The sequence below is a fragment of the Xiphophorus hellerii genome, chromosome 13 (genome assembly GCF_003331165.1).
Source record: "Xiphophorus hellerii strain 12219 chromosome 13, Xiphophorus_hellerii-4.1, whole genome shotgun sequence".
Classification (NCBI taxonomy): domain Eukaryota; kingdom Metazoa; phylum Chordata; class Actinopteri; order Cyprinodontiformes; family Poeciliidae; genus Xiphophorus; species Xiphophorus hellerii.
Genome location: NC_045684.1, coordinates 28,142,092 through 28,203,472, shown reverse-complemented (window position 1 = coordinate 28,203,472; position 61,381 = coordinate 28,142,092). Strand labels below are relative to the sequence as shown.

The window sequence follows — 61,381 nt, the reverse complement described above, 5'->3', positions numbered from 1 at the left end:
CCCTTCTGCCTCTTTGCAGTCAAAGACACAAGGCTCAGATGTTTTAGACGCTGATGCTCTGCTGCTCATTAAATATGTAACAAATGTTCCTCCTGTACATGGCAGCATGATCTTAATAACTCTGGCATCCAGTTTTTGTTCTTGCTTAAATATCTTCCTTTGTCTGCAGTCTCAGACATCCTCCTCCCTGTAGCTTTGAGGTGGCTCCCTACACCCTCCTGCTACGACGTAACTTGTTGCCAGGGCAACCTGGCCCTGTGAGAAGCTCGGACCTTGTTTCATTACATGTAAGCACACTGTCACAAGGAATCGGTTTAAGGACTTTTGCCTGCAAAAACAAAAAAAAGGGTGCTTTAAATATTTGCATTTCATTCTAGCTTGTAGTTAGCAGAGCTTCCACCCTGCAGCTTTTCACCATGAGAGACGATAAGGAGATGACAACATGTCAGGCTTGATCTTCCAACCAGGAACTAAAAATAGCTGTAAACAGTTAGGCTTTTGCTATTCATGCATGACGTTGCAGAAAGTTCTCAATAATGCAGCAGACCAGACAGATGTCTCTTGCTACATAATTGAAGAACACAACATCAGCGTCAGCTGTCGGCTTTCCTCAAGGAAATCTCTGTAATTGCTTGTGGTTCCTCTCACAAGCAGATTGGAGCCAAACCCTGCCTCATCAATGGAAGCTAAATGAATGAAGAGCAGGAACGGCCTTAGAGCCTCTCACGTATTGCTCTCTCCGTTCAACTGAGCTGAAGAGCGATGATGGTTCTGTGGAGGAGACAAAGAGTTGCAAAGACAGACAGAAAGACAAAGATGAGACAGGCACTGAGGCCATGCAGACGCAGGACGCAGGCAGGCGGCCCAGCCAACGGAGGATTTCACGTGGATGCCAACGTGCCGAATCTAACATGAGAAGACCAAGCAGCAGAAAAAACTAGATGCCAGACATGAGAGGGAGAAAATAGGAGAGAGGGTGGAGCGTGGTGTGACGACACTTCTTATCGAGGCAACATTCTGTGTTTCTTTGTCATTCATCAAAATGGGAAAAATGGAGCGACAGATCAATAGTCAGGTTGGTGCTGCGTCTGCAGTGATGTGTCTGAAAGTGAAAAGAGAGCTGAGTTAAAAGACGAAGTTCTTGATTTACTGGTCGATTTACTCTCCTATCCTCATCTATGGTCATGAGCTTTGGGTCATGACCAAAAGAATGAGACCTTAGATACTAGCGGCCAAAACGAGTTCCATCACCAGGGTGTCTGAGCTCTCCCTTAGAGATAAGGTGAGAAGCTCAGACTCAGAGTAGAGCCACTGCTTTTCCATATTGAAAGGAGCCAATTGAGGTGGCTTGGGAATCTGGTGAGGTGTTCCAGACACATCCCTTTGGGAGGAGATACTATGGAGGGACTATGTCTTTCTGTTGGCCTGGAAAAGCCTTGGGATTCCCTAGAGGAGCTGGACCAAGTGGCTGGGGAGAAGGAGGACAAAGATATTTTTATTGAAAAGTGTTTGATGTCACGTTCAACCAATCACTATAAGCTCCACTCTAAATAAAGGAAAAATAAAAATATTCATGGCTGAGAATAAATGTTCGGAATATTACTGGATTAAAAATCCATTGCCAACTTTTCCAATTTGCCAAAAACCCAAATATTGAAATAGAAGGCTTTGACCTAGCCTGGTAAAAACCAGCCCCTTGTTATATGCTTTGCTTTGTACAGAGTGTCTGGACTCGCAGCTATTGAGAAACGATTGCCTCCAGGAAGCATGGAGTCTGGTGAAGTTTTAAACTTTACCCGGTCACAAACGATTAGATATGACATATGTACAGTTATGTGCCAGTTCCACTGTGAAGAAGGAAGTGCTGAGCTGAACGTGTCTGATAATGTTAATTCAATATTTGGAAGCATGGCCAACACAGACTGAACGGCTTCGTTCACTCCTCTGCTGCCATTGTTAAAACTATAGGCAGAGTGTAATTTTAAAACAGCGAAGAAAATCAACGTCATCGTTCACAACTTCTTCTTCTGTTCGCTCATTGGCCTGGTAGAAATTCTATCTACCAGAGAAGATCCAGCTCAAATGGAGAAATCTCTGACGGAGCACCTAAGGGAGATGAGCATTGAGCGGAATTATGAAGTCAATGGCCAGGCAAGTTTTAGAGAAGGAATGCTATAAGTTAGCCAGCTGTCCTCATTGTCATCTCTGCTGAGAGGAGAATCTCTGCACAACAGCTGTTGGAACCCACCTAATGGGAGTTCTATGGAAGGGAGGAAGCATCTGGCTAATCTGGCTCAGCTTGTTGGATGATTCTCCACTTTGAATCACTGTGAATCTAAACTGGACCCAAACAACAAGAGTAATGCTTAGCAGATCCTAGGAAGGAAAAACTGGAGATCCCAACAAAAACTGTATTTGAAAACGAAGCAGAGAGAACACAAACAGCTTCACACCAGACTCATCAGGCCTGCTTCCACTTGGCAGAACTTCTTGGTTCAGTGTGAAGCAGATTGAGAGCTTCGCTCTACATCCTGTAAATTGGGTTAGGATTGGTGAAATGCACCAAGACAGGACACAATGGTGGCCTCCTGCATAATCCTGCATTCATGTTCTTGAACAGAGAGGGTTTGAACTCAAACAGGGTGTGTCAGGAGCGGTGTGAGTAGTTTGATACAACATGGACATGGAGTTCTCCATGCTGCTTTTACGTTGGGTTCAGCCGCTGGTGGCTTTACAGAAACATCTTCATCCTCCAGTCACAGATGGAGTCTGGGAAGCGTTTGGCCATGTGGCAGCAAGCAGCCAGTTAGACAAGTGGAATTGTTTTTTTTTTGTATTTTCTCTACATCATCCCTTAAAGTCACAGGAAGAGAACAGAGCGTAAACAAGGTGTAGATAATAACATTCCCCTGGCTAGGGGCTGCATCTCCAATCAAGGGTACCAATACATCATCATCTCAGTTAATAAAAATGTGAAGAAGATAATATCCAAAATATAATTGCTCTCCCTGTTAGATTGCGAATTAACTATTATGAACCACAAGTGGCCACATTCAGGTCTGATCACTTACATAGTCTACTTCCTGACTGGAGGAAGTAGCCTGAAAGATCTCAAAAAGTTTCAATCTTACCACGCTAGTATCGATCTGATACTGATACAGACTTGGTGCTGATTTTATCGATGTCTTAGATCGATGCGCCCACCTCTAAAATGCGTCAAAGAGAATAGATGAAAGAGAATGTCTAACTTGTGAAATAACAAAACAAGAAGTGTTTACATTTTAAAAAAATGTGAACACATGCTAAGTGTAAGCATTTCTTAACAATCGAATATTTAAACCACAGAACAGAAAAAAACAGTAAAATCAATGAATTAAAAGAAAAAAAGCTCTGGGGTTTATAATAAATTGAATTCTGACATAAGTGAGAAGTTTGATTGATTTACTTAGATTTTACTTTGATTTAGAAACTGACAAAAGTGATTATTTATTTTGTGAAATAATATATATGAATGTAAAATTTGTGAAAAATTTAAATGAACAGCATACCTTGGTATATATAATGACACCATGCTATCAAAATCAATTAATTTTAAATCAAAGTTAAATCAATTAATTTTGATTTAATGGGTTGCTGCAACCAATTAAATCCTGCCCCACCACTTAATTGACCAATCCATGCCATCTATTTACCAATGATTGTCATAAGATGCTCAGCTATCCTCGTTCTGACCGTGTTTCATCATGATCAGGGCTGCTGGATCACAAAGGATTGGGTGGGTCCAGTTTCAGCTCAGAAAACTTGTTTAACTCCATTCTCTCATGCAGACAATAACCTGATTATTATAGCTGATAGCTTAATGGTTTATATGGGAGTGATGAAAGTCAGGTAAGCTGATGCTGGAGGACCCATAACCTCCTAGGTATAGAAAATATGCAGACTGTGGCAAGGCTATGGAAACAACCCAGTGCAGATTACTACTGGCTGTGTGGTAATCTATGAACAGACTGGTGATCAGTGACCCCTCTTTAGCAAAGTTAAGTAAGTGAAACCAAAGCATCATTCTAATCTCCTGTCTTCAGAGAAGGAAGTAGACTGAGACTATAGGCAGTAATTGGACTGGAACTAATGCTGTCAGGTTTTTCCTCCTTGTTTCTCTCTTTAACGCGTTCCCTTCCTTTCTCCTGATTTCATTCTTTGTCCGGGCCTGGATCACAAGGCTGCCAACACACACATGCTCCCACAGCCAAACGTATGACATCATCCGAGCAGCAATGGGGTGGAGACTGGCAGAGTAAGCCTTGCATCCCAAACGCGCGCGCATACACACAGTGTGTCTTTCTATCTTCAAAAGAATTGCATTGCATTTCTACAGCCTAACCCTGACTTTTACCTTAGACCTTAACCCATTACCACTCCACCCTAACCCTAAATCTAACCTAAACTCTATTCACACCTTAGTCCAAAACCGAACCCCTAAGTCAAAAACAACACTTCCTCTTATAGGGCCCGGGCTTTGGAACTGGTTAGGAAAGTGGACCTTGCACTTTATCAAAAATGAAGACCACACATACACACACATATTCTTGCACCATCATCCAACTGAGGACTTTGAATTCCATTAATTTTAGTAACTGCGTTTATGCCTAACTCAGACATTTTCCCTAACCCTAGTCATTATTAGTCTATTACTAACCTTAACTAAAACTTTATTCACACCATATCTCTAAGTCTAACTGGTAGACAGCAAAAAAGGTGAGAACCGGGAGAAGGTCCCCACTTTCCACAAATGGCCTCCGTTTGTTAGTAGATTTTTGAAACACACTCTATGGCTTCACTAATCTCTGCCCTCTATGCTGTATGCCATGTTTACTCTTTGGTAAAGCCCCAGTCCCTCCTCCTCTCTAGTCATTTCACCAGAATAGACTGAGACCTTCTTAATTGGTTTTCTTCAACAGCAAATTGCACTGTAGCATTGTAGCTTTGCCCCAGGCCCTGCTACATCTCATAAATATTTTACTGCTTAAAGGTCAGTGAGTTCATTGTCAGCCATGGTTCTCTATGTGTAACATATACAAGTCAGCCATGGTAAACACAGAGTCTGTCTTTTACAGCAGAGGAGAGAATATGATTAACCATATTATTGTTAAACCCAAGGGGGGAAGAGTACCCAGAAATTGTATTCACACAATTTCTGCATTACTTCAAGCAAAAAGTAACTGTAAGAAATTACTCAAGCAAGAGTAAGAAAAAAATACAGCTGAGGGACTATGATGTAAAAACATGTTTGAAGGCAAGTTTTGATGAAGGAACAGTCCCAACTCCTATTGAGCGGCAGTCCCCCTTGATAATTTTACTTTCATTTGGCACTTAAATATTTCAGACCATTAAAAAATGGCATCAGACAAAGATAATCCAAGATAAAAATATAATTATATAATTTAAAGGGGCAATATTATGTAAAATTGACTTTTTAAAGTTTTACATCATGTTATTATGTTATTCCCTCATCAAAATCATACCTGTAGTATTGCTTTGATTCTTTCATGCATGTTTGAGAAATCCTTTAATCTCCATGGCAACCATTCAGCTGTCCAAAACTCCTGGGTGGACCTAGCTCCGCCTTCCAGGCACAGCTCCTCCTCTCAGCTGCTGTTCCTAAGAGATGCCACAGAGCACCCCTCCCCCCCTCCAGACTAGCCAGCAGCAATTAGCAAACACCTGATGGAACTGCTCATCCGCTGAGCTCATTATAGGAGCGGAGCTACTTCTCAGAGCAATGCTGGTAAAAGCAGTTTCAGAAATAAAATGAGTTTCAATCTAAAGGCAAGTAATGCAAGTTCACCTCATACTGGTAAATAAGGGAAAACTTGATATACATCCTCTGTAAATTTACCGTGTTAATGTGAGGCCTTGTTCAATTAAATTATGAAACCTTCATCTTATTTCTTGAGTCTCACAGAAATCTCAAGTTTCACTTCCCAGTCAGGTAAAAAAAAGAAGGGAACAGTATTTCAGAAATAAATATCACAGACTAAATAAACATCATCAGAGCTGGCCAGCATGAGATTACACCGATAAATAAACTGCGCTGAGCTTTGCAGGCAGACATCTGGCTTGTTTGACTGGATGTTGATATGATAAAAATGATTCCAACACTAATCTCCTAGATTAGGATTATGAATATTACACACCAACAAACGTCCATACCAGTGGTTTTTACACACATCTACTTCTCAGCCTAATGAGATGCGTTCATTTTTCAGAGACCATCTGGAGGTAATCTGCAAATCTTTGTTCTATTCCCTTTAGATTTCCATTATCACCAGCTACTCCCTCTCATCCCTTTGTTTGTTGCACTTCTTCTGTCTGTCTTGGGACTGACATCAGACTCCCTCAGGACTCCAGTGATGGTAACAAGCCCTGATTCAACAACAACCAGCTCCATTGCTGGTTTATTTCTCTATCACTTTGTAGGCAGTGGCATCTCGATATTCTATCCATCTTTGCCTTCCTTCTGACATGGTTGAGACCACACATGCCCAAACAATGGAGGAAGCATTTCTTAAAGGTAGGAATGTCGGCTTATGTTTCTGATCCACCATTTGTTGACCTAAAGAGATTGGATTACTTTTTGCACCTTTGCCACCCCCAAGTTTGCAAAGTCTGTGTTATTTATTTCTGTTATTTTTTAAAGGTGACTTATTCTGCCTCCTTGAACAGGTTAGGATAGGTCTATGGGCTACACAATATGTTCATTACATTGTTTTTGTGCAAAATAATTCATAGATACTGAGATTCTAGTCTGCTCGGTTCAGCCTATTTTGAGCTCCTTTCAGAATGAGCTGTCACTTTAAATCTAAACAAGCTGCTGCTGGTCACGCCCCCCATTCAGCATTTACACTCGCATGTGAAATGGCTGTAAACAGATGCACAGTTATACAGCCGTACATCTTAGAAAAGCAGAAGTGGAGCCCACTGCACAGCCAACCAGAATGCGATTAGTGGTTTCTGGATGGTAAGTCAACAACAAAACACTTCTCTTTTCCAGCAACTGTTGTAGAGCTCATATAGCGTTAAAACCAGCTGAAAAACTGTGCAGGAGTTCGGGATGAGCTTGGGTTGCCAGGTGACGGGTTGGACTTTGCTAGGGTTGCTAGGTAACAGGGCAGTGCCTGCTGATTTGTGACGTTACACAATCGGCAGAAACTGGAATGGTTCATTTTTCAGACACCGAAAAACGTGAACTTTATGCTAGAAAATAAACTGAGTGGTTTTTTATCCCAAATGGAAGTACAAAAACATGCCAAATAGAAATTTTGTATTATATGTCCCCTTTAAACAAGCAAACAAAAATTGATGCTTGAAATAACTGCTATGGATTTGGCCCCTAAACTCTCTGATCATCAACAAGTGACACAGCCAAAGCAAACAGAAAGATGGTTGAGAGCCACTCTAAACACAAACCTTGAGGTCTAAAGTGCTGCTCTGTGGCTGAAAACATCATCCTTAACCCCTTAGGAGCTATTCCTAAAAAACTGTAGACTTTGTGTGAGGAGGTCCACGGTGCATTAGTGGAAACATCAACGCAACACTAAAATGAAATGTTTATCATAAGTGTGAATGCCTTCAAACACACAAATACAGCGGACCCTGGTAGTTGCAGGGGTTAGGAACAACTGGCTAAAATTCACAAATATTTGAGACCTCCCTCTACTTATTGTCTATTTAAGTACTTCAAGCATCAAATATACCTCAAAATGCCATGACACACACAGCGGTAACCATTATTGCACCACCGCAGAAGCTGACATCTACAGCAGGGGTGTGCAAAGTGCGAAGAGTTGCGGAATAACTTCATGCGGCTCCCGACTGCAGTTTAGGAATGGTACAAATTTGACCCTCCAGTGAATAGTAGAGCAAGATCAATCCAAAATATCGATAATAACAATATCAAGTCAGTATCAATATTGGATACAAGTGTGCTAAGACTGATACTTTAGTTGTAGATTCTCTTGAAATTTTATTTTGTTTATGTGTTGCAGTTTTCCAAGCCTAGCCCAAAAAAATGTTTTGTTTTGATTTGCTCTCAATTTATATTTGTTTGCACTTTATTTAGGAATAAACTTCACACATTTTTATTGCCTTGTTTTTCTGTTTCTGTTTGTCATGTTAATATGTTATTGAAGTATTTTGTAGACACCAATAAACTTTGTATTTGCCCTAAGTTTTAACAAATTAATTCAAAGGAAAAAACACTAAAACACCTCTAGGTCAGAAGTGTGAAGACGTATCAAATCTATATAATGAACAGTGTCAGGAGCGGCGATACTGCATTTCACACCGAGGCCTTCAGTAGTGCTCTGTCTGAGTCAATCCAACCCTCAATAACTATTTTATGGCTATAAAACTTCTACAGCTGCGACACACATAAAAAAAGCATCAAAAATAACCTGATAAAATTGCAATATTATTTAGGAATATAGCAACATTTTACTCACCAAAAATCCTGATTATTTGTACACAAAATCCATCCTCCTTTCTTTCCTCAAGAAGATTTCAATTACTCTGTTGTGCAGATTATCCGTGCGTTTCAGTTCCATGAAGAAGTCCTTTTCTATCGCCGTCGAAGCTGATGCTGAAAGTCCAGCCTGCCCTGTCGTATTTCTGGCATAAGTTTTAGTTAGTAGACTGAAAGTGGCGGACAAATCCTTTTCCCGGTTGTGACAGGCTTGCTAGCTCCGGAGTTGCCCGACCTTGCTTAACAATGTCCAGCTTTTCTTGAAAAGTCCGTCTTGAAAATGGCTTTGACAGTAAATCTCCAACCAAATCCATTTCTTCTCCTCCTTCACCCATTGTGGGTTGAAAACCAGCTATTAAATCAACACAACAACATCTTTGCTTGTGCTACAGATGCAGTTTGCTAGCTCTGGCTAGTACACTCTTTGACTATCCAATCAGAGCGTGTGAATACGCTGACGTTTCCGTACGCCTGCTAGAGGGCCTTGGGGTCGCTAACTCCAAATCTGATTGGTTGAAGCAACAGTTTGATCGACATTTATTTTATGCTGCAGAACTGATTATGAAGGCCTCCAGGCAGATTTCTTTGACCCTGGCAACAAATAGCGGCTGAAATGTGATTGGTTAAATGCTTAAATATGAAAATACACGTCTGGAAGCAGCGCAACCAGGGGGCTAGCAATGACAGGAAGTGGACAGACCATTTGGAATTATTTAATACGTATTCATGGACAAAATATAATTAACATCAGTCTGTGATTCAGATATTTTTAGGCCAGCAGAGAAGGCCTTGCAGGCCCTGACGGCCCACCACTGCGATACTGGCATTCTATTTACTTGGTATCAGATCGATACCAAAATGCAGAGTTTTGCTCACCTTTACTCACTCACTCTTTTTGAAGACAGTGGAAATGGACTGATCAGTCCAAAAATATTGACAAGATCAGTACCAGGTCGATATCAGCATCAGAACTATACTAGCGTGGTAAAGTCGATTTCAAGGTTTCAGATTCCGTCTTGAAATACTATTTTTATTGTACTTTTTTGTATTGTAGTTTCTCAACTCTACCTAAAAAAAACAAATAGTTTAGATTTTTTCTTGAATTGTATATTTTTTGCACTTGTTTTTTGTTGTTCTTGTTCTTCTATTGTTGCTGTTTTTCATGTTGATATGTTATTAACCCTTTAACACTAACTCTGAAAATTCTTACATGTTAGGCAATGGGTCCATGAGAACACTGGTGACCTCATGACAGTGAAGAGGTGAAAGTGTTTTGTAGACATCTTTACATTTTGTCTAAATTCTGTCTTAGGTCTGAACAAAAAATTCAAAGGAAAAACAAAAAAAACAAAACAAACAAAAATGACCCAGAAATTCAATTAAGTTTTTCCTTATGCTGGTTTATTTTCTTATTTTTTTGTTTATATATTTTTTTCTTACTAATATTAGCAACTGATAATTATCTATATCAGTACCAAAAAAATAAATAAATAAATAAAAAGAATTGGAAACATTAACTGCAGCCTTATCTTTCAGTGAGCGCTGCGGTACATTTTGCACATGTGCAGCCATTTCTCAGACACGTATGCAGACTGTACACACATCCAGGGGAGGTGGGGGCGGGGATGCTGGAACCTCTTCCAGACGGCCTGCAGCCTCCCGCAGAGAGAGAGAAGCAGCTGAGCTGGTGATGATGTAACCCACCGTTACATAAAGTTATCACAACTAAAACACAAGAGCAGCATCTGGTTAACATGAGACAGACAGCGTCCTTTTCCAGTGCATTACTGGGCGGGTTAGCTGGAGGGTTCAGCACCCTGCTACAGCTAGCATCCTAATAATGTGCTGCAAATGGGACCTGTGTATCTGCTGCAGCTGGGCTAGCTGGAGATTAGCCTAGCGCTCTACCTCCCGAGGATCCCCATCATACTCCTTATCGTCATGACAATCAGATCAAGCTCCCTCTCTATCAGCTCTCTGCTCCATCCTACCAGCTTTGCTGATGGGAGAGGCAGAAGGGGCGGGGGGAGCGGTGGTCCGCTCTCTGTTTGTGTGTGCTGAAAAATGGGTCAGCGACCAACATGCTAGAGCGCCTCAGAGAGCAGAATGCTGCTCCTGTGCTGTGTGCTGCACTAGATCAGCTCCTGCTGCATTAGCAACATCATACTGTAGGTGAAGCACAGCACTGGTTGATCACATTCCCGCCATGTGTCCCCATCCTCTAAAGACTCTTACACAACTTTCACTAGACTTGAAATCTCAGCGTCGCTAAAGACAAAAAAATGATTCTCACTAAATAAAATTTGTTTAATTTGAAAGAAGAGATTCTTGATCAAATCCCAAACTTTGACACTCACTGGTACATAAACACAAAGTCTAAAAGTATTTCTCTGCAGACCAAAGATCCACACAGTTCTACCGGACCCTGCTGTCTCCATTTGCCTCCTGCTCACTCCCTGCTTTGCTCATTTGATCCAATAAGGCATCATAGATCCAGCCAAAGGAGAAAGGCTGATGCTGTAAGGCTTGAATCTGCTGTCTGACTGGAGCAGTGGAGCACACCGCCGTACACAGCTCCTCAGACATACGGATCAAACACAGGTTGAGGACCAGGCAGTGCTTCAGTCATGCACTACGGTCTCATTAACAGAATAAAATAAATAACTAAAAGTCAGTTCCACTGCCAAAAAAATTGTTTTGTCTTTGGTAAAAGACTACAAGCAATTTGTCTCACTAATGCCATACTAGCGCATTTGTTTGGTTGTATTTACCCAGAATGCCTTGCAATATAGTCGGCTTCCTGCTTTTGGAGTGGTCGCCAGTCCACTGATGTTCACTTTTGCATTTGAGCCGCACCAGAGTTCACTTCAACCAAACGCAGACCGAGTTTGGTCCACCCACTCTGTAGGTGGACCAGAGTTCACTTTTTTAATCCGCATCAGAGTTCGATTATGCATTCACACCGCCCCAAATGAACCAGACTGTCTAGGCAGACTGCAGTTGGATTAAAGCACACTAAGCAGAACTGCCTTGAATGCACCCTAAGGGTTAGAGGAATTTGACAGAAGCCTTGGAAGAGCAACTTCAAAAAGTGCGGCTCTCAGCAGCTGCTGCTGGTCCGGTGTAGTCAGTGTTTTTTAAAAGAAGGTCCAAAGAAAGCAAAGGCTGATATGTTGTCTTGTACAATTGAAATTGCTGAAGAAGTCAATGGAAAGGTAGTAGGATGATGCCCAACGTTTCTCACTGCTTTAGTATTTCATGTCATCTTCTTCTCAATCATATATTCTGTTAACTAGTTTACACAACATTACTTATATTTTTATTTGCAAGTACAACATTTAACCTCACACACCCATGTGGAATATTTGTGTTTCAAACAGTCTGCATTTAAGTACATGCACAACATCATGGAAACATTTCTTTAAAGAAAAAAGTTATACATATGAGAATACTCTCTCATCAAAACATGATAGATTTTAATCAGTAAACAGCGTTTATGTCTTGAAATACAGATTAAAGTCATCACCACTGCCCAGGATCACTCAGTCCTGCCATCAGACACATTGCAAAGGTTTAATAATTAACATTTTTCAGATTATTACAAAAGTCATCTGAATTAGAAGATTCAGTTTCATGATTAAATTAACATCGATGTTCGATTAACATCCACTGCGGATTACACAGACGTGCGTCTCCAGATAACAGCACCATTCTGAGCAGAGGATGAGCTGCTCTGCATCAGAGATGTCGTCTACATGAACGGCCCAGCTTCCACACACACACTTCCACACACCACAATGCAAATCCTCACAAAAAGTAGACCAGGTATTCAAAGATTCCAGGAAAAAAACCGTCAGGAAACAGATCATGACTCACCTGGTCAGGATGTCTCATTCCATCTGCGTAGTGATTTATAATTGTGCAATTTGACATTTCAAAAATAAATTTGCAATTTTTACAAAAACTCACATTTTTTAATAAAAAGTTTTGCCGCAAGGATGAGGTGGGTTTTTTTGGGTTTTTTTTTTACCATATCAAAATTGTTTTTGCAAAACTGCAATGCAAACGCTATTTTCGCATCACACGAGTCACATGATCAGCAACCGGATGTCGCCACTGGAGCAAACCATGAAGAAGACGACAGGAAGTGGTGTAATTTACAATGGATATGCAGCTTTATTGATGAGCCTGTGTATGATAAAGTTTTCTCTCAAAGTGTCTTCTCTTTCTCTCTCTTCTTGTCTTTTTCCAGAAGTGTGGAAGTCGGGTCATGTGGCTTGGAATCTAGTCCGACACGAGTCACAGATTTAATGACTCAACTGGATGAAATCATAGGATTTTGGACTTGATTTGGATTTACACACCAATGACTTATGACTTCACTTTGACTCAAACCCTTTGACTTCCTGATCATGTTGTGTTTTTGTAGAACCTAAGTGATGTGCTCAACGTTTACTTCAAACAAAATTTCTGAAGAACACTTTTCAAATGTTTCAAACTAGCTTCTGTAATTCCATTGACCATTTACTTGCATAATTTGACATTTTGAAAATAAACTTAAACACCAACTTAGAAAAACCTATATGTTTTCAATAAAACGTTTTGGCTCTATGATTAAGTGCTTTTTTTGGCCGAATCAAAATTGGATTCTTTTGCAAAACTGCAATGGAAGCAATTTTTAATTTTTAATTTTTTTTGCATCACACGTCACACAATCAGCAACTGGATGTTGTCCCTGGTACAAACTACAAAGTAGAAGATGACAGGAAGTGGTAGGAGGATGACGGCATGGGATATTTTTAAAGACTTATCGCTCAAACAAACTAATTTATGTGTGATTTCTAGCTTCCTTTCTTATTTAATGGAAACACTTCAAATGCAAAATTTTGTTTTTTGATGTTAGCGGAATATAGACAAAGTTTTGTGCACATTTGTAGTGGACAGCTACTGTTATAATCAGACATTTAGTTGTGACATTTATAACTAAAATGTCAATAAAAAAAAGGAAAATTGCCTAAATAGTTCGGACTTCTTAAGGTTTTCAAGACAAACAGACGTAAACATAAGCCAAACATCTAGACCGGGTGGAGAAGTGAATGCTTCACATGCATCCAGGCGACATCACTGAAAGTGATTTCAACACTGATAGCAATCGGAGAGCCAACCTACAAAATGAAATGATATTCACACAAGGCAGAGGTAAAAATAGATCTAAATGTTCTCACATCAAATACTTTTAGTGCAGCATCTCTGTGACAGAACAAACACTGATTGCCTTCTGCTGTCATCAGAATAATGGTAAGTTAAAAATAGTTGATAACAAAAAAAAATCCAGGGAGTGCTTGCTGTCCTAAAGTTTGGCATTTCCAAAAGGAGCAATGGTTTTATCGGAGGGTTTTATCTCAGAATGTCACGTCTGTTTGTTTGCTAAAAAACATTTGCATTTTGAAATGTGCCTTGAGAAAGCTCTAGCCTGTGTTGGTCTTTGAATTGCCGCAGTGCGCTCTTTAAAATCTTCCCCAGTGGTTATTGCTAGCTGGACTCTGCCGAGCGCCATGTGTGCTGATGCTTCATGTTTGAATCAGCAGATCATTAAGTTCAGGGTCCAGACGACCGCTCACAGCAGTTTCCTCAGCAAAAACACACATGGCCAGCATGGCTACCTCTATGAAAGAACGCAAATACATTGAAAAATATTTGAATGACATCATACGCATCATTCTGCTTGGTTCCACCTTCAGTTCTTCTTTTTCCAGAGCTAATATGCAGATATTCGACGCTCCAGGCTAACAACTGGACATGTGAAACTTCACACGCCTCCAAATATTAAAAAAAGTTATTTCCCAAAATAAGCTACATTTCACTGGCAAGGAAGGTTCAAAATATTTTTCCAAATGATTGCACAGTGCATCCAGAAAGTGCTGACAGCGCTTCCTTTTTTCCATATCATGTTATGTTACAGCCTTTTGCCAAATTGTTTTCAATTAATCTCTTTCCTCAAATTTCTACACACAAACAGCTCATTATGACCATTTTTCTTTTTGACTTTAGTATTACATTTGGGCAGTCCAAATGACTAAAGTTAGCCTTATTTCAGTGACTGGTTGATTAGATTACAGCTACAGTTAGAGAAAGCACATTCAAAACAGTTTTTCTTGTTTTACACACATGCGTTCTTGTCATTTTCCATGTCAAAAGTCAGCATGTTTCTCATATGGATTCATCTAACTTCAAACTAACTCCATTTTTCAAGTTGAATCACATTTCGACTGGAAAACAACAATCACTCATTTTTGGTTGGAGACTACTTGGTGATATTTGCACACTCTGCCTAGCAAAAGCTCTCAGAATCTCTTAAAGTGACCAAAATTGCTGTCAGGAAACGCTGAAAGATTTACTTCTTAACTGGATTAGGCCAGCCCAAACTTTAATTTTCCTCTAGTGAAGGCATTCTATTGTTCATTCAGATGTTCATTGGGATGCTGAAAAATAAATCTGTCTTTTTCTTCGTTATTTCTGCTGTATTTAAGTGACTGTGTTACATAATCATCAGGCGTTAGAGTAGTGGAGTCTAGACTAACGTTTTAGGTTTTTAGCTTGTTTCATCTTAAAATATCAATAATAATGAATATGTGTGTAAGTGCGGCAAGCTCTCACTAGTCTGGCCCCTTAAAGCTCTTTCGTACGCGACACGTTTCTTCTAAAAAAAAGAGGTCTTGAATCCGACGGTCATCTTTAAGTCTTTACTGAACTTAAAAGAAAATAAAAATAACAAACAGATTCAAAACAAATAGAAAGTGACGGTCAAAAGACTGTGTTACTCTCAAGGTGCCAGACTTCTACAAAGAGCAAGTACTTTCGTCTTTCATAAACTAATTAGTCACTAACCAATCAAAAGGCACCATGTCATAAGCTCAAACACAATACAATTACAGACGCTTATCTTTTTCAAATAACAGAGTAAATAATTTAACTCACATAAACACAAAATAACATTTTGTATTAAGCTCCAAAAATGTATATATGGCTCCTACAATGTGTGTAAAACTTGATATGTTTAGTCAAGAAGGTTTTTAAAATGTTTGTTTATGAAGAACAAAAAAATAACTAGCACATTGGATTGTAAAAAACGATAGAATAATAGAGGACATACTCCACTCATTACAATAGGCAGCAAAAACAGAGCTAAATGGTTGCACCATCACGTTGAAGATCCTTAAGAAAAAACTACAATCCCCACGCGCAGAATAGCGCCAACTGATTGGTGGCAGACAGCTGCAACGTCACGGGCCGCGTTCTATTAAATGCGCGCGCTGAGGCTGCTCGCGCCTGAGGCTTGTGGTGAAACCTAAGAGAGAGGAGCTGAGCAGCATCCGCAGCTTGTTGGAGGTGGGTGTGACAGGCAGGCAGCATCTGTAGCCCAGAAACCCGACAGGAGAGCTTTCTCCCGCGTCTGTAGGTAGGAGTATTCACCTCAGCACCAGACGTTACAAATCCTCACTTATTGGGTCGGGTTTCTTTAATCGGCGGAAGCTTTTCTTCACCTTAGAATGAATTGTTTTGTAGTAATTTGTTTTCGCCGTGTGTGAATTACGGCTGGATGTGAGCTAAAGGCTTCAGGAAAACGTGCTCGGCTGTTATTGGTGCTTTGTTTCAGTGGAGACAAGCGGCCGTTGTTCGTGTCGGCGGCCGGCGGGCTGGCAGCCCATTGTACTCGGGGAGACATTGGCACGGTCGGTTCTGAGGGACATTCAGACCAGTCATTTCTGCCTCTTCAACTCGACTGTCTTTGTATTTAAATTTCCTAAAATATTTTAGTGGTCAGTTTATTTTTATATACGCTTTTTTTTAAAAAGTATTTTACAGCGAAGTGTCCAGTCTGAGCGCCCCTTTGTCTGTGGCTGCTCGCCTTGTTGCCGTCAGAATAAAAGCTCCTTTGTTTGCTGCTTTCTCCAAATGGAGCTAATAACACCCATCAAATTGAATGTATACGACTAAGATTTGTTAAAGTATTTGAAGCTTTGTTGGCTTGACGAAACGCTAATTGTTGGCCAGTTCTGTCTGTTTGGGCTGTTAAATCTTTATTCTGTTCATATGTACGACTTTTTTTCGTGGTTTTTGGCTTTTAAGAAGGGTAAACAAAGAACTTAAGCTAGCTGTTAGCCCAGAGAAATGCCAGGGCGGGCTCCGTTTCTGGGATAACTCAACAGTTCTTCAGCCGTCTAATTAACCAGAGAGCCATTTCATCACAGAACATGGCTGCTGTTATGTTTTTGCTCGTTGTTAGTCACAGTAGAGCAGATATTTTTCCAGCCATTTCTTTGTGGCTTTTGTTCTGTGGGTTCACCCCTCCCTGGTTCCCTCTTGCTTCCGAGCACATGGTGGAAGGAACAGGTGCTGCCTGCTGCTGATGTTCCCGTGGATCCCGTGGATCTGCACATTCCTCATTCATCTCGCTTATGTGTCGCTTATGTCGCCGAACACACCCCAGTGGCAGCCTTTTGTTCCAGCAAACTGTGACTGGTCTCATTAACTATTAACACGGTGGCTCTGCTTATCCAGGAGCCCCTCCCTTTGGGTGGAGGGAGGGGGGCGAGGGGGGTCGATCGGTCTCTGATCGATCTGAATGTCAATGCTGTTACAATTTGGAACATAAACAATGGCGCGTGCGCGACACGGAGGCTCTGAATGCCGTGTGTTGTGCGGGCTGATGGGCGGTGGTTTTATGCAGACATACAGTGCGCCACCAGATGTCGCTGTTTCTTTTCTTTTTTATTGGCAGCGTGAACAAAGATTTTTCCTCTGTATATGACCGAATCAGGGGTCAGCGACCTGCGGTTCTTTGGCCCTTTCATAATGAGTAACAATTAACTACAACTAATGACTAGTCACTGTGGTTAAAAATGAACCAGTTAAATGGGTTTTAAATATAACAGGTGTTAGTTTGAGCAGTTCAGTTTTCCATTGATATTCTTTCCCCACAACAGAATGACGATGGAACCAGCAACACACACACACACACACACACACACACACATACATACATATATATATATATATATATTAGATGAGACATTGTCAAAATAATGTTTATACAAAATTTCCCACAAATAAACATCCCATAGAAAGTTTACCCGCACTCCCTGCACATTGGATTTTTAAAAAAAAAATTTTTTAACTTGCTGCAAATGACCCTTTGGGTGGTACAGGCTACAGGCCCCTGCTTTAAATGATGTGATTGCTAAAGGCCAAAAGTGCCATATGTTTCACATTATTTAAATTAATTTAGAAATTCAATCTTTTGTTTTTTTGTGAAGCTACAAGCTGCAGTCAAAATCAGTTAAGTTTTCTGTGCTACAATCCATCATGCAATCATCTAATCTCTCTATTAATGATCAGCTTTTATACTGTATGAATACAATCTGTTGTCTTTCAGGTTACCTGTCCTGCACTTGTGTCCAAGATGGCATCAGCTGAAGGTAGTTTTGCATTTAAAGTAAATGTATCTTTTTAAATTGCTAGAATCTCTTGGTGTCTTTACTCTGGTGTTCTTCAGATATCCAGGTCAAGGAGCTTGACAAGCGGGCGTCTGGCCAGGCCTTTGAGGTCATCCTGGGTGCTCCAGCCCCAGATGGTAAAGGAGAGTTCCCCCTGTCTCCTCCCAAAAAGAAGGACGTCTCTCTTGAGGAAATCCAGAGAAAGCTGGATGCTGCAGAAGAGAGGCGCAAGGTAAGAAGAGAAGATCACAAACTTGTCAAACCCCTTGAATGGTTTGTCTTCTGCTTTTGTATACAAGTAGTGGAGAGTTTGCTAAAGTGGTCTGAGGCTAACTTCCCTCTCTGCCATCAGAATCATGAAGCCGAGGTTCTGAAGCACTTAGCCGAGAAGCGGGAGCATGAAAAGGAAGTGCTGCAGAAAGCTATGGAGGAGAACAACAACTTCAGCAAGATGGCAGAGGAGAAGCTCAATCAGAAGATGGAGGCCAACAAAGAGAACCGCACAGCCATTATGGCAGCCATGAATGAGAAGTTCAAGGAGAAGGTTGGTGGCGTTTGCCTGGACGTGTGCGTGGAGCGACATATGGATCCACTGTTACCTTCTCCTTTTGTCTTTACAGGACAAGAAGTTGGAAGAGGTGAGGAAGAATAAGGACAAGGAGCCCGGCTCAGAAGGCGGCTCAGAGGACTGAGGGGGAACCACCGGGGGATTGTATAGGGTTTTTTACGTATCCAAAGATTAATTTATTTTTTGTTCAGCCAGTATTGTTTTTTCACGACCCACCTCTTTTGGAAATACAACTTCTACTTTGTGAATTTTTTCAACTCTCCTGCTATGTCAGTGTAGTTGCGCTCGTTCTACATGTGGATAATTCCTCTGAGTCTGCTGTAATCATCATGTAGCTTGTCCGTGCAGCTTGAACCCCCTTCCTTTGATATTAGCGGTGTGTGTTTTTTATTCTCTCGGGAAGCATGTTACTATGCATCGGTCTTTTACTACCACCCGTTTCATAGTGGGTTTGAAAACGTCTGTGAACCACACCTGTTCTTGGCACTTACTGTATATTTAAAAAGTAGCACAAGTTTCCATCGAGGTGTTGGCTGTTGGACATGCAGCTTTGCTCCCAGATTCAGCTGACTTTTACCGGCAGGTCATGGGGGTTTTTGCGCCACTGCTGATTCTTGGCTTTTGTAAAAAAAAAAATATGAAAAAAAAAATATGGGGTTGACTTAAAGCACATGACTTCTTGCAGTATAGCTGTGAATTAACATGCCCATCATGCAACTGGAGGTCATTTTCAACATCACTGAGCAGATGTCTACACATGGAATGCCTAAGAGCAATACACTTCTGGCATTTCAATAGAAAAGTGGCTAGCTGACTTAAACTGTTGTACTAAAACAAATAAAGTGTAAAATTGGTTGCTGTGTAAATGTCTTGTTCTTGTTTTAGAAGAAAGTGTCCATTATATTGTACATCCTCAATGTGAAAGCTGCTGGGTTGGATTATGGTTCCCTCTGCTGGTGAGATTGCGACATACAGTTTAACTAGGACGTTTGAAGCTGGGAGACCTGCACGTATTTAAATGATTAACAGAACTTGGCAAAAACTGAGCAGCGCTAAAGGTTGGCGTTTTAGTGGTGGGGTGGCTAGAGTATAGCCAACTAGACTAATTGGAGAACTATTGATAATAATCAATTACAGAGAAGGTTTCAAAGTGCTAAAAGGCAATGTTGGGTACGTCTGAACTTAGTACAAGGCTTTAGATCAGGGGTCTCAAACTCGAGGGCCGCAGTCCTGCAGTTTTTAGATGTGCCACAGGTACAAAACACCGGAATGAAATGACTTAATTACCTCCTCCTTGTGTAGATCAGTTCTCCAGAGCCTTAATGACCTAATTATTCTGTTCAGGTGGTGCAGCAGAGGCACATCTAAAAGTTGCAGGACTGCGGCCCTCGAGGACTGGAGTTTGAGACCCCTGCTTTAGATACTATATGGCTGGGTAGTAACTTAGAAAAAAACTTTAAGGTGGATAGAATAGGCAAGTTGCACTTGAGCAGCATTACTTCAAAATACTCGCCTAACTTCAGTGCAGGTTACATCATCACTTCTCTAGGGTTGGGTCATGGATCCAGCAGCTTTGGCCTCCATGACCTTAGGCTGCTGCCAGCTCCTCTTGGGGAATCCCAAGGTGTTCACAGGCCATCAGAGACATCGTCCCTCTGTGTTCTGGGTCTTCTGCTGGTGGGACCTGAACACCTCAGCAGGGAGGCGTCCTAACCAGATGCCTGAGCCACCAGGCTCCCCTCCACGTGGAGATGCAGCAGCTCTACTCCAGGATGGCTGAGCTTCACCCTATCTGTAGGAGAACACAGAGAGAACTCATTTCAGACGTTTGTATCTGATCTTGTTCTTTTAGTCACTACCCAGAGCTTGTGACCGTAGATGAGGGTAGTAGCAGATCAACCACTAAATCAAGATTCATTTTTGGACTTTGCCGTCTTCACAACAGACCAATTTGCCTTTTGCTCTCGAGGCCCTTTCTTTATCCCTCTTCGATGACCCTGACATACTGGAACTCCTCCACTTGGGACAGAACCACTTCCCTGACCCGGCAAAGGCCATTCAGCTCTGAACGGCTCCAGTGAAAGCTGTAGACCACAATCTGATGAAGCCAACAAAACCACATCACCAAAAAGCAGAGACCCAATAAAGAGGTCACCTCAACATCTGCCTGGAAGGCAAACCTGCATTATCACAGAATCTTTGTCTTGGTCAATAAAAATACCGGAATGTGTGCATTTCAAAACAAGAGAGTTGAAATAACAGAATCATTTGTGGACTTGCTGAATATTTTTTTTTCTTCTACAGGAGCTACAGATCTGGTCTTTACTTCCACCCCAAGGTGACCAACAACAAAACAGATCTTCCCAGGTCTTCTTGGTGCTTTTTGATGCCAACATTCACTTGTATTTGCAGCACACAGTCTGCAGATGGCACTATCTGGTGGATTAGTTGGTTCATCCGGTTAAACTTTTCTGCAAGATATAGGTGCTTGTTTTAAATCATTAATACCTTAATATTGATGAAAACATTATAAGGTAAATTATCTGCTAATAGAAATAATTTCTTCATTAATATTAAGGTATAATTGACTCAAAACAAGCTTCTATTTATTTATTTTTTGCTGAAAAGTTACCTGTAAGCTAGTTTTGTCTTATTTTGAGTGCACTTAAAATATTTGCACTAGAATCTAGACAAAATACTTGGTACAATTTTGTGATTTTGAAATGATGCTGTGTTTTTGCCAGACCGTATCAGTGAGATGCTGAAAAGAAGAGTGCAGAGACTTACTCCTTTTTAAAGCTTACACGGGAAATTGAAAGCAGAGACAAGAAACAGAAAAGAAAAATATTGATATTAATTATGAAGTATTTCAGTTGGGTATTGCTCATATTTATGTTACTTTAGTTTAAGCCTTCACAGCTGCTGGAAACAGAATTTTTGAGAGTGAGGGTTCAGAGTAGAGATCGACTGATACAGGTTTTTTAAGGTTATGTGCTGCCGATTTTTTTGAGTCTATATTGCTTTTTCTTCCTCCATTTACATGACAAAAAAAGTGACACAATAAGATAATACTGAAACATAGTATTTTAGATGTTAGGAAGGTGGTGATGGACACCAAGACACCTCCTGGGGTCAGATTTCCAACTGGCCTCCTCTTGTCCTGGCCGACTGAAGCCATGGACCTCTCAGAGATTCCCAAAAATGTCACGAAGATGAGTGGTCCACCCCTCCCCTCAAGTTGGAGCAGTCAGGGAGAACCGGGCCCAGAACTTTATTCTCCAGTAAACGCTCAGCAATGATCCCAGGTGTCCCACAAGTTCTGGATGTGTTTCTGCACCAACAACCTGAATCACTTCCTCAAGCAAGACTCAGGAGAACTTGAGTGCAAGCGGACCGTCCAAAGGTGCTTGTGTTCAGGAGAAGTGTGGGCCTTTAATTCAGCTTAACTACCAGCACCTGGTTTACCTTAGCTGCTCTTCTTCAGTATGGTCTTACATTTGTGAAACCATTTAACCTTGGGTGACCTGAGAAGGCACAGAAAGGTCAAGACTTTGAGAAACATCATTGCAAAATTTCATGTTGAATTCAAGTTTGACAATATTATGCCAAATCGGGGAAGCAGAGAGCAAAGGGAGAGGGACCTGCAAGGTTCTGCTAAAATTTTCCAGTTTATGTCCAAGGTTTTCTCAGAACTCCCAAATGCAGTTTTGACTTTAATTCCTCGTTTTGCAACCCATTAACATAAGACAAATAAAAATTAAGAATTTAATTAAAGTTATTTAATTAAATAATGAAATATTTCTTAATATTTAATCTGAAAATATTCAGATTATATTTTTAATTAATTAAAGATGCACCTGATTGCTAACGGTTCATTTGAAGTGGCTTTGTCTACAAGTTTTATTACAAGTTTGAAGCCGAGTCTACAGAGTGTGTACCTCACCGAACAAGGAGCTGGTTCCATCAGAGAGGAGCAAAAATAACTGGTAACACATCAACTAGTATCTACAAATTAAAGTCCAGCTTTTCTGTGCTGTCTATGAGATCGCTCACTAAACACCTCTAAAATGCTGTAATGTACTAACTGGGCCTCACCTCATTTTTTTATAAGACTGTTCTGTGATATATGAAACCATTTTCAAATGGTTAGACAGACATGAGAAAAACGTGAAGGGACTTTAGCAGTTCGTTCAACTTAGATACCAGTTAATATTGGTGATTTCTTCATGACGCCACCAGAGGGCAATGTTGCACCTTTAGTCTTCCTTGTTCCTCCTGCAGCCTCTCGAAGCTCATATTGGGGGAAAAAAAACAAAAAACATTTTCGTGTTTTTTTTTTTTCTTCCAAACTGCTATATATGATGGATCTGTTTCTCCAGCAGCCTGCTGCTCCTGTCCAGACTTGCTGCATATTCAGAGCTCCTCACTGAGCTAAATCAACTCTGTTCTGGGACAAATTCGACCAACTCTGTGTGACTAACTGCATTTTCACTACAGGAACCATTCCCATGGACCAGTGTAGTTTCCTGGGGTCTTTATTACCCCTCACGCGCGTCTCCAAAGCATTTATCTGGTTTAAAACAATTTCCCAGGGGTAGAGATGGATCCCAGAAGCTCCTGGTACAGAGAGTAGGGTTGTTTTTTTGGACAAGATTATTTTAAGATAAAATTATGTCAAGAAAAACTTCAAATTTGTTTGTTTTTTTATTACCATTGTGAATAGTCTATAGATTATATTTTCTATCATCTTTAACTGTAATAGAGGTTAAATAACCAATTTATGTTTATGACATGAGACATAAGGAAGCTATGTCTTAGTGAAAGTCATATTTTATGGCTTCCAGAAATTTTTTTATGGTAATCCGAGGCACAGGTGTATAAAAAAACACATTACAACCCCCCTGGATCATTAACAGATTTTTAATAAGCTGGATGCTAATTCTGCTGTACGGTTGCTGTTGCCAGATTGTGCAAGAGAGAAGAAGAGATCAGGTCTCAAGCCCCCCCCCAAAAAAGCGACCGCTCCCCTTCTCCCCCCAAGCCACCACAGCCTCATAACGTGTTAATGAATATTTTTTAATCCGTATCTAAAATATTTCCCCTGATGTTTTCTCCAAATTACAAGCTTCAGTTTCTCTAACAGGAGATCAGCTATGTCTGAGATAAACTTGGTGACAGCGGAGTATTAAAAAAAAAAAAAACCTGCAAAAGATTGTTGTTGAATATTTAACTGAACTGTCTAGAGGACTATTCATCCAAGGGTTCAGCAATATGGGTGAAAAAACTTATCAAGATATAAGCATTTTATATCAGCTGATGATTATTGATAAATTTTTGTTTGTTTGTTTTCAGTATCCAAAGTACTGCTGAACTGTGGCGGGACCATTCCTCTTGTATCTGTAATTTCTTCTTGAGCTTCTCTACTCATTTTCTCCTTTCACTCCACCGCGATCGGCTTAACATACGAGGACGTGGAGGCCAAACACGACACTGCTCCTATACTCAGGTGTACTGTGTGTATTCAGAAGGCAGCACACTTTCCGCAGACAGTTGAAATTTCATAGCCAAGCGTACTGATGTATCGTATCAACCTTCCAGACCTCTCAGGTCTTCTGGGTCTGGTTCTGCTCTGCATCCCCAGCTCCAGAACTAAACATGAAGCAGCATTCAGCTTCTATGCACCTCAAATCTGGAACAAACCTCCTGGATACTGCAAAACAGGCAGGACAGGAGCAGGCAAAAGCAAATGAGGTGGATTAGCAGAGCTGCTAACAACTGACTGCGCCATATAGGAGATGTTTCTGTGGAATATCATCTCTGCTGCCAGGATATTGAGCTGTTAGCTTTCCAGTCCCAAATCAGTCATGAGACTGTCATACAGCAACAGTCTTCAGTCAGAGGCCTCTTCAGATTCATTGCAAGACTGACTGCTAGTGGAGATCCTTCCTGCCCACAGCATCACAACGACTCTTTGAAGATACTTGGATGATGTGAGTTATGACACTTAATTTTTTTTTTTTTTATTAAAAAAATAATCATTGAATTAAGTTTGCATAGATAATAAATTCTCAAAATTAGGAAGTATATACAGTATATAAGTTTATTCTAGCCTTGATACATCAGCTGCCGTGTGATGTACAACCTCAGCTAGTCAGTCAGTATCTTCTTCCACTATAGTAACAACAGCCTTGCTTAACGTGATATTTTTATAGTGTAGTATTGCACTTTGCATTAGTGTCAGCTTCAAATTAAAACCATCTTATCTGTTGCTTTAAAGGAACAGCGTCATTAAAACACTTATTGTTTTCATTCCTGGCATGGTGAGCATCCATTTTTGTCAGTCAGTGTTTGCGCTGAAAATCAATTTAGTAGCTGCTGGTGTTCTAGAGAGCAGCGGGCAGAGGCCAAAGCTCCAGCTCATACACGGATACATGCTGCTTTGCCTCGTGTCTCTCAGGTATTAATAGTTAAATATCATTAAATGTTATACACTTCCTCTGACTGATTCTGATTTAGTTTTACAGTGTAAGTGTCATAAAATGATTACAGGTTATGGCTAGAACAGTTGTTCCTGTCCATGGACTTTTTAGTGACTCTAAGGATTTTTACCCTCCTGATGGTCCGGCAGACTCAGAGGGGTAAAAGTTAAAAAGTTAAAACCTCTGTTCCATCTTCAGCTGCCATGGTTCTCTTTCTCTCACTGCACTGTGTCAAACAAACCAAACACTTTGAAACACGCCTGTTCCCCTCCTGACCTGCGGGGGCGCTGCACCAAGAAGCACTGAAGGAAACGACACAAAAACCTCTGAAGTGCCACTTCCTTCTTCATGAAATGGAAATAGAAATGGAGTATTGTCAGATTTTAGCAGTTGGAGGATTTCTCTTTAGTCTGTGGCAAAAAAACAAACTGTGAGCCATTTCTCCCGCTAATGCTAGACTGGTGCGTTTGTTTTGGTTGTAACCACCCAGAATGCCTTGCGCTGTAGTCCAATTCCTGCTTTTAAAGCGGTCTCCAGTCCGCTTAGCGTTACATATGCATTCGAACGGGACCAGAGTTCACTGTCATCGAACAGAGACCGAGGTTTGTAGACGGACCTGGGCTCACTTTTTGGTCCGCATCAGAGTTTGATGATGCATTCACACCTCCCCAAACACACCGGACTTTCTAAGCAAACAGTTCTATTAAAGAGGGCTAAGCAGGGTTGGTGTAAATGCAGCATAAGTTTTATTGTGTAGCAAGGATACAATCATTTTGGGATTGGTTGGCACTTCTCCCTATCACCTGCTGTTATATTCATGAAAGTTTTGCCCTTTTTTCAAAGTTTGATTATATTTTTTTGTATAAAGCTTCATAAAGTGAAGTCTATAACTTGTTCTGTATTTAAACAAACTAAACAGATTTATGTAATATATTTTATTCACTCATTTCTGTCTACATGGCTACATGTTTACTATTCCCCTCTGCTGTGGGTATTGATCATGGCTGCACAGAGACAGAGACAGAGACAGCTCTAGTGTCCTGGCATGCTGCTGGTTCAGGTTCACATGCTTTAATAAGATGCTAAAGCTTTAGCTCCAGAGTCAGCTGCTGCACAAACGCAGCTCTCCTCCCTTAGTTACTGGGCCGTTCTCTTGGTCTCTCCTACAGATTTCTGTTCTTTACAACAAAGCCTGCTGAACTGTTTAGGTTTGTCATTACAGACAAACCTAAAGTATGGTTAAATGTCAGAGCACCATGTCTGCAGAGCAGCTCGCTGACAAGCTAATTAACTAATTAAAATCAGCTTGTTAAACTGTCAGTGCTGCTCTCTAAAGAGCAGGAAATTATAGAAATTATAATTGTTTTTTTTTAATAGACACGTTCACTGAAAAACGTCTGCTACTTTCATCAAGTATTTATTTCATATTTTCAGTCTTCAGTCGTGGTTTGAGTCTCAGCCTGGGGTCTCTGCATGTTTAGAGGTTCTCCCTGTTCATGTCTGGGTTCTCTCTGGGGACTCCGGCTTCCTCCCACAGTCCAAAAAACATGTCAGGTTAAATGTTCTCTATATTGTGTGACCAGGCATTTAAGAGCTTTACATCATCCTGTAATGCTAGTCTTTCATCTAAAAGATACATGGAGTATTGATTTGATTATTTCATGCGTGAAATTAGGAAGTCAAACTATATATTTTACATATATAGCATTTTTATAACAACTGAAGGTAATATAGTTAATTGATTGTGCCATAAAATGGCACCATATGCCTGGAAAATGCATAAAATTGTTTAACAGAGTATAAGGACTTTTTTCCTAACAAATACTATGTTGTGGGGACCAACTGCTCCCTATAAGGAACAAAGACCTGAAGTTGATTAATCAACTTCTGTACACTAAAATATTTGAATGAAAATAAAAGGCTGATGAAGAACAATGAAGAAAGAGAACCAGACCAAACAAAAGGTAGAAGTTTTGGTGAGACCGGAGAGAACTAGCGCCACTTAAAGGTCTGGAGGAGTAAAAAAAAAAAGCTTTTTGGGGCATTCCCTGTTTCGATGTGGGAAAATAGATGAAATATATAAAAGACAGTATATGATGATAGCATATACGAGACTACAGGAAGAGCGTATAAAGCCTTTTTATAGAACTATAAGGTCTTTTGCAACCTAGGCTACTTTCTACGACACACCTTTGAGTTTCTACTGTGATGTCTGAATTATTTGAACTATCAGCAGCTTGAGGAAACAGGCCAAATCCAGAAGTAAAACTGAAACCACAATGTTCCCTCAAACCTCGAGCCCCTTTTTATTCATCATCAAAACAATACCTGATGGAACACAGGCTGTGCTTAGCAATTAGCTTAACAATTAGCATGTCACCATCAAACTTTGAGGCTGTCAGCAATTTCCTGTAATTACTTGGAAACATAAAAGAAGTGCACTAGAAATCTCAGCTGTTAAATATTCTTGAACTGCTTCCGTGATTTGGTTCTACTTTGACACGGGCCAGAACAAGAACAGAGGAAGCTACAGTGATTGGACAATACTTTAGAGAAAGTTTCCTCACTAATCAAACTGCTTAAATAATTTCTCTGTAATACGGCAGACAGGCACCGTCTGGACCTAAGAGCCCCGTGATTACAATTATCCAGATTTGTGACGTCAGCTTGAACAAGATGTGTGTGTACCAGAGTTTGGTGTGTGTGTGTACCAGAGTTTGGTGTGTGTGTGTACCAGAGTTTGGTGTGTGTGTGTGTACCAGCCTTTCTGTGTTTCCTGAGACGCGCAGCGTGAAAGATCAGCTCCTAACACCATCAGCCCTGTGTAGTTTGGATAAAAGCTCCTTTAATTGGCAGAGTGCTGCAGGCCCTGCTTGATGAACATGAAGATGATGTCGGAGACAGAAAAGCTCATTATGACCACTTGCTCATTGAACTCGCCCTAAAAGGAACCAACCAGTTGCTCTGATAAACTTCAGTTTGTAATTATTTTTGCTTTTGGAGAGAAGGGCTCTTTCCACTGGCGCAGTTTGATATTTTACTTTTCTTATAGCAGGTGATGTATTTCCAGAGCTACTCTAACTAAAGTGAACTACTGCAGACATCTGATGTCATTTTATCTGTGGGTTCACTTTGATGTTAACTTTGTTGGTGCAAGAAATGTAATAACTCGTAAGGTTTCTGTGTAATCTGAACAGAAAACACAACCAACCATCAAAGGAAAGGTTTTCAAATTTTACACTGAATAAGTAAGGACATTTTCCAGTTTGAGTCTCTCAGGTCAGAGGTCGTCGTTGGCTGTGCACAGTGTCACCCACAGGACCAGAGACAAGCAGGAGGAAGGTTTCAGTGAACCAGGAAGTATCCCGCCACAAACAGATTGATCTGAGCTCGTTTAGAAACTTTACCTACTGTCATGTGAAAAGAAAGATGGAGTTAGCTAAACAAAAAACTATTTTATTGCCTTATGAATATATATACTTATTCATAGGAACAAATTATTTTTATTTGAGATTTAACTGGAAATTATCCAGTTAAAGATTTGTTACTCCTCTGTAAATGTCAGCAACAACTGCTCTTTTTGTCATCATAAGGTCAAAAGCATTGAACGTTTATTTGTGGAGTTTTCTCTTGCTGTAATATTTTGGTCGGATTCGCAAAATGCTCTGTCCAGAAAAAGTTGGACAGAACATTGTGTAATCAAAATTGCAAATATTGCTCATGTTTAACAATTCAGCCTTTTGTTTAGATAAAATATGTAAAGTAAAATAATTATTATCCCTGCAAAATATGATGTCCACAAGATGAAATGGAGTGAAAAAAAAATCCCCACATTGAATAATTTTAAAGAAACTTGAGTTAAAAACTTATGTTGGCTCTGTCAAAAAACTTAATTTAAATAATAATAAACTTGTAAAAACTATAACTCTTAAGAAATCCAGCTTTCTCTCATAAGCAGATGCCTTTGTTATCTATATTTTTTACTTTTGTTTTCCTTTTTGCTGTAACAGACCCTTTATTACATCTATTTACAGGAATTTGTTAATAGTACATTATTTGGAAGTTTAGAAAAAAGTGTACATATTTTATTTTAACTATTAATGTATCAATTTATTTCACTTTGTTTACTTTATTTAAAGATTTATGTTTTAGATTGGGAGACCTTAACACCAATACTGCCATGTTTGTGGTTATTTTATATTATTTGAATAACATTATTATTCCGTTTATTTTAATTTTAATGCAATCTATTACTTATTGTGTTGAAGATCTTTCCTTTTTTATGTAATGTTATTTGTTTGAAGTAAAGCAAATTTTTAGAAAAAAAAAATATTGCGTTCAATATCTGTTGGAAAAACTAGGGATTAATACGTTCACTAATCATCAGAAGTCTGTCCATTCTGCTCTCTCACGGCAGAGAGCAGAATGTTCCAGAACCCATAAGACAATACAAACAATAAAGAAAGTTTTGATAGACCAACAACTAAAGAACATTTTCTTGACATTTTCAAACATTTAACTGCTGCCACCAACCGTTTTGGAGGGGAACTGCAGTGGTGACCAATGACTGAGCACATATACTGTACAGTTGTGTTGCACTCAACACAAGTGTTTCTTAAAGTTTAGCTCCTTCCTGCACAGCTTTTATTACTCTGCTCCATAAATACAAGAGGGCAATTAAAGATCTACTTCCTTTCTTGCTTCAAAATAAGAGTCTGAGCCCCAAACTTAAAGTCCTCACATTAATTCAAAACAAAGTTCACTTAGATTAGAAACTTTGGTGTTTTAATACTCCGAGATCTCCTGCAAAATGTCATGAAGTCACTGGAATGTGACTTTTTAAATGAACTCATGTCTGCTTTGCATTAGACTCTGACCTGAACCCAGATTTTTACCCTGCTGAGCAGTTATACTGCTGAGTGATTAACATTTATTTTGTAGCTCAAAGGTCAGAAAAGAAGTTTTAGTTCATTGTTCAGTTGCATTAAGCTGAATGTCCAAACCCTCATTAGTGACCAGATATTGCAGGGTTCATGTTCATGTCTTATACTCCTGCATTTGGTTTGTTTTCCACCCATATAAATTCTATCAAAGGAATCCACATTGAAACTGCAGAAAAAGATTTCTGGTGTGAATTGCCTCACTAAACACTTTTAGAATGAGTTATGTCTATCCTGACATCATCTTAATTGAAACGTCTCCAGGTAGACAATAAATGCCACTCTGTTTGCTCCGTTCATTCCTGCTGAGGTTAGAACAGTTTTTGAACTCCTAATGTTCACTTGTGTTTAGTGGCAGAAGAAAGACGTTCAACAAACTGAAAGACTTGGATTGTTCAAGTAAATACAAAGTGCAGCTTTTATATAACTCTTATTAACATTTTTTTATTGCATCCTTAATTAAATCACAAAATATCTGTAATTCACCATAAGTTTGGGAAATCCTAGTTTAATTTTTAATTTTTACTGCTAAAATACAAAATTTTACCGGGTGTTTTTGTCGAGTTTCTAGTGAAAATATCTTAGTTCACTTGAAATAGGGCAAAATTAACTTTACACGTAACTTTTTAGAAAGATACAGGAGATTGTTTTAAGTCATTAATTTCTCAACATTAGTTGTGTTTCCATTAAAATTGCATGGAAATTTTTGTCCATATTCTGCTAATGTTGAGGAAACACAATTTGGCCCTTGAGATGTTTCTGGTAGCTCCAGCAGGAGAAATGGCTCGTAGTGTTTTACCAGAGACAAGACAAATCCTACAGCTGCTAAAATCTGACACCACTCATTTTTTTAAACATTATATTTATTAAATTTTATAACATAAAACAAGTGGCAGCGATACATTTGAAATAAGAATCACATTAAACAGCTTAGTCCAAAACGTAAACAAATATAAATAATAAAGAAACAACAGCAAAAAACAAAACAAACGACTCAACAGTACGTATATCAGAAAACAAAAACAGAGGAATACATTTTTTTAAAGCACAGAAAGACTCAGCATTCTGCACTGTTCTCTTCATTTCCTTTGGAGTGTTTCAGAAAGTCGGTCAACGGTGACCATGTTTCTTCAAAATTCACTCCCTTTCCTCTGACTATATAAGTGAGTGGCTCCAGATGATGTCATCTCCTTCACCCACATGTGGTTTGAAGGTATGTCCATTTTTTCCCAGTGTAGAGATATTAATCTCCTGGCCTGCAGGAGTCCAAAGTCAATCAGTTTTAACTGCCTGGAGCTAAAAACACAGTTCTCTGGATAAAAACCTAAAACACACATTTTAGCCTCAGCTGTGTGATTCACTCCAACAATCTTTGACAAAGTTCGTATAACTGAGTTCCCACTTTTGTTTAAATTTTGTGAAGTAGGAAGTTGCGCTCAATTTCTTCTTCAGAGGTTTTCTTGTTGTTTCCTTCAGTGGTTCTTGGCGCAGCGCCACCACAGGTGAGAAGGGGAACTGGTTTTTTAAAGTGTTTGGTTTGTTTGACGGCGCAGACAACCACAGCAGCTGAAAATGGAACAAATGTGGCAACTTTGGTCCCAAATCGACCCGAATCTACCGGACTATTAGGTGTGAAAGCAGCCTAAGATGATGGAGCACGACACTACGCATGAAAACTCTTCATCGCTGCTGCTGTGGTACCCTTGGCAACAAGGGATTTAGGAGGCAGATACTTTTTCACTTTAACCCAGATTGGCTTTGATACTTTGTTTTTCCCCTTAAGAAACAAAGCCACACTGAAGTCATCTAAACCAGTGTTCCATAAATATACTGACTATTTCTACTGAAGAAGAACAGACGCAGGTTTGCAGCAGAGATCCAGGAGTCGACCATTAAGGCTATTAAACGTGGACCAGCAGAAGCGCAGACCATGACTGAGAGGAGGCCAGGATGGAGTGAATGATAATGATGATCCTCTTAGATGTGAAAATGCTATTACACAGCTTACCGAACCTTTAATGGAGCAAAGTGATACTGTAATATTAAAAGCAGCAGGTGGCTGATCATTCAAAGTAAAAAAAACAAAAAAAACTGAGCATGTAAGACTCCTATGAGATATGTCAGTGTTTGACATACAGTAAGTCAGCTTTGTAAAGGCAGACACTGCTACTCTAGAGAAACACTAGAGAAGAGTAAAGTCTGTTTTATCGTCATGGTTCCCTGATGCTTCCTTGTTCTGAGTTTGCCAATGTTGGTATCAAGTGCCACTTTTAAAGAATGGAGATATGTTTAGCATATAGTACAAAGTAAATGTTCAGGCTGCCTAAAGTTTGAGGTTGAGGGAAAAAGTCCACCCGTTTCATATCGACTCCAAACTGACACTTAAGCTCTCAAAAACCATTTTGTTCTCATCCGCCACACGTTAAAAACGTTTTTATGAATGTTAAACGAGCAGAGTGAAGCAGAGGCGGATACAGAACTCTAATATCTTCTTGGTGCGTAGGTGTCAGCTAGCCTAGTTGCTCACTTAAACCTGCAGAGCTCATATTGATCAGGAGTTTATGGTGAGAGACCAGCACTGTGTGTACTTCCACAGTCCTAAAGAGATGAGCATCATTCACATGCACCCATATTTCAGTATGAAAACACAGCAGCAGCTAATCCAGCTGCCCCTGTGGTCACAGGAGATGATCCCCGCCACGCAGACGCCATCTCTCCACAGCGCTGCCCTTGTTCTCTGCTATTGTAAAGCACAATAACTGATTGTTGGATTTCCTGTAGGTTTAGAGTCCATGATGCCTGCCATACTCCCTCTTTAGGGATCCGTTTCCAGCTCTGATTTATGCAAATCCTCCATGGATAAGTCAAGTAAATCCTGCCTGGTGACTTGGGGGGTGGAGGAGGAAGAGGTGACGCTGCGCGGTGTAGCCGGTCTGAGAAGAGACGCAGATAAACACACAAAACAAGAGGAAGGCAGAAACACAGCTTGATGTTGTTTTTTTTTCTCTTTTTGCCTAAAAGTGAAGTTTCTTTGAAACAGTAAAGAAGAGAGAGTATGCGTGTTGCAGTTGCTCGGGTAACCTGATTAAACTGGAAGAATGCCTAATTACATCAAACACGATTTGCTTGGGTGAATGTTTGCATATGCAAATACACTCAGGCTACATCTGTGAGCTTTAGATAAAGATTTATCTGAAGGAATATGAAAGGTAAATGTGAGTCCAATTATCACGAGGAAGTGAGTGTGATTCTTTTTTTTTTTTTTTGCATTAACTGTAGTTTGCCACTTCCAGACAGTCTGTATGTGGCGTTATAACAGCAAACACACGTAGTAACTTTGTGCTAACGTGTCCAGATGCCTCAGCTCTCACTCTATACAGTTCTGCTTATTATTCTTCACCACGTCTCCAGCTTTGCAGCAGAAGCAAACAAAAGTAACACTGTACACACAGTTACGAACCTTTTAGTTTCATCCTCCTGAACACAAATTAAAACGTCTGCAGAACCTTCCATGTCTGTATGCAAGGATCCTCCAGGCCTCCTGAATGCGTACTTACCCAACACTTTTGTTTGTAAAATTACGAGAGTAAAGTTATGACATTGCACGAATGACGTTAGAAAATTAACTGAATGAAGTTTTAATATTATGACTTTATTCTCATATATTTTTTAAAACTTTATTCTTGTAATTTCTCTTTTCTTCGCGTGGCCCTAACGCCTCGCAGTAGAAATGAAATATTGTACTTACTCATTGTAATTTTTCTTCAAACAGTTATTGTTTAGGGTGACGGCTGTAGGCAGGAAGGAGCTCCTGTAGCAGTCTGCATTACAGAAACCCTAAAGAAGCCTCTGGCCGAAGACTCTCTGTTGTTGTAAAGAATGCTCTTCATGAGCATCCGCCATAAATTTATGCCCAGATTTGGAATGTTCAAGGCCTTTGGTCAGATAATAAGCAGAATGTTTGAATTCAGATGTAGTTCTCTGTAATCTCTTGTTCCTGGTTCTTCCACTCACAACCTAGCGGATGATTAGGTAACTCAGGTTTCTTCTATGCTTTAGCTTTTTACCTCATAGATCCTGTTCTTCATTTGTGGTGAAACAAAACGTGGAAAGTAAATGCTGTCATTTGTCATGCACTCTGAACTTGCTCTGTGTGTGATGTGACGTTATGCTAAGTGTTAATCTGTACGGCTGCAGTTGCATCTTCCGCGGTGGAAAGCCCAGAATAAAAATTGACACATCAAACTGACATGGTGGGTGACAGACTGTCACTTTCAGGCTGGAAAAGCGGCTTCACACCAAAAGCTCACTGTTTCTATATAAAGAAGAAACCATATAAAAACATATCTTGTGTAAAAAGACACAAAGTTTTTAGTCTACCTGCGAACCATGAAATAAATAGTAGAATTAGCAAAACTTTTTATATTTGTTAAAAAGGCCACAAGATCATTTTAAAGGGGCAGCATTATGCGCTTTACAGGCATATGGTGCTATTTTATGGCATAAAAAAAAGAAGTTATTTTCAGTTGTTATAACATTTCCATCTATCAAATGTGACTTAAGAGAAATTTGGCTTTGGAACTGCAGATGGGTCTAAAGCATCTTTGCTGGAAAGAAGTAAAATGGATTTGGACATTATTTGTCAGAAATAAAGATTTAAAAAAAAAAAAAAAAAGCTCCTCAAAACTGTTGTTAAAAAGAAAATAGGATGATGTTCTCAGGTGTTTTCCTCCAAATACAGTACCGGGTCTTTCTGGCTAAATAACATCAGTTTTAGTTCTAATAGTAGCAATATTTTTTATTACCTTTCCATCAATCTGTACTTCCTATTATCTTCCATTTGATGGACACTTTCCTCTCCAAAAATGTGTAATTCCTTTGGACACAGAACTCATCATCGAGCCATGAAACTGAACTGTTTTATGGCCGAGCTGTTCGTGCTGCTGCTACTGAGAAGCTGATGCCGTCTTTAGTTTTCAGCCTCATTCGCGACAAAACCAGCAGGTTTTAGTCACATGACCTCAGGGGCCAGCTGGTATGTACAGGTTCTCAGAGGGCTGCTGGCTCTAGGTTTAAGTTACTTTCTAAGGAAGTAAAAAAAAAAAAAAAGTGCTGACATTTTAATGGGACTTTGTCTTCAGTGCTAACAGATCATTTATACTCAAGGCTGTGTGTGTTGGGTTAGACATGGGATGCTTAACTCTAGCACTAGTTCAGAACCAGGCAAAGACTTACCAAATACTTTCACCAGTGTTTTGGAGTGATTTGCTCACTGAGAGGAATTATGTGTTATATTTTGTCACTTCCGTCCTCTAAGAAACAGCTACAAGACTCAACTCACTCAAAACTCACTACGGTTGCATCAAATTCATTTTTCATGTGTTGTGTAATCTGGTCACCTTTGCATGAGAAGGCAGGATGCTTTTTCACCACTTAGCATGTGACAGTGAACGGCAAATTAGTCTGTGTTTAGAACATAATATAGATATTTATCTTAGCTCTGGTAATTTACATGAGAAATAAAGATCAGGTGTCGGTAAGGAATTACGCTTCTCCTGATTGTTTTCATCCTTAGTCTGTGATTCCTTCTAGAGATAATTTGGTGACTCGGCATTAGCTATCAAAAAATTTGCTAGAAACTCTAAAATTGTGGGATTAATCTCACAAAATCTTCTAGAAAAAAATGGTGAAATTTCCAAGCTCCAAAAGTTGAACATTTTCCAATTTTACACATTTTCTGAGTTTCGAAAGTTGAAGATTTCTGACTTCTGAAGCTCTTAGATAGATAGATAGATAGATAGATAGATAGATAGATAGATAGATCTTTATTGTCATTGTCACAAGAACAACGAAATTTTAAAAGTGCCATCAGTCAGTGCATATGCTGATATGCTGATGATTGACTCAACCTCAATGTTTTCTTTTTGTTTTTAGAAAATTTCTAGATTAAACTCAAAATTTCTCAGGTTTTTTAAAATCCGAAATTCACTCCTTTTTATCCTGTATATGATCGTAATACTTAACGTTAATAATCAGATGGTTCTTCTATGCTGAAATATTGGCAGTTTTCAGTCTGTGTGTGAAGCTGCGTGTGATAACGAACACATCTATAGTCTGCAAACGTTGCAGGAAAGGCCTTCCGGAGAAGAACGGTCCGGTCTCCTGGGGACGTTCCGGGTTTCCCCTGCATGGGGAAAACAGCCGACACTAGAAACGTGAAGAGGTGTCATCTGGGAAGGTCGAACTCGGCCGCCAGCTCCGCCTCCCGCCCCATCTAGGAGGTTAATGAACAAGCTGTGGTTTGACGCTCGTGACACACCGCACAGGTGGAGCTCCTGGGAGAGCGAAAAGCGCGCGCTGCGTTCCCTGAATGTAAAGTCAGCTGAGTTATCGCGCGCCGCCATCGGCGCAGATGTTTTATCAGCGAGGCTCTTGGCTCATGATAAACAGAATGTCCGTTCTCCAGCAGCAAGCTGTACGTTATGCTAATACATGACATGCAGCATATGGCGCAGCCGGCTCTGCAGTGCCTCCTACTTCACTCTGCAGGCTCTCTAGCGACACGTTTAACTTTAAATCACCAGGCCGGCTGTCTCCCTGTTCGCCTTTTTATATTCTCACCATAAACTTTTTGGGGTTGTGAAAAATTGATAGGGCTGCTGCAACAAAAAAAAAAGAGAAAGGCTTTTATGGTGCTATAAGTTACTACAGGCGAAAGCCTTAAAAACAATAGGCCATTAGCATACGCCAGTCCATCCATCACCAGACAGAGGCGGCCCCTGGGAGCCATCCATCACACAGGAGCCGGCAGGGCCTCGGGGCCCCTCTGCTCCGCCTCTGGAGACGACACCAACACGGTGAGCTAATATAGTAACTAATAGAAACCACTTCAGCTGTGACCAGAAAGATGAACCCCAGGAGAAACAGTGACATGGTAGTTTGAAAAAAAAACAAAAAACTCAGTTATTAAATGTGTTCAATCCTTTAAATTTGTTCACATTTTTGTCATGTTACAGCAATACACTGAGAAGGGTTTTATTGGAATTTTTTATGATGCCCTCAGTGAAGTGGAAGGAGAATGATTTGCAGTTGAAACCATTTTATACACTGAATAAAATGACATGTACACACTTTTTTTTTTTACACTATCTGAAGTTAAACCAGATCAAACTTCTCTTGCAGTTTGAATTATTATTCCTCATCTGAAGACACATTTGGACGTGAGCTTTAACTTCCTGGCTTCAGATGTTGCTTCAGTATTTCTACATAATGTTCTTTTCCTCATGATGATGTTTATGTTGTGGAGCGCACCGGTTCCTCCTGCAGCAACATGCTACTGCCTCCACCATACTTTCTCCAAACGTAACAACAGTCATAATATCCAAACAGTTCAACTTTAGTTTCATCAGAACACTGGACATGTCTCCTGAAATGAAGATCTTTGTCCCTGTGTGTATCTGAAAAATGCAATCAGGCTTTTTTGTTTCTTTTGAAGTCATGCCTTCCTGCTCACTGACTGACCTTCCAGTCCATGTCGATACAGGATCACGGTGGATGGTGAATCTGTCTTACCAGCTTCAGCAGCGTCTTCCTGAGGTATTTGTTTTTTGTTCTGGGTTCGATTTACAGATTTTGGGCCAGAACCCGTCTTCTCCCTGAGCGCCATGATGGTTGGGCATTCCCATCATGTCTATACTTGGTATAATCCAGTGGCAGGCCGTGCATTTCACACCGAGGCCTTCAGTAGTGCTCCGTCTGAATCAATCCAACCCTCAATAACTATTTTATGGCTATAAAACTTCTACAGCTGCGACACACATAAAAAAAGCATCAAAAATAACTTGATAAAATTGCAATATTATTTAGGAATATAGCAACATTTTACTCACCAAAAATCCTGATTATTTGTACACAAAATCCATCCTCCTTTCTTTCCTCAAGAAGATTTCAATTACTCTGTTGTGCAGATTATCCGTGCGTTTCAGTTCCATGAAGAAGTCCTTTTCTATCGCCGTCGAAGCTAATGCTGAAAGTCCAGCCTGCCCTGTCGTATTTCTGGCATAAGTTTTAATTCGCTTAAGGGCTGAGAATGTCCGTTCAACAGAAGCAGTAGACACGGGGATGGTCACCGCCAAACACACAAATGTGTATAGCTGCCTCATGCTCTCATTCAGATTTTTCTGCTGAAGGAAGTCAAGGAGATCAGTAGCAAATAACAAGCACTCCCAGCAATATAATTTGCAGCGTTCCTTGGAGCCTGTGAGCCAGGAGTACCGCTTGTAGTTAGTAGACTGAAAGTGGCGGACAAATCCTTTTCCCGGTTGTGACAGGCTTGCTAGCTCCGGAGTTGCCTGACCTTGCTTAACAATGTCCAGCTTTTCTTGAAAAGTCCGTCTTGAAAATGGCTTTGACAGTAAATCTCCAACCAAATCCATTTCTTCTCCTCCTTCACCCATTGTGGGTTGAAAACCAGCTATTAAATCAACACAACAATATCTTTGCTTGTGCTACAGATGCAGTTTGCTAGCTCTGGCTAGTACACTCTTTGACTAGCCAATCAGAGCGTGTGAATACGCTGACGTTTCCGTACGCCTGCTAGAGGGCCTTGGGGTCGCTAACTCCAAATCTGATTGGTTGAAGCAACAGTTTGATCGACATTTATTTTATGCTGCAGAACTGATTGTGAAGGCCTCCAGGCAGATTTCTTTGACCTTGGCAACAAATAGCGGCTGAAATGTGATTGGTTAAATGCTTAAATATGAAAATACACGTCTGGAAGCAGCGCAACCAGGGGGCTAGCAATGACAGGAAGTGGACAGACCATTTGGAATTATTTAATACGTATTCATGGACAAAATATAATTAACATCAGTCTGTGATTCAGATATTTTTAGGCCAGCAGAGAAGGCCTTGCAGGCCCTGACGGCCCACCACTGGTATAATCGTTTGACCAGTTGAACACGAATGAACGTACATCCAACGGAAGAATCGGCTCCTGATGCTCGTCCTGGTATCTGGGCTGATTTCTGCTGACTTTCCCATGATATTAAAGAAATGAGTTCCAGACCATCAGATACATCCACAGGTGTGACTCCAATGAACTCACATGTCTCAGTTACCCTGTCAGGAAGTCTCCTACAATCGCTGCCAATCGACTGGTGTAGTGATGTGAGGACAGGAAACAGAAACAAACAGATTTATATTTAGGTAAATAGAACCACTGAGCCTCAGAGCTTTAAATGAGACCCAGAGAACAGCAGCAGTAATGGGAAATAATTTCATGAACTGTGGCACTGTAGGATGCTAAAAGGCTTAAGAAGGTCATATGTATAGTGTTCTCATCCAGGTTGAATTATTACATGCTATTTGGTGCAGATTGACTTCCTGTCAGAGATGCGTGTGTGTGTGTTGGAGCTCCATCGGGGCTCGAACTTTGAGTCAACAGCTGCTTGAGCTTCCGTCGTTAATTCCAGCTGTGGGATTTAACTATGAGTCTTTATGGACTCGTTCCTCTCCAAGAACAAACCAGAGCACTGCGGCACCGCTCACACTCTACAACGGCGTACTGGCAGAAAAATGAAAGAAGAAGGAGGACATTAACGCCAAAATAAGGAAATCTCAGAAAATTTCCAACACTTTTTTGGTAGGAATTTTCTGAGATTCATCTCAAAATGTCTGACTTTTTTTTGACAGAAATTTACTGCTCCCTTTTTTTCTATCTCCAATTTTCTGTCCACACCGATGTACACGTTGTGACCAGAGTGACTGCAGTTTTCTGGCTGATTGCCGATTACCGATCATTAAAAAGCCTGAGCTGCTGATTCCAATTTTGGCTAAAATGCGATTTCTGATGTTTACTTGTCCGAAATGTTGCGAAATGTAGCAAGAAAGTTACTGAGTTGTCAACAATGGAATGGCTATTATTAACTGTGAACATGCAGACATGATCTGGTGGCCTGTCTGTCAGTCAAACCTCTGTAGTAGGAGAGCAGAAGAGGACAGTGGCTGATTTTTAGACCTTTGCTGCGTTAGATAAGATCAGTGGATAAGATCGACTTCACACACAAGTTACTGATCTCCCAAAATTAAAGAACTCGGCACCAATATATCGGTGCCCTAATTGTGAATCGTAAGCTATTCTTCCTATTTTTAGCCCCGGAGCTGCGGTCTCCCCTCCTTTACCAACATCACTTTTCGACACATCACTCGATTTCCATCTCTACAAATGCCAATTAACGCACATTTAAAACCAATTATAGACACTTGGCGCTTAGTAAATCTGGTTATTAAAAGCCGTGTACAACTTCAGCGCATGCAGCCGCCGCCATGCAGCGGACTCCAGCACCGGCGGTCTCTGTCTGCCAGGCGCCGCTCCGCTAACCCCGCTGCGCTGCTCCGTCTAATCTGCCTATAATGACATTTATGGAAGGCAATGAACAGTTTGGTACCTTGCTTTCTCAAGACTCCACCACCCACCGCACACATCGCAGATGTTTTTATGACTCCTCCGAGTAATATTCCTCTCATTTGCATAATGATGTCCCCTGTTTACTATAAACCTGTGCATCTATCTCACTAAGGCCCATTGAACAGGCAGTGGATTTGTACATAAATTGGAATGCAAATGGAATGTAATACTGTTGCATTACCGGCAATGGGCTAAATAAACTACCTGACCTCCTTTCCGCCCCTTTTCCTCGGGACATGGGACTAATATGCAGGGCAGTTATGCTCCCAGAGAGCAGAAATATCATCCATCAACCTGCTGGGAGAAAGTTTTCCAGATAAGAAACTCCATTTGACATTCAGAATGTTTCAATCAGCCGCTCAGGATGAATCGTTGCTGGAACGATTGGAGTGTTGCAAACCTCCGCCCGCCTCACTTTCAGGTCTAAACTCCACGAATCCTCGTCTGTTATTGTTTGATCAATAGATAAATGAATTATGTGAATGAGTAATCCATCCACTCGTTAAGTCTCTACCTCGGAGGGCCTCTGAAGCCCCCTGACTGTCCAAGGGCGTCTCGCTTTGTACCGGGGATCATCATCGACTCCCAGAGCACAGCGGCATGTTAGACTCACACACTACTTAAGATGCAAAGACGCCGGAGTTTTTCCACGAGGCTGCATCAAATGAAGAGCGCCTTTGATTACACAAAGAAAACTGCCTGACCTCATGAAATATTAATACCCGTGTCCTCTCTGTGTCCCCTTTCTGCTGGGTCTGAATATCAACTTTAAAAAAAAATAAAATTATTTATTTATTTTTTATTTCATTTTTTTGGCACTTGGGCCACGACGGTAGGCGCACCGCAGGGCCCTCGTTCTCCTCCCGTCGCATTTAAATTAGATTACCGGGCAAGATAAATTCAAGCGAGTCCGTGACTAAATGCGCTGTGACAAACGCTGACTCAGGTGGCCCAAAGCAAATCAAGACAAAAATCCCCATTCCAGCTGAAGCCCCCACACTCCATTTTTATTGTGAATTTTATTCTCCCCGTGTCAGCCCAGCTTCTTGTGGGAATGGGAGCCATCTTGATCAGATTGAGATTGAGGAAACGCCTAGGTCATTTCACAGCCTGACTATCTGGGAACGCCTGGGGCGATCCTCTGCCTCTCCGAGGCGATGAGTGGCTTATCGCGTAAGTGTTGGTGTATTGCACTTAGATAAACATTCCTCATAAAGCAATGCTGTGTGATTAAAATCAGAGGTGTTCTCTGCAGGGATGTTCTGCTGCTTTATGGTGAAATGTATCAACTGCGGTTATAACCTAAAGATTTGCAGCAGGGGAAAGGATTCAATTTCAAGCATGGGGCCATCTATTTAGATACGTCTTACGAGATGCAGAGTTCTATAAAGCGAAGACGCATGGTCGGTTAAATGGATTGAAGCAACCTGCCTCCAGGCTGGGATTTACAGACCGATTCAATGAAACAGAGTATGCGTTTTGATGAAGGTCGTTTGTCAAATAAGACTGTTTTCACACCATATAGTCCGGTAGACTCGGTTCGATTTGGGACCAAAGTGACAACATTTGTTCCATCTTCAGCTCCTGTGGTTCTCTTTCAAACTGCACTGTGAAAAACAGACCAAACCCTTTGAGCAACCTGTTCCCCTTCTCGCCTGTGGTGGCGTTGCACCAAGAACCAGTGAAAGAAACCACACAAAAACCTCTGAAGAAGACGGTGACAGCAACTTCCATCCTCACAAAGATGGAGTGGCATCGGATTCCAGTGGTAGTAGAGTTTCTCTTTTGTCTTTAGCTAAAGACCATGAGCTGTATTTACCCAGAATGCCCTGCGCAAGGGCTGTAGCTAGTAGCACTGTTGCCCTGCAGAAAGAAGGTTCTCCCTGTTCTGGTCTGGGTACTCCAGTTTCCTCCCGCAGTCCAAAAACCTGACTGCAAGGTTAATTAATCTCCTTCAGTTGTCCTTAGGTGTGTGTGTGTGGGGGGGGGGGGGGTCACGTGTGTATGATTATTTGTCTTGTTTGTCTCTGTGTTGCTCGGCAACAAACGGGTGACCTGTCCAGTGTGTAAGCCTGTTCTGATAATGGATGTATGGATGAACGCCGTGTGCTGGAGACCACTTCCTGTTTCTGGAGCGGTCTCGGTCTGCTTGGCGTTTACATATTGATTAGAACTGAAACCAGGGTTTGATTCTTTGGTTCTATTACACCTTCACACATTCTAAAACCAAACTGGACTTTATAGGAAAACAAACTGGGGTTGGATGAAAGATTAAAGCCGACTGAACAGGGCTGGTGTAAATGCACTCTGATTTGATGAATGAATTGGGCTTCACTGCACTGCTTGATCACTTTTAGATTTACAACAAAAAGCATCACCACAGCATGATGCTGCCACCACCATGTCTCACCTTGAAATTGTCTGAATGACACATGGACTAATTATTTTACTCACCAGGTGATGGTAGAGACAGAGAGAGAGAGAGAGAGATTAGAAAGTTTAGTTGACAAAGTCTTTGGTGCTTGGCCCCAAGAGGAAGACGTTGTGCTGGCAACCGCTGTCAGAGAGAATGAGCCGCTGTGTATGAAGATTAGAGATGTCTTCCCCCCCTTGGGCCCGGACACCGGTGGTGGAGAGGATGCCGAAGACTGAATGGATATTGAAGAAGCCACGAGCCGAAGGTGGAGGAAGGTTGAAGCTCAGCCAACGAGCGGAAGCAGATGAACAGCTTGAGCTTATCAAGGGAGCGACGCTTGATGCCTGGAGGAGGAGATCATCACCGATAGGTTGGAATCGAGGAGCATGACGACATGTTTGGCTGAGACGGTGAGATGACTAGAGTCTTCCAGTTTGAATTTTTGCCTAGGATTCATTTGGTTTATGGTTGTCTAGGTGAACAATTTGAATATTAATGGATGGCATTATTTTTTGATTTTTATTCATAAAAATAAAAATTATTTTTTTATTTAATTCAGTTTATCCGTGTAAAGCCAATTTACAACATGTCATCTGTAAGAACTAAATCATACAAAATATGTACATTTAGTTTATATGCTTCACTCCACAGGACCGACTCTTTCAGGAATTAGAACAAACTAGGAATCCAGAGGAACTCACCTCACTACCTTAGACCGACATGATCAGAACAAGAATCCAGATACTAGTTCATAAATTATGGATTACTTATTCTTAAAAATTGGGAACTAACATGTAGTTTTATACTTTTTCATCTTTTGCTCTTTCCTTTGGCTTGTTGTTTTTGTTGTATTTCCTTTTAATTCATGTAAAGCACTTTGAATTGCCGGAAAATGTGCTATATATATAAAATGACCTTACCTTACCTTATATTACCCACTCTGTCAGTCTGTCACATAGAACTCCAATAAAATACATAGAGATTTGTAGTTATGTGAAAACCTTAGAGGGTATTAACACTTCTTCAAACATCTGTAGTTTGTGTAACACAACATTTGTAAAACTCCAAAAATGTGCAAAAACAAAACCAAATTTCTCTAACATGATGTCATTGCAAAAAAATTCCACGTGGATGCTGTAGGGGGCAGTAGGTGGGCATGAACAAATTGAGTCCAGCACACACTCAACTGTCTGATCAGGTTCAACATCTCATCATCCTTCACATGTAAGCTGCTGCTGCTGCTGCTCGTTCACATGCCCACAGAGGGGTCGGTCTATACACCCCCCAAAAAAGATGATTTGTGTGTTTGGTTCATTCAAACAGCATTTTGCGGTCCTGAAGACCAGGAGGAGGACAACAGGGAGGCTTTTGAAGGCTGTTGCCGTGGCTTCAGAAGGGTGATTTCCTACTAAGTAAATTAGCCACAAACAGCTTCAGTGGCCTTTCAGTGAGCGGAAGGAGAGTGTGTTGGACGTAGTTGTTGGGGTTTTATGTTTTGGGATGAAGGCATGAGTCAGTGTGTCACATTGCGCCTTAAAGAACAGTCACTAGCTGAAATGATCTCACTCCTCACACGCCAGTATCCACTGGTGGCAACCGGTGGAAATAATCACCCAAATTGCTCTGGTGCTGTTTTACAGTTCAGTGGCCTTTGTCCCACGATGAGCTCGTTCAACACCAAGCCTCCGCTGGGTTGGCTCGCTAAGCTTATTAGAGGATTTTCTGCAACTTTGTGACCGATCAAACGGCCTTGGTTTGATCCTCCGGCTCGCTCTGATGTGTTTGTGTTTCTGTTTTTTGCTGGATGTTTCGCCTCCCACGTTTCCCTCCCAGTTATTCATTTGTTGTTGTTTTTTTTGGGGGGGGGCACAGGGGGCTGTGGGTTTATTTGGGAGGAAGCTCAGTCTGAGTTTTGAGATGTGTCTTAACTCTGGGGTGAAGAACGTTGCTGCCACCGCCAGCCTACGCCGGGCGGCCCGCCCCGCCCACTGAGCTGGAACCTGGAGAACTCAGGGGAGCTCATCCTATCAGTCATCTCGTAACCGCGGCACTGCCATCCCATCATGAGACTCCCAGCTCTGCTCCATGCTTGGCTCCCCCAGCAATATAAAGTTGCCCATGTAGAAACGTCTACTGATGGAGGGGACTTGCTGCGCGACGTCTGATTTCTGATTTATTACCCTGTTGTGTATAAACAATATGAGCTCAACAGGAACACAGGCTGCCGGTTCCCCCTCATCCCCACCCAACAGGATCTGCTTTTGTATTCTCCTTCACCTCCTCAGGATCAGATCATTTGTAGCTTGTATTTGTTGTGGATTTTCTCCACTGCAGGGTCAAAACTACAGGCTGACGTTATATTCATATAGTGCTGTGAAAATAAGCGCTCACTACCGTATGGATTCTGCTGTTGTTGCTTTTTTTGTGTCGCAAGTTTTAGTTTAGCAAACGTCTTACTTGGGGGTCTGTGCGCAGCATACCCATCAGGTTGAAACGCAGACATTGACTAGACCACTTCAAAACCACACCGCAAAAATAAACAAGCACTAAAAACAAGCATCTAGTTTTTAGTGCAATCAAACCCAAATTAGTACATTTCTGACTTGAATGATATTTTTTTTGTTCAACTAACTTTATTTCTAACTTTCTAGAAATAAAAATTGTTTGAATTTAGCTAATTTTATCTGTATTTACAGCATATGTCATCTGTAAGCAATAAATTGTCCTAAAAACAATATGTACAATGATTCCCCACTCTGTTGGTTTATCACATAGAATTCCAATAAAATACAATGAGATTTATTATGTGAAAAAGTTTAAGGCTTGAAAAATATCAGCATAAGTTCTAATATAAATTCTAAAAGACATATAATCTGAGTCAGAAGTTTACTAATGGTTGTTTCATGGATATAACAATACAAATTATTCCTGAAACAGAGCACTGCCTCTTATACCAGTGACCGATTCACGTTACATGCTGCCGCCATGGAAACAGTGAGGATCTAAAGTCAATTAGCAGCTTTGCTATGGTTTTCACATGGATTCCTCTCTTAACTAAAGCACTTGTGAATATTTAAAAGGCCCGGAGAGGTTCTGGGGAGGGAAGTCATCACACGGCAACGCGCTTGTCAAGCTTGTCACATCTATTTTACGGGCAGTTGAGTCCAAATATTCCACGTTTCTATCTCATTAAGGCTAAAATGAATGTTTAGTTTAGACATTTGACTACATTTACCTTCCATTTGGATTTTTAATTTGGGTTTTATCACAGGTTGAAACTGTGTGCTGAGAAGCCAGAGAACATTGGCAAGTCATAACCATAAGCAGGACTCTGGGCCCGACGCTCCTCCGTGGCTCTGAGTGAAGGGAGGGGACGATGTCCAGGGGCATGTTGTGGATTTCAGGCGACTGAGCACTTAAGCTCCAAAAAAGAGAGAATCAGATGGTACAGAAGTCACAGGGAGCCAACAGTTCATTGGCAGAGACTTTATATCACCAATTTAATCACCAGAGAAACCCAAACAAATGTCCTGACGTGCTGTAGTCTTTAGAGAGCAAGGAGGTGGAGAAATACAGAAAGTTTCCACGGGTTTTTTTAAGGTCACACCATGTGCCGAGGAGAAAGGAGAAAATTATGAGTTGAAGATAAACAACAGAAATGCACAAATTGATACTTGATATCATTTGAACATATATAATTTCACTTCAGGTATTCAGGTATGCTCATATGTTAATGTTTATTTATGAGTCTTTATGCAAATAAATATTTCCCCCCCAGGCTGTTTAAATATATTTCAAAAGGTAGCAGCTGTAATTAAAATACTGTGAATCAAAGAGCAGAGATAGGGACTCCGGTACCGTCGCCCGCGGCGCCGGTAGAGCATGCCTGTTTCTGTCACACCGGCTGTAGCGACTTCTGGGCACAAAACCTTCAGTCAAGGAGAAAATCAAACTGCAGCCACTCTGGCATAAAACTCATCTATAATTTCATCTGCCACCTGAAAACTCCTCCAGAAAAGTTGTCTGCTAATATCAACGGTTGATGTTAGCATCTATGCTACAACAAGCTGTAGATGCTAGTGTATTACTGCATTAGCATCAACCAGATGTGAAGTAAGTTAGCTTCTTGTTGACTGGAGATCTTTAAATGAGGAATGTAATGTGACTTTCTGATTGTTCTCTATATTCAGAAAAAGGAAGAAGTTATAAAGTCCAGTATTCTTAAGCTTTTCATGTTTTACTAACTTGTTGGTCCAGGCTCATTTTGGTACATATTAAAAACTATATGTAATATGCTATAATCAAGAAACCTAAGTAATATGCCACATAAATATCCATCTTCATCGACAGGTTTTCTGAATGAAGCAAAGCAAAGCAACGTGGCAGACAGAGCATCGAGTCTGTTCTGTCTCACACAAAAGAATTGCAAGTTTACAGCCAGATATAAAGCCATTACTGAATCAATAGTACAGGACCTTATTTTTCGTGCAACCTCCCCATCTCTGATTGACAGGACCTGATTTATGAACTTTGTGGTAGAGAAGAAGTACTGCCCACTAAGTTGCAGAACAGTAACCAGGAATCTAAGGCTGTTTTCACACCTGATATTCCCCTAGACTCAGTTGAGCAAAATGTAAGCATTTGTTACATTCCCAGCTTCTGTGGTTCGCTTTCAAACAAACCCTTTGAAAAACCTGTCCCCCTCCTCGCCTGTGGTGGCGCTGCACCAAGAACCACTGAAGGAAACGTAACAAAAACATCTGAAGAAGACGCAGAGCGCAAGTTCCTTCTTTGCCAAACAAAAACAAGAATGGAGTGGCAGATTTCTAGGTTACCTTTGGTAAAAACCACAAGTCATTTCTCACGGTACAGTTGCGTGTTTGCTTTGTTTGGTTTTTTTACCCAGAATGCCCTGGAATATAGTCCACTTCCTGCATTTGGAGCGGTCTCCGGTCCGCTTGGCGTTCACATATGCATTCAAGCCACGCCAGAATTCAGTTCAACCTAACCCAGTCGAGGTTTGTAGACAGACCAGGGTTTGATTTTTTTTTTTGTTTGTTTGGTGACACATTCACACCTCCCTAAGTAAAGCAAACTAACTGTCCTAACGGTTCGTTCAGCTCTGTGATGAACACAGAAATCTGCTCAGCTTCTTCAAGTTTTCTTTTTCACATTATCAGTCCAGGACTTCTGGAAATATCCCCTAACAAACACTGTCTCTGAAGAGCTTTCTATTCAGCTTACGTAATCCACTTGATGAATTAAAACGGATTTTCTCCCACATTTTAAAGTGGCAGCAGCCAGAACCTGCGTCGGTGATCAGGACGTGTTGTTGTGAGTCGCGCAGGAGCCAGTAGGCCGAGAGAAGTGGATTAACTTCACGGTGGAGAGGAGAAGTACTTGTCATTTCGGGATGGCACAGGGATATCTCTATTTGCTCTGCTAAGCTCTCAGCGAAATGTTGAATTGCGAAAACATTACACCTTCCTGAATAACTCCGGTATTTCTGGTGCCATGCCTTGTCACACATCCAGCTCGGAGGTCAAACCGTCATAAACCATTCTGCCCACGCAGCGTCCAAGGACGAGGCTGATTATGTTCTACAGATTGATGGGGTTTGATTGACACCCTTAATTAATTGACATTTTCATTCAGAGACCAACAGTCTTACACACACTGTGTTAGGATGCGTGTGGGGGTGTGTATGACGCTAAAAAGGAGAAACAGATTCAAAAAAATAATATAGCAGTTATGGACCGACTGCAAGAACCTTCATTCAAATTCAATTCAAGTCCCAGAGGGAAATGAAATGTTGCTGCCTGTATTACAGCAACTCAGACCAAACCTCTGACTGAAGACACTTGCTGTTGTCATGAAGAGGACCAACAGCACACTTCATAAAAAATGTTATGAGTGCTCGACTTAGTTTCTCTAGTGATTACATGAGAGGCAAAACGCTAATAATACTTGAATCAAGTCTCAAACCTTTAAAGGTGCAGCAGGTAGCTTTTAAAAAAGCTGTGTTGTTGTTGTTGTTTTTTTTACACATTTGTTAGAACTGTCACCATGTTTCACCTCTTCCCTTCATTCTTCCCATATGAAGAAATACAACAAATAGTAAAGGTAATTTTATTTATATATATGGAAGAATAATATAATGATAAGATCATTTATATTGCTATTTCCATTGTCGTGGAAAAAATACTATTTGCAAGCACTGTTCAGGTGAAATCACTCAATCAGGTTTATTCATATATTGTGCACAATACAGAGAGCTTGTAGGACAATCAGTAATGAAGCAGGTCTGGATGAAAAGCTGCCAGTCAGAGAAACACATGAGTTTTATACCAAGGATAAAGAATTAACAACAAAGGCGAGACAGTCTGGTTCTGTAGAAAACAACTTTCCATCCTGTGTTTTGTACTGTGAAGTATTTATTTTTCATTTAGCTTTACCAATTTTGATTATTTTTTCTTCAAAATTGCTGAATTTTTGCATTTTCCCATTCAAATGCTCAGAAGAGCAGCAGCTGAGCCTCACCTTGGATTGATCAACCTCTCTCTAACTGCACTGGCTGCCAGAGCATGCTCCTCCTGTCTGTACGTCGCCAATAAAATGGTTAAAAACCTTCTAATATATGAACTGATTTTCCATCATTTAGCTTATATAATATAATGTACATGTCAATGGTGCCAACCAATCAGGCTTTGCTAGCTGCAGAGCAGAAGGGATGAGCAGCAGCACATAGAGGGGTGATTGACAACGCTAATGAATGCGTCACCTGAATGCAGATGAGTTTGATTTGTTCACAGATTATCTGTCCCACGACATAGCGATAGAGTCAACACATATGTTAAAAAACATTTTTTATAAAAGTGACATACTTCTGGTTTCCATTCTGGTGTCAATAAATTACAGCTCGATTTTAAGCGTCACTGCAAGGGCTGTGAATACTTATTTAAATGTGATTTCTTGGTTTGGTTTACTATTTTTTTAACAGTTTGCAAAAATCTCAAACTAAAAAACACATTATATTCTAACGGGGTCTTCACATGTAATTTTGTGGGGAAAACAATTTAATCTGGAATAAAACTGGAACACAACAAAAAGTGGAAAAGCGAAGCGTTGTGAATACTTTCCAGCTTGCTCTCTCTGTCTGTGCTTCTTAACGTATAAGGCTTGCAAAGAGAGCAAATACAAATAGACGGACAATCATGAATAGAGCCTCTGTGCTTGTCAGAAAACTATTTACCAGGCCCGTGCAGAGACCACTGAAAGGGCAGGTGCTCAAAAAAAAAAAAAGGGCACATCTAACCGCATTCTAGGAAAGACTATTAACAAAACCACACAGCTTTCAGAGCTTAATAAAAATGATAAATTACAAAATTGTGAGACATACAATATAAGCTAAGGAAAAACTCTATATGGAGCATAACACTATGCATATATTAGATATTTTATTAGTAATTTCTTTCTGCAGGTCTATTTTGTTATAGGAAAGTATTGCAATATTCAAACCCGCAATTTAGCAAAATATGTAAATCAGAGCTGATGGTTTAGCTCCGATTTACATATTTTGTCTTTACAGAATTACACTATTAAAAATATAAATATTGTCTTTTGCAGCTTGTGATTGAAGGTTACCTGTTTCCAAAACTGCCTCCAGGGATTTTTTCTGAAAAGTGTTCCACTTTACCATAGCACACATATGGGACTCTGATCCACTGTGCTCTTTAATTTTCTGTAATGCTTTGTTCCATCTGTTTAATCCTATTGTCTTCCATGATTTGCGGAACATGTGCTTTTCTTCATTCAAAAAAACACGACAGCTAAAACAAAACATGGAATTTAAACTGGGAGAATACTCCAGCCATGGGTTACTCTTATACCATTTATTCTGAAAAGACCTTCCTTCTTCATTTTTAGGAAATGACAGCTCTGGTTGGCATGGTCCTTGGTTTACACAATTTTGGATAAATGCTTCATCATATTTTATGTTGAACTGCAAGACATGTGCTGGGTCATTTGGGTGTGGAAGGTCCATTAAAAATATGAATGGCTTCTCTCTGACTTGTTGCTCTGCATTTTCATCCATAGTGTTTATTTCTGACTGTTGTCCCTCTCCTTGCCTGTCTTCCTGTGTTGTTGACTGCATTTTTGTCTCCTCCTCTGATCTATCACTTTCCTTCTGTCCATCTGGGAGCAAGAAACAAACTAATCATTATTCTACACCTAAATTTAGTACATCTTAGCATAAGAAAAACACAACAGATGCCCTGTAATATTAAATATATTGTTCACTACCAAAAGTTACATGTTGATAATGTAAAGAACATTTTTTTTTTTTTGTTCGTACCTGCAGTACTCGTTCTGACCCAGTCGGTCAACAATCCACTACCTTTTGCTGCATCTATCAATTCTTTTCTTTTTTGTTTCTGCCGTCTTTCTTTACGCGGCATCTTTGAACTGAAAAAAGCAAAACATAATGAATTATGATAAGAACACTGTATTAACCACACTACCAATTATTTACCTTTGTGTTTAAACCAATATGTTTTTCAGTCCTTAGCACAACATAATATTAATTTCAGAGAAAAGGAGGCCTCTGCTGTGGAGCTCAATATGTTTCACAATTATTCTATTAAAAATATAATAATAACCTCAATTAAATAAAATACAATTGTGATCAATACATTTTGAATTGAAACAATTTTTAAACAAAAGTTTTGCTTAAAAATTTTTTTTAAAAATTAAAATCAGAGATTTATGTCTCAAAGTGAGAAAAATTATTTGTGAACAAACTTATTTGCTCATGTCATAAATCTTTTCTTGCTATTGTAAGTTTTTGTTTGTGATTCAAAGTTTTGCTTGCTTCTCACATGACGTCGTGGGCAGGGCCGAAAATTGCAACAAAAGAATTCTGATGTGTGCAAATAAAAGTTTGTTTTGCAAAGAACTTTTTAAGTTAACAAGACAAAATTTAGTTATTTAATTAAAAAAATTAAAATAAAACTTTTTGTTTAAAAAAAATAAATCATTATAATTCAAGCAGTTTTGTAAATTCTATTCCCCTTCAAGATACATTAACCTAATGCCAGAATAAATGCAATTAATATACATTATGCAGCAAAGGAAATTAGATAATCGGACATATATTCATTATAGAGAGATGATCGGTTTTGGATCGTTGATGTGGCCCCATCAGCAATAATGAAGAATGACCGCTATCATTAGCGATACAGGGAAGAAGCTTTTTAGTTATCTTGCTTTGCTACCAAACTCGTTAGCTAACAGCTAGCTAATAGGACAACAACAACAGCCTAATGTCTGTATGATAAAATACTGAATCGATAGATAAGAACAGTTTTTCCTTACTTTTCCTTCCTTCCTCCTCCACGTTGAGCTCCGCAGTAAGCTACTGCGCAGTCTCACTGACTGAGCGGGAGGCAGCTGCGTCATGCGTCACGGACAAAAGGTCAAAGGTAACAAGGTGACCCGAAGGGCTTATTATGTTGTTTTTCTTTAAATAAAAACAACAACAACAAAAAATAATAATTTTAGTACATATCAGAGGAGGGCTTGGGAAATTAACTTAAAAAAAAAAAAAAAAAAAAAAAATTGGACCAAAAGGGCACTTTAGGGCAAGGAGCAAAAAGGGCAGGTGCTCAAGCACCCCCAGCCCCCCCCTCTGCACGTGCCTGCTATTTACTCTAAGGCTCAACACATCATTTGCCATTTCCTCCCAGCTGGAAAGAATGCGTGCATGTAATGGATCTAATTACTGTCATCAGCGTCACCCGCAGTTCATTTACCTAAGTGCTAATGTATCCGAATTGCTGTCACGCATTCGCCATAGCTAGTTTTTGCGTTGTGGTTCACTCCTCTGTGGGGGGGGTCGGCGGCTCATTGAGTACCATAATCAGCTGATGGGAGAGCGGGAAATGAGGAACAACCCGCGGGCCGCCGCTAGCCCCTCTCTCTCGGCCTGACCTTCACAGCTCGCGCTCGCCGGCCTCCAACAGGTTGGTGCGCCGCATCAATCAGGAGGCTAAAGGTTGTAGATGAAGTAGAGCACCGCGGCGGCGGCACTTTGGTGGCAGGAGCCGGGTCATTGAGTATACAGGATTTCTGCCAACAAACTCAGCTGAGGCTAAAAAGGCTTGGCAGGGGCAGCAATCACTCTGAGCTGTCCACTACCTCCGATGTACATTCTAAGTACTCTCTATTTTTTCTTTCGTCAGCCTCACCAATGGTCCCAAAGGTCCAGAGTCTTTATATCATAGTGTTTTTTGTTGTTGTTGTTGTTTTTTTTATAAAACCATCCCCATAAAGTGCCCTGGTGAAGACCGCAGCCTCTAGGGGGTCAAAGGTTTTTACTAATTTCCTGCATGGCTTTCAGAAGCCTTTACACTAAGGATCAGGAGATTTTCAGCCCTGCACCTCTAAATAAACGGTGTTTTCCTGAAGCCCGTTGGCCTCTGAAGGTTTATGGAACTTGTTTTGAAGTCATAGATCAGTAGATTGGTGTTACAGAAAACAGCTCTGGTCCGCAGCACGAACTTGTCCCCTGTGGAGACTTTGCTTTATCCTTTCCAGCAAATGAAAAACCACACCTCCCAAGCCAATGCGCCCACGCTACTGTCAATGTCTTCCCCCTGTGCGACATATGATCTCTGCCGTTCATCGTTTCAACATATGTTAAAGCAAAACCGAGGCAGCGCACCGCTGGGTTTGGTATAATTTGAACCTCGGGGAAGGAGAGGCGGTACAGATGCTATCCTGATGTCACGAACTAATGCCTCCCACGGCGTTGTCTTACGACGCTCACTGAGCCTCATTTTACAAAACTAATGTACAAAAGAATAAAAGAAGCAGATGTTTGTGTGAGCTGAAACTGCAACCCAGGTCAAACCGGAGCGACTCGCCAGAAAGCTCGGTTCTTTTTGTATTCCTGTGCGCTACCCTGCAGCGCAGACCGGGACGCTGCTGGCAAATGCAATCCTGGATGACCAGCCCTATTAATCACCTCCTCCTGAGGAAGGGTTCATTAGGAAGAGATTCTGTTAATGGAGCCTGGAATGGGCCACGGTTTAAGTGCTGCAGCGTTAGGGCGAGACGGCCCTAATCTATCCACTGGGTGTCAGGTTTGACCAGGAGCAAAGGAGCCATTTTTGCCACTCCTGCAAAGTGACATTATCTATAGGTGGAGAGAACACTCACATAAATAACCCCGAAGCGGGAAAAAAAAGAGAGAAAGTCCCTCACCCTCTACCATGCTGCAGCACACAAATTAGATAAGCTATAGGAAGGAAAAATATTCCCAAGTAACATGACAAATTAATCTTCTTGGGTAATGCGAGTGTCTTGCTTGACAAATGGCAGCAGAACACCTGAGCTGGGACACTAATTTAACCCAAATGAACTTGTCAGAGCTTGTAGGAAGAATATCGCCTGAGATAGGATCATCTTTACACGACTCGTTTCTGGGAGGATGATGGCTCTCGGCCAGAAGACAAACGAGTTCCTGCACCGCTCCAACATGGACAAAATGATAATATGTGGCCTCTGCTGCTGCATGGTGTTCTCTTGTGCCACTTGGTCCTGAAAACCATTTCAGATGACAGTTGGAGAATTTATGACTAAGATAAAAAAAAGAAAAACCACAAAAACAAAAACGGCACTCTTGAAATGATGGGGAGCGCAAGAAAAGATTTGATCTTTCTCTTAAGCAGGTGGGAAGATAGAAGATAGAAGTTGAACCTCTGACATTTTCTTTGTGGCGAACAAATAACTCTTGATAGAAGTTTACATACAGCGAATAAAAAAAACATCTATCTTTTTTTTTCACTGTCTGAAGTTAAATCTGACCAAACATCTCCTGTTCTTGGTTAGTCAACCTTACCAAAATTATTTCTATTTGATAAAAGCCACACTCATGTCAGAAGAAATGTGTCAGTCTTTTTTTCTCCCATTGCTGTGGCATTTTATTAATATTTTCAAAATCCGGCATTTACATCCAGAATGACTACTGTCTCTTTAAACTGAGATAAAGCCCAGGTCATGATGTCATAGCTTTGGAAACTTCTGATAAGATAAGTATTGTGAGGCAATAGGAGGCTCACTTGTGGATGTATTTGAAGGCCTCACCTGGAACACAGTGTCCTGGTCCGACACTGAAAAGTGTCCTGTATCAACGTGGAGCGAGGAAGAAGCCATTGCACCAACAGAAACATGAAAAGCCAGATTGCAGATTGCAAATGTCCAAATTGTTGGAGACATGTCCTGTGGTCTGATGAAACTAAAGGGGAACTGTTTGGACATTATGGCCGTCGTTACATTTGGAGGGCAAATGGGGACGTTTGTACCATCCTAACTGTGAAGTACGGTGGAGGCAGCATCATGTTGTGGGGCTGTTTTGATGCAGGAGGAACTGGTGCACTTCATTAAATAGACAACATCACGAGGAAAAAATAATGTAGAAATACTGAAGCAACATCTGAAGACATCAGCCAGGACGCTAAAGCTCAGGACAACAGAGTCAATATTCTGGTGTGGCCGCCACAAGTTTGTGGCAGATATGAAAAACAATTAAAAAACTGTACATTTTGAAGAAATGTATGTCAACTTCTGATGTTTGTCTGAGCTGAAAGAGACTGATCTTGGAGACATTAATAAATAAATCTCTGGTGTATACTTTCTCTCATGGTTGTGGCATTCAGCATGTAGAAGTATTTTAATTAATTCTATCAGACCTAAAACAAGAGAAGTTTGGTCTGAATTAACTTCAGACGATGAGGAAAAGTGTGTATGTTTCTTTCTTTTTGGTGTATGTAAACTTCTGGTGTCAACTGTAAATCACCCTCAAAGTATGAATGTTTTCGGATATAAGCCAGTCTGTTTGATGGACTGCAGATTTAAAGTGACGCTAAAGAAGTCAAAGGCGAATAACTTAAAAACGATTCTGTAACAACTACTTCAATGATTTACTTTGAAGAATACAAACTGTAACTTATTAATATCCAATATTGCTTTTTTAAAACAACAATACCACTTTCATTTTATTAGACGTTGTGTCTCAGATGGAACAGGTCCCAGGGGAAAACTGTAGTTTCTTTTGAGCAACACTTTGAAACAGGAATCTAGACATGTTCTACATTTCTTGATGTTTGCTTTACAAAAGCTTGGTTAAAGTTCACTCACTTCTGTTCCTCCCCCTGTGTCTGTCTGTCTGATTGTCTGGCAAAGAGACGTTTCCCAGGAGAGACTGAAGCATTCCAAGACAAAATATTATATATAGTTCCAGCGAGTCCTCGTCTGTCCCAGGACTGTGCAAAGCGAACTGGCTCTGATTCTACGACTTAGTGAGGCCAGTGTTTCAGGGGGAATAAAGCACCAGCTTGGCTTGGTAGGTGAATGCCAGGTGGGTATATGTTAACTCCTGGGGTTTGGAAAGCCTGAAAAAAGCTTCACACAAAAAAACTTCTGGATTCTATTTTTAATGCTGTTGGGGAAGTGGATGTATACCGTATTTTCCGCACTATAAGGCGCACCTAAAAACCTTCAATTTTCTCAAAAGCCAAGAGTGCGCCTTATAATCCGGTGCGCCTTATATATGGACCAATATTGAGCCACAACAGGTCTCGCAACTACGGTAAGCAGCCGCCGACCCATAGAAGAAGAAGCGCGCGGTGCATGCTGGGTTTTGTGTAAAGACCCCAAAATGGCTCCTATTAAGAGACACGCTTATAACGCAGAGTTTAAGCTCAAGGCGATCAGTCACGCAGTAGAACATGGGAATAGAGCAGCAGCGAACGAATCAATGGTGCGGAAGTGGATATATATATTGTGATTGCACTAACGTTTGATTTACCGTAACAGTATCAGACTGTTTTTTACGGGTTTATTGAATCGAGGAAAAGTTCCCCTCCACTATATGTTACACCTTGCTGTTGTTAAAAGATAAACTGTGTCACGAAAATACCACGTCACTGACTTTACCTCGGGGAAAATAATAAAACAGCTGTTTATTCATTTTGGGAATGAACGGAGTTTTCAGAACGCTGGTTTGTAATCTACTAATAAAGTTTGACTGACCTATCTGACTATTTTGTTGACATTCCCTTTAGCGCAGTTCCATCTAATGGATGCATAACGTAACCCCAGCCTCTACTGTAGCGGCTATTCAATGCGCCTTATAATGCGGTGCGCCCTATAGTGCAGAAAATACGGTAGTCATAAATTATTTTCATCACCCTAATTAAGTGTCACATAAAGTTAAAGTAGGGTGCATTCACACCAGCCCTGTTTAGTGTGCTTTTATCTAACTCCAGTTCGTTTCCCTCGAAAGTCTGGTTCAGTCAGAGAGGTGTGAATAAAACGGATGTGGACCAAAAAGCGAACTCTGGTTTACCTAAAAAGTAGGACTCAGGTGAGTTGAGTTGAACTCCGGTGCGGTTCGAGTACAAGTTCTCTAGACCAGCCAAAACCAACTCACTTAACGTTAGCTTTGACTGCTAGTGCTTTGTTTACTGGCTCACGTTCACTACTTGAGAACTGTTGCCTCAATGTTTGAGCATTTTTAATCAACTCTAAATATTAGACTAGCACCCAGAAACGCGTAAAAGAAAATTATTAACAAAAAAGAGAATGTGCAAAGTGATCGGGAGCTTCTACTTAGGGTTTGCTTTCTGGTCAGGCTCTGCACAACACACAGAAAGGTGAGTGGCAACGTAAGCATACTAGGAATATTAATGGACTACTCGGCAGAGGTGGTTTTCCAGGAACACCTTTACAACAAACTCTGTAGCCCAGGAGGTGCAACTTTAGAGGAAAACAGACTGTCCATCAACGGGGGATTGGTTCACCCACAGGACCATGTAGAGAGGGTGACTCTACACACCTGAAACTGGAAACAATGACATCACGGAGTGAGAAAACCCTGGCATACTAACTGATCCTGTTCATACTGTGAGGGAGTAATCAGGGTCCAGGTACATGAAGTGAGGGTCAAAACCAAAATTAGAGTTTCTCACAGTGTTAACATGCAAATACAACCTGGCCAAAGGATTTGATACAGTTAATAATTCTATTCTCTCAAACAAACAAGCTGAAGTTGTTATACATAATGCCTCTTTCAGAAAGAACTCAATATCTAAAATCAGACTTTGTTGTTTCTCAACCTTTCCTTGTCACCATGGTGTGCCTCGGGGATCCAGTCAAGGACCTACTCTATTGTCTGTTTCTATAAATCAGTTATTAATATCAGCCATGGGCTCATCCATTCACCTTTATGCAGACAACACAATCTTTTACGCATTGACCCATCCCCAGAGGCAGCAGCAGCATCAGGTGAAGAGAGTTTCAGTACACTCATGCAGTCTTTGTCTTCTTGACATTTGTATTGAACACCAACAAAACCAAAGGAATAGCACCCAGAAGAAGAGGTCATTTATAATCAAAACATCACCACCTAATATGGTACAATTATTGAGCAAGTTTCTGAATCCAAATATCTGGGTATCTGGCAGGGTAGATGTCTCTCTTTCACATTAAAAAGTTGCAAGCAAAAATGAAGCCGAAACTGAACTCTCCTTATTGTATGAGCTTACTATATTTAATTTCCTTCACTTCAGAAAAAGTGAAGTTTGGAGCTGATCTATATACTGTATAGGATCACCATCACCAAACGGTCATGTTGATGATGACCATGTTTGATTTGAACCAAAGTCCTAAACTAATGCCTCTTTTCACCCACGTCACTGTAGTGTGTAGTCAAAATCTGAGGTGTGGCCACGCCCCTAAATCACAGAATGACAGAATATTGATAACTTTAGATCCCCCATGCCCTACATAGCAACGTGTGTTTGAACCTGCGTCACCTGCTGGGTTTGCAGTCATTTGCCCACCGTTCTGTTTTAAAAGTTATTCATCTGATCAGCTTAAACACTTTCACTTTACCCATAGGTTATTATAAAGGACTGGACATCCAATGCTAGTCACCTCAAAACATGATCAATACTGGCAAATAATATGGATGTGTTCCTCGTAGGGATTCACTGACAGAAAGAAAAAAAACAAACCCTAAAAGCACTGAAGCAAGAGCTGACTGAGGCTGCACAGTACAGACAGACTCTCTGTACTTCTGAAACGCTGAAGGCTTACTTTGTCGGTGTCCTCTACTCTGTCAGTAACCTCATCAGGCTGAATAATTGTTACCTGCAGGTAAGAATGCCCTTTCCATCTTCTTTCACATTTCTCTTCACTCCGGCTGGGCATCCTATTCCAATAAGCAACATTTTATATTTATGTGGACATTTTACATTTTATAAAAAAAATTTAAAAAATGGAAAATGCAATAGCACAAAAACCTTGACAAGGTTCTGCCTGTAGTACAGGAAGTTGATCAAATCCAGAGGACTCCAAAGCAATTCATGCTACATTCAGACATTCAAGTGTTCACCCATTCACATGGCTACACTGTAGCCACAGTTGCCCTAGTGTGTACCGATAGAAGTGAGGCTGCTGTGAACTGGCACCACTGGACCCTCTGACCAACAACAGGCAAGGAAGATGAAGTGTCTTGCCCAAGGACACAACATCTGAGTCGTGATTGGAATCGGCAACCCACTGGTTACAGGATAAACTACCTCCTCGCCATGTTAAGCTAACCCATGACCTTCTACTTTCTCTAAGCTAGCTATTTTCACCAGACAGTGAGCTATGAAATCTGGCGTCTCTCTCAGGGAGCCGACTCATCTTCAGGATGAATTCACATGTTTGGTCCGGTTTCATCCAACTCCAGTTTGTTTTCCTGTAAGGTTCAGGGTCAGGATGTCCATCAGAGGGCTAAGTAGGGAGGAGCAGGTTTTGGCACGTAAATATGGTTGATGAATCAAATACACAGATGGGAAGTATCTTAAACCCAGCTTTAATATCATCTTTCATTTTTCTTAATCCATTGTAATTGGAGTTACATGGACAAACATAAACACACAACTAATGGATTGATTTTTCTACCAGTTTCCGCTCTAAAGAGTTCATTTATAAACATGTCTTCACCGAGGCTCTAAAGGTGAACATCTATCACTATGACTGTGTACAAAACAGACTGGGGTGTTTTTGCACATTTATTGCGAGGGAATGCAATACGTTTAGGAGGTAACACAAAATAAAAAATGTCCCCTACTGGCCTCTGTAGAAACCTACTTCTTAGTTGAATAAAAATAATTAGAAAGTAAAATTTACCAGAAGTACAGATAATGTTGGGATGCACTGATGTCTGTCTGTCCTTCCATCCAATATCCATCCATTTAGCGTCCGTCTGTCCCACCTTTTCCTGACATACACTCAATTAACTTTCCTATCCACCTTGGGTAACCTTACCCCTTTGCTTCCTTGGAGCTCATCCACTAATCTCTCTGTCTGCTTCTCTAATTTTGTTCAGACATCATCCGTGGGTGTGGGGAGGGTGAAAAGGGTCCACGGTCATATAGGGTCAACTGTCCCCAGAGACACATTCACCACCATCAGTCTCTTTCTCTCACATCTTTAATTACAATCCGTCCCAAATTAGTCTCAGCAGAGTACCGTCACATTCTTACAAGCTGTCACTCTTCCACGCTCCTTACAGTCTAACTAATTCTTAAACTAGGGAACCTGAAATTGTTGTGCCATGTGGTTTTGCAAAGGACACGATATGCAATTACACCATATTACATTATTTTGTGCAAGAGCCATTCTTTTTCCATTTCCATGAGAACCACTGGTCTAATCCTAGACTCAGATTTACTTACCCACATCACAGTGTCCTTTCCAGCACATCAATTACAAGGAATTATTGGTTTTGCAGAAGTTGTCATGGAAACTCTTAACATGTTTTCCTTGCCCTTGTTGCTCCTTGCCTCAGTCCACAACAAAGCAAACTCGAAAGAAGTTTGAAATCAATAGCAGCACCAGCCACAGTTGCGCTGCTTCAGGCTGCCTGTTGCAATGGTTGAAAATCACCAGCAGATTCATCACTGCAGTTAAAAAAAACAACAAAGAATAATGGGAATGAAGGGAATGAAGGGCGCGCCGATCAGACCAACGTGGAAGAAAATGGGGAGCAAAAAGAGAGCAGTGTGAAGCAGTGGTTGTTTTCTGCGGATGCTAACGGGGGGTTAGCGTTTTACTGACGGTGTTATGAAGGATCATTTCTTCCAGTTCTCAACACACACAGAAGCAAAAACAGACCAGAACTCAGACACATAGAGTCAGTTTATGGCTGGACGATATAAGCAATAGAGTCAGTCAATATCAATAATTATTGATTAGTTTTTTGTTTTGAAACATCTGGAAAAAATATATTAAACATTTATCTAGACATATTGTTTGAAATATCAGGATTCCAAACTGGTGAAGTGATCTTTCTGGTTTTAACCACAGTTTCCTCCTGAGCTGTTGATTCCATCTGGGTTGTAAAAAACAAACTTTTATTAGCATTACTTGCTCTTT

General features: G+C 40.6%; 1 protein-coding gene and 1 long non-coding RNA gene across 3 annotated transcripts; one reads left to right on the top strand and one right to left on the bottom strand.

Annotated features, from left to right (window-relative positions):
• The first annotated feature begins 15,818 nt into the window (after positions 1–15,818).
• LOC116731712 (stathmin-like) lies at positions 15,819–19,440 on the top strand. 2 transcript variants are annotated; one of them, XM_032581528.1, is made up of 5 exons: positions 15,819–15,910; positions 17,958–18,000; positions 18,078–18,250; positions 18,371–18,562; positions 18,639–19,440. In XM_032581528.1, the coding sequence occupies exons 2-5, from the start codon at positions 17,985–17,987 to the stop codon at positions 18,708–18,710; spliced, it is 453 nt and encodes a 150-aa protein (XP_032437419.1). In that variant the 5' UTR covers positions 15,819–15,910; positions 17,958–17,984; the 3' UTR covers positions 18,711–19,440. The 2 variants fall into 2 exon arrangements, with proteins under 2 accessions (XP_032437419.1, XP_032437420.1); XM_032581529.1 differs by having other exon boundaries at positions 15,837–15,980.
• A 31,326-nt stretch (positions 19,441–50,766) lies between these two features.
• On the bottom strand, positions 50,767–51,336 carry LOC116730654 (uncharacterized). Its single transcript, XR_004341384.1, has 2 exons — positions 51,246–51,336; positions 50,767–51,085 (listed from the first exon to the last, which is right to left on the bottom strand). It is a non-coding gene; the product is annotated as an uncharacterized LOC116730654 (long non-coding RNA).
• Between the last annotated feature and the right edge of the window lie 10,045 nt (positions 51,337–61,381).

Coding starts and splice junctions, on each gene's coding strand:
- LOC116731712 (XM_032581528.1), top strand. Junction 18,251..18,370: donor CTGCAGAAGAGAGGCGCAAG/GTAAGAAGAGAA, acceptor CTCTGCCATCAG/AATCATGAAGCCGAGGTTCT. Junction 18,563..18,638: donor ATGAGAAGTTCAAGGAGAAG/GTTGGTGGCGTT, acceptor TTGTCTTTACAG/GACAAGAAGTTGGAAGAGGT.